General features: G+C 47.6%; 1 protein-coding gene and 1 long non-coding RNA gene across 4 annotated transcripts; both read right to left on the reverse strand.

The window, feature by feature from the left end:
- Window positions 1-10,823: 10,823 nt before the first annotated feature.
- Window positions 10,824-12,579, reverse strand: LOC118219175. The gene is made up of 3 exons (XR_004763671.1): window positions 12,421-12,579; window positions 11,870-11,934; window positions 10,824-11,186 (listed from the first exon to the last, which is right to left on the reverse strand). It is a non-coding gene; the product is annotated as an uncharacterized LOC118219175 (long non-coding RNA).
- A 5,588-nt stretch (window positions 12,580-18,167) lies between these two features.
- LOC118219166 (potassium voltage-gated channel subfamily C member 2-like) lies at window positions 18,168-60,583 on the reverse strand. Of its 3 annotated transcripts, none has more exons than XM_035402133.1 (5): window positions 59,440-60,582; window positions 25,455-26,388; window positions 24,113-24,283; window positions 19,830-19,931; window positions 18,168-18,701 (listed from the first exon to the last, which is right to left on the reverse strand). In XM_035402133.1, exons 1-4 carry the CDS (start codon window positions 59,998-60,000, stop codon window positions 19,870-19,872), a joined length of 1,728 nt encoding a protein of 575 aa, XP_035258024.1. In that variant the 5' UTR covers window positions 60,001-60,582; the 3' UTR covers window positions 18,168-18,701; window positions 19,830-19,869. The 3 variants fall into 3 exon arrangements, with proteins under 3 accessions (XP_035258024.1, XP_035258023.1, XP_035258022.1); XM_035402132.1 differs by having other exon boundaries at window positions 18,168-18,728; window positions 59,440-60,581; XM_035402131.1 differs by lacking the exons at window positions 18,168-18,701; window positions 19,830-19,931 and adding an exon at window positions 20,321-21,444 and having other exon boundaries at window positions 59,440-60,583.
- Between the last annotated feature and the right edge of the window lie 896 nt (window positions 60,584-61,479).

The raw sequence follows: 61,479 nt of genomic DNA on the forward strand, positions 1-61,479 counted from the left end.
TGAGAATGTGAAATGGAAGTGCTGGCGTGGAACTGGTCCCCGTTCTCTCACACTGCACAGGTGAGAATGTGTTAACATGCAGACAGGCTTGATCTACGACAGGTGCCACCGATGTGGCTCATCAGGCCTTCCAATGTGTTCTACATACCCACACATGACCACCCCCCAATCCTCAACCCCTGAATCACAAGCCTTATAGGACAGCATCTGTACTTGAGGACAAGTCAGCAGAGATGAGCTGAGCGGTTGGCTGGTTTCAGACAGTGAAATGGGCATATTCACCACTGCACTTATTCACAACACAATTTTGGTCTTATTACAGAGTGTGTTAAAAGGCAGTACAGGTAGAAGATGAAAATACCAGAGAGAAAATGTACTTTACCCTGAATGAGGCTCCTGGCATGGTTCCATTTTACCCATGTGTGTGTGCGCGCGCGCATGTCCGTGTCTGTGTGCGTATGCATGTGTGTGCGTGTGTACATGCGTGCATGCCTGCATGTGCATGTGCGTGTGTATGTCAGCATGCCTGCACGTGCATGTGTGCGTTTGTGTGCGTGCACGTGTATGTGCGTGTACATGCGTGCATGTGTGGTGCATGTGCATGCGTGTGCATGTCAGCATGCCTGCATGTGTGTGTGCGTGCACGTGTGTGACCCACCAGAGGGCCGCTGAGGTGAGTGTGTGGGGGTGACACATCTACTGTACTTGAGAGTGAAACAGATAAATGGAGGTAATTACACTGCGGGAAATGAGCGATGTACTGAGATAACATAAGGACAGGAGAGAGAGAGAGAAACAGAGACCATCAAGACAAGACGTGATATTGCTTTTTATAAACAGCTTCTGGGCCATCGCATAGAATAACTGCAAGGGATAAACCCAATAAAACCAGATACATTTGACGGGACAGGCCAGAGTAGGAAGGTGGGCATTTAACATCAGCTCCAGTAAGCACCTTCGTTAGACACTGTAACAAAAGCTGGAGGAATCCAGTTAGCTCAAGGTGAAATTCCTCCATCTGAATTGTGAATTATTTCCCACGTTAAGCAGAGCTCCTCTGGTACATTTGTTTAAAATCAAGCCCTATCCTCTTCTCACTACCTCTTTTCCATATTGCACGCCTCACTCAAACCATGCTTAAGTTTACAATTTATGCTAAGCACCCGAAGGCCATCCAGTGGAGTTCATAAAACACTTCCATATTTAATTGTGAAATACCCCAAAAATGTTTCTCTCCCTCTTGAAACCCCAGTATTGCACTTGAAATGAACCTTGAAATGAGAGTAGCACACACAAGAATGGTCTTAATAATGTAAGCATTCAGACGTACTGTAGAGCCCCACGTAGGAAACCGAAGGCGACTACAATTATGCGAAATAACACTAGACTAGCTTTTAATAGCTTTGACTGGCTTCTGTTGTCATGGAAACAAACTCCAATAATCTGTCTTGACTTTCGGCTACGTGAACTAAACCATTCATTTAATAATTGTGTGTGTGTGTGTGTGTGTGGGGGGGGGGGGGGGGTTACTAACAGCACACACATTCAGGTGTAATTAAACCCAATGCAACCGCTCACACAACTGACACACTGAGGTGTAACGGAACCTCAAATTTAGTCAAACAGTTCCCCACCACTTTAGTCTTGATCATCTGCTTCCTCTGGAACTATTTCCAACCTTTAAAGCAATCAACAGTAGTGCGAACACCGTACGCTAGGCTATTAAAACGCTTTTAACAGAGCATGCAACTCGGTGCTGGTCTTAAAGAGTTAAACATTTTCTCTCTCGTTCTGACCTCTTGCACCCCCACAGCCAGCATGGATGTCATGGCCATGTGTGGGCGCTTCTTACAGGTCGGCCACTTGGCCTGCTCCACAGTGGACAACAGCGCTACTGCTCTGCGTGAGAATCGGCCGAGTGCCTGAACCTTTCCTTCTCTCTCTCTCTCTCTCTCTTTCTCTCTCTTTCACCCCCTCCCCACCTCCCTCCGTCCCTCCCATCTGTTGGCCTGTTCTATATCTGACAACACAATGCCGAACAGGGCCACTGCTCCCCGCTGTATCTGACCAACTGGAAGAAGCCAAACCACCCGAGACAAATGAATAAAACTCATTCTGAGCAATACACTTAAAACACAAGTTTACGAATGCTGTGTGAATTGGAAGACTAAAGACAAAACAGGTACAACCTTCCACTGGCACGTGTTTTTGAGGTCTAAATAAATAAGAGAGGTGAACCATATAAAAGTTAATGAACGTGCGTTAGAGATGAGAATGTAGTGCACTGCAGTCCTGGCTTAAGAGAGAGGAATCGGTTTAAATTTGAGTGAGGGGTTTGCGTCTGTCTGTCAGGTAATACGCTGCCATTGAGAGCAATGATAGCACAGAACCAACACACACTCTCACTGATTTATTAGATAAAACATCAACTGTTAAGACATCGCTGTAAACACCATTTCCATTCCCGTTTGTCAAACTGTTTTGCATCTGCAAGGCCAGAAGGAAGCATCCGGAAACGTTTTTTTATGCTAATTTACAGTAGCTTCCATCCCGATGCGCGTTTTCTTTTTATGGATGAGTACATGCGCCTCCTTAAGGCTGTTCGCTATTCTGAGCACGTGTCTGATGTTTATCTTTGTGTGATCAACACCCTCGTATGAATACACCACGCGTTCCACCTCACGCTTCGGCTTTGAACATTAATGTACAGGGAGGGAAGGGGGATAAAAAAATCAGATGGGAGAAATGCCTCTCTGTGGGAAAAAAAAAAAAGGATTCACACGAGGGGGGGGGGGGGTGACCTTTGACCTTTCTGCACAATGCTCACTTTCCTACTGTAGTGGAACCAGTAAGTCATAGACTCAAAGACGGGGGGGGGGGGGGGATGGTAGGATCTTTTTCGACTCCTGTGTTCAGACATTGTTTTGCTATTTTCTCAAGTGTGATATTCACTAAGCCACAGCAGAGTGTGAACCCAACCCCGGGCACAGACTGAACCTGTGACTTCGCTGGCAATAGGGGGAGAAAGCATTCCCCACAAACAGCCAAACCCAGCCGCGTTCAACACCGTTTGTTATGTTAAGAAATTCCTCCACTGCGCCAACACAGGGCTGCAGATTCCCTCACCCAGCGTTGCTAATAAACCCCAATAAGCTTATGGGCTCTTCAGTAAGAGCCAGGGGATGGCATGGCATACATAACTCAAAGAGTAGAGACGTGTGAAAACAAATGCATGTGCCAACCGGAGCAGAATGTGCACGACACACAAGAGAACCTTCCGGAAAAAACCCCAGACTGCAGTTTTATGAGTGCAATGAAAAAAGTCTCTAAACAACAGCAAGGGCTATGCCCACACTAGGAATGACAGGACCTGGCAAGGGTATCCAAGGCCATTAAAGCACTAACACGCTGCAATGTGCCAAACTAAAATTGAGTTGTGCCCAAACTAGGGCACAACATTCAATATGAATGTTAAGGGGGGGAAAAAAACAACCATCAAAGTGGCTGGTAATGGGGACCAAATTACTCATATTATGACTATTATTATGGGAGAACCAATCATAAATCTTACCACCCACCCCCTCCTCCTCTCCCACACACACACACACACACACACGCGCACACACACTCATTTCAAACGTAATGGTCGGGTCCATTACTGTCCCCCACTGTTTGCATCAGCTTTGTGCCCTTGTCACTGCCAGTAACAGGTGTCTCTGCCCTGATTCTGGCTACCGGTTTAAATTAAATTAAGCCACCTGGTATTGCCGGGATATTGCACACATGTGCTTTGTCAATATCAATGTGCAACTTAAAAAAAATAATAATAATAAAAACACCACGACTGGCCACATCTTATTCTAAAAGATATTCAGCCACCTGGACTCCAAGGCCCACTTTTTGTCTCCTTTACAAGTGAGATGGATTGACTTCTTCACACCGTCCCACCCGCACGTTTCCCCCTTCAGCATGAGTGACGAGCACAGTGATCCTCAGTGCCACACTTACAGGTCCAGGACCCCTCAGGCCAAAGTGATTCGCATAGTTACTGCGCTAGCCCCGGGTCACATGCTGAATAACCACACTGGCCTCGGGACGGGCGCGTCTCGTCTCCCCCCCCCCCCCCCCCTCACGCGTCTCTCCCCGAACCCCTCGAGGTTAGTTCCGAGACACTTTTGAGGTCTAAAAAAAAAGAAAAAAAAAAAGTAAACTAATTATTGCATATCAACTCAAACCCAAGCCTGCCTAGCCCCCTCCCCCAGAAGCCTGATATTTCATAACTGACACTTCTGTTGTGATCAACGCGCAGCAACTGCAAAAATCAAGCATATGGGACTGCGGCGGCGAGCAGACCTCATGTCACCTGTTCGGTACAGGCGCACTAATGATTTTTACTGGAACTTGCACTCACTGCTGAAGGAACGGATACTACGCACCGACATGAGGACACAAGATGGGGGCAGGTTTCCCCACGGTGGAGGTAAGAGAGGCGTTCTCCACACGCTCCCTCGCTATTTATAAAAAAAAGGACATGTGAAACATAATGAATTAACTCCAAGCCAGCAAACGACACGGCAGATGGCATCTTCCTGAAGCATGACTACTCCATATGGCGAGCCGTATTAAAATATCCCATTAGGTTGGCAGTCAAAAAGCAAGTAGGGGTGGGGGGTGTTGGGGGGCCCTGTGGTCCCAGAAATGCAGAGCCCAACACTGACCCTGGAGCACTGACCGAAAAAACATGTATAGAACAAAACACGCTCTCACCAAATGCAGTCCCCCCCCCCCACCCAACCAAGCAGAATTCCTAACATAAGTCTCTGATATGCTCATCCACACCCAGCCCCCCCCCCCCCCCCAATCAGCGCTTGCACTTTCCCCCCACCCCCAGGAGATGAGTGAGACTGCTCAAAATGCGGGCAGGTATTTTGAAAAGCCCCAGAGACCCAACACAACATGTTTTCATAATGCTACTCCTGTAAAACAAATGGGAGCCAACACAGAGCAAGTCCTTCGGCAGGAACAGGCCTGACGACAGGGCTCTCTTATTGGACAGTGGTGGTTACCTAGAGATGGGTGTGAGCCCACTTTACTCCCCAGTCTGTAGGAAACAACCCCTGTCCAATAAAACCAGTCTGATATTTACATGCAAAGAATATTGCCTACAAAATGGGCGCCTGCAGGGCTGCGACTAATTAAATGCTATTTAGGTATAGAGGTTCATAAATATTAAATGGCGGCTAACTGGCGGTGTCATGAAGAAGCAGCCAAAACAGTCACGCATAAGTAACACCAGAGCGCATACATGTGTACGTGATGTAACCGCGCAGGCTAGCTCGCGCTGGCGCTGTGTCACACGTGAGCCAGGCGCTAACCCTCACGTCAGCCTTCCGGCCCGGGGTTAAACAGGGTTAAAGAGTGCCCATGAATATCATCGTAAAGGGCGGGTGAATAAAACATGGGAAGCTTGTATACAATGAAGAGCCTGATAATTACAGCGCGCAAAAAAAAAAAAAAAAAAAAAAAAACACACTGCAAAGTAGCTATATAGTGTCTTCCTTTCATCGGATTACATCTTCAGCACAAAACTGGGAAAGGACATTGAATGATACGGAAGATTTGGACAGTGCGTGTAAAAAATGTACACAGAATACGATAAACTACTTGAGGTGTTTGGCCTTTCCTTCTCACTTGATTGATTTGTCCTGGTGAAAATCAGAGCATCACATACATCTGACAGACACACTACCCATTTATGCCCATACCCCCACCCCCCAAAGAAAGCTCTAAATCCACTGACTACACCCATACACCAGTGACCACACTCACCAACCACACCGATATCTGCAACCACACGCACTGACCACACCCACACATCCGCAGTAACACCCACAGACCAGTGACCACACAAGTTGCATACGAGTAGTGTTAGGCAGCTAAGCTTTTAAGGCCTTTATCTCATGAAGTGCCTGGATGAGTGGGAGGCAAGCTAAAGGGTATGTATTACAACCCCCTCCCCAATGTGACCGACTTGCCTTAGCGCAGTGGACAGTCATACTGCCGTCCTGTACCCACGTTTCCAGAAAAACATGCACGTTCACGATCGCTTTAAAGCAGGTGGTCCATCACCATTGTCCCACATACAACAGCGGCTACAGTGACTTAAAAAATTCAAGAACTGGGCTGAACAACTGATGGTCACATTTCTCATTCAAGGTTTTCTGATATCTTAAAAAAATAAAAAATCCTTTGCCATTCATTTTTTATACGCTTAAGAGCTAAAAGGAATGCGGCCAACAACTTTTTTATTCATTTATATGACGCTGGTAGCTTGGATCGTCACGCGGTGTTTAAATTTAGCAGCACGCGCTGGGTAACTGCAGGAGCGCAAAATGCATCAATGTGCACCGTCATGGCAGCCTGCCTTCAGCACCTCCTCCTAAGGAGGGCGGAGCCACTGGAACACTCCCAGTGAGTGACAGGTTAAAGTCACCTTCTTCATCACAGGGCAACATTGCAGAGAAGTGAAACAGTTAAGACCTGGGTGCAGTAAACATTTTCACCAGCCCCGTAATTCAGGAGGGAAGACCAGTTCACTGTGTCCACGTCGCCGTAGTTACCCGTCTGTCAGTCCGACAGATGCCGCATACAGCAAGTCGCGTGTACATACTGTGGAGGCGTCTCTGCTTGAGAATTCTGCCGGAAAATATGAGCAAGAGTCCACAGACTAAAGAGCCTGACAGCCAGCGAGCCGGACTACTGCCCCCACCCCCCCCCCCCACCGTCTCCACGAAAACGGGGCACCCGAGTATTGGTCTCCAGGCATCAGCGGAATTCAGGAATCTCCAAGCTTACGGAATAAAAAAAGTGGAATTTGCTATTTATTTGTAAATATATGTACTGTACAGCAGTGTGCATAGCATCTTTTACTCAGTGACTACATGCTCCTGAAAATCCCCTTTGCAGTGGTGATTACCATGGAAACAAACAAGCTGAAGGCAAGGAGACAACACTGGCAAGGGGCCAGCAACTTTAGATGTGTGCCATTCCATAATAAGAAATGATAGGAGGTTAACACAGGAGCGTAGGTGCTGAGCGACTCTTTGTTTTGGGCCCTGGTGTCTTTTACCCCTGAGGGGGAAACTAAGAACAATTCAAAAATAAAAGCACAATAACATGGCCTCATCCTGAACATGAAAAAATACACAGAACAAATAAGAAGTATCACCGCCCCCCCCCCAGGGAGCTAGGCGCGCGCGCGCACACAATCACACACATGCATAGGGATTACTGTGCAGTGGATACACACAAACAAACACACATCCCTGAATTGCACACACAAGCACACACATACAAACAGAAGCATGCATGCATGCACCCACACACACCCACCAAACATTTCATTAGCATTTGTGGCTCCGTTGATTACCAAGTGGAGGGCCCGGTTGTGGCTAATCAGTTAGCATGTTTCCCTTCCCTTCCCCCCCCCCCCCCCCCCCATGCGGACGCCTTTCTGCACATGAGCAATGCATTATTCATCACGACCCTTTCATTATTTAGCGCTTTGCAAATTGGCGATGGCTCTGGTGAAGACGGCGTACCGTCGAACAGCGCTGGCGTCCCCAGAGTTCCCTCCTTTCCCCACCCAGATAATGCCCCCCCTCCCACCACCACCACCCACCCCCCAAGCTTTTTACATTCAGCAATTACACAACTGTCTGTCCCTTGCTTCAGGCACTCCCAATTCCAGGCCACAATCCAGACGCATGTTAACCCTTCAAGGGGTACAAGATCACACAATGTGAACAGAACGTTCTTAACCGTTCTAATGCTGATGTAACAATCACTACGGGCAATTCTAAGCGCTGGAGTTCTAGAACACTTATTAATTGAACCGACACTTGAATGGGTTAAACTTCTCAAAAAAATAAAAAATAAATAAAATTTTAAATCCAAGACCGGACTCTGCCTCAGGCTGCGGGTGTCGAGACGGGCAGTGCAATGGAAAACAGGGCGCGCTGGCGTTCCAACTCAACCAACACTTTACAGCAAGCAGTCAACCTGAACTCTGCGATGGTGCACCAGCCTCGCCGAGTGTGCGCCGTGAATCCGACACATTGGATTTCGGGTCAAGCCAAACTGAAACGCACAGCAGTGGCTCTCTGCCAGGGATTCAAACCTGCAGCCTTTATGATTACATGCCAGTCTCGTTATTGACTATGCCACACTTCCACATTCCTCTCCTCTCCTCTCCTCTCCACTCCCTCCCTCCCTCCCTGAGGTGGCATCTTCAATTTCTCCGTCGTTAACTTTGAATATTAGTTTAACTGAGACGTGTATGGTTTTTGCTACAACAAAACAAAAGCGGTTCTCTTCAAATCCAGTCAGAACGCTTGAGCTGAAATTTCAGGGCGTACATCTATAAAACGAGCCGCAAGCAATACCAGATACTCCCTTTACCTGAGACCTTCAGTCGCATTCAGACAGACACTACAGATGTACACAAATTCTCTAGTCGTAGCCATGACAACCAAGCCTTAATCCCCACACCAAGGGCTCTCACTTGAATCCCTCGAAAAAGCCTATAATGTCACGACAGCTTTCTCCTGAAACGTGCATCTTCCTCAACATTTAGAAATTCATGAAAAACATTCCCAAAAAGAGATTAAAAATCACAAATTAAACCTGTCAGGGGAGGGCACTTGCCTGGTTTTCTACCTTATGTGAAATATAGTCCTTACCCAAGAGCCCAAAGAAATATCTGCACAAATTAAGTATTAACTAAGCTATGTATGTATGTATGAATATTTTAAGACCTACTACACTGCATGCAAATAGAAATTTCACTCTTACAGATGATGCGATGCATAAATAAAGTATTATTTTGAGTGTAATGTTAAGAAGTTGACAAAATACATAATTGATCACACAGAGGAATCATTCTTTTACTTCCTGTGTTTCAATTTCCTCAGGGAAAATGGGGATGAAAACATCAATTACAGCGAGAGTTCAATGTAATATATATGTATAGCCAATTGTGCCCTTGCATATACCCTGTTCCCACCCACACTTGCAGGAAGAACCAGCAAGCAGACTTCACACACACACCCTAGCTCTCACACATTCATAGAGGAAGCCACAACATGGAAATGGAATGGGGGAAAAAATCTATTTTTACAGTATCAGTATTTACTGTTTGTTTATTTGCATTTATCCTAATGCAATCTTACGGTCGGTTGCCAAGTTGCTATTTCATGTCGTTGCCCAGTTTTGACGCACAAGTACACGAGACGAAGCACAGCTTTACATTTCGAAAAAAATTAATCCCAACCGCCAATTCACATTATTCGCATTATGAGATTTCTGTTTAGAGAAAACAAGTCCCCTTAATGGGAGATTGGGCTTTGTAATTCCCAATGATTTCACAAATAACTGCATTTTCAGAAAATGTGGTCGTGGTTTCATTCTAAGACAAACCATTGTGTCTTTTTCAAAGCGAGTCCAAAAAGAATGCCTTGGTAGAGGAGAATAAGTACAATATTCTCGGGAGGTTTTTTAAAAACTACATTACATGATTAGTGGTTTAACTATTGTAAGGGAAGGCAGGAGGCTTACTACTGTATACTTTCCATATGAAGTATGGAAAAGAAAACAAAAACAGTAATACTGCACTTGATTGTGAATACCAGGGTCTTCGAACGTTAGTCCTGGAGAGCTGCAGTGCGATTTCCTTTCAATCCAAGGCCATTTCAGTCCTTGGAAACAATGTGTGCAGATTCTTTAGCCAGTGAATTACATCAATGACTCACTGACGATGAAACAAACCAAAACCAATAGACACTGAGGCGCTCCTGGTGTTCATGAACACAATCTGTGTGTTTTCTGCAGTGTGAAAAAACAAGTCCATCCTACAGCAAGCCCCGTGGCTCCAGTGCACTTAATTACAGAAGGGTTAATAAAACTGATAAGGCTAATGACTCTGAAGTTTGATTCCTGTACTGCATTCAGAAAGCTGCCGGTTTTTGCCCTTGGTGAAATCCTGGTGCTAAGCCAGTGATCGATAGGTCAGCCGGAAAGAAGCGCATTAAAATGTCAAATTTCAGAAAGGGCTCAGGAAATTAATAGCCTTGAAAGGCATACATTGTGATCGACCATCAAATCATTTTCACACCAACTGGCCCAAGGAAATTCATAGAAACTCATTGATCTTCAACGAAGCCTAAAGTTGTAACTTGCCAAAACTACCGTATATCTGTGGGCGGATGAATGCATGTGCCAAACATGGGGCCATGTAGAGGCATGCAAGCACTTTGCTAAGCCACGCTTGTATATGAAACCTACAGGTTTACAGAGTAAAACAGAATGGACCATTGACCAAACTTGGATTTCACAACTACCAATACCACCCGCTATTCAGTGAACCAGTAAAAATCACCCCAAGTCAAGAACACGTCAGATTTAAAGACCTGGGGCCGCATGTATCAAACATCTTAATTACACTTGCTAAGAGAGAAGAACCAATCAGCTTTAGGGAAACATGTGTTCTATTGATGGGTCAACAGAAGTTTTCAATAAAGTTACACACCCTCGTTATGAAAGCTCCCTTGTTGTCTAATGTTAGTCTAAGCAAAATGGATGTGAAAAGAAAGCCGAATAGGACTGTGGAAGAAACGTTGATGTTGGTAGAGGAGGTGGAGGCAAAGAAGGAAATACTTAAGGGAAAATTTAGCCCCACACAAGTCGACACAAAAAAGAAGTTTGGAAGCAGATCGCACACAGCAGGGGGGGGGGGGGGGGGGGGGGAGGGGAGACACATGTACACGTGTACATGTGTGTATTTCTGTGTTTACGTGTATGTGGTGTGTCCATGCGCATTCTTGAGTCTTGTGCTTGCAGGTGCACGTGCATCTGAGCATGTGTGTGTGTAAATGCACGTCCTTACATGTGCGCGCACACACTTGGGTTTCAAAGCACATTACACAGCCCTTCTCTTCACTCACTGCAGCACGTTATCTAGGTTATTTTTTACTTGGAGTGGCCCTCTTCGGCAGGACGGACCCGTCTCCGGGACGAGGCTCACGCGGGTGGACAGGCGGTAACAGCAGCCGCGGGGGACGAGGGCCGGGCGTCCCGCATCAGCCAGGAGGCGGCCCCGCCTCCAGGGTACAGTGCTTCCTGCTCCTGTCCTGGGACGGGGAGACAAAACAGCAGCTGCATTAATTATTCACTCCAGTGGCAGAGCTGGAGCCTGCTCCTATAATTACCACCGTACCCCCCCTCCCCCACATCCCAACATTTCCAAGGGGTTTTTTTGATGACTGTTGAATGCATCGGCGTTCAAAAAAACCTTGAAGAAACGGACTGGCAGCAATCCAATGGGTAATTACTGGCAGCAAAAACGGATTCTGGAGAATTAAATCGACAACTTTCAGTGCCCTCAAGAAGACGGATTTCCAAGGGCCAGCGGTGGTTATTGTGCCACCCTACATTAATTACCCAAGCTCCCCCGTAGTCTAATTTCTCATGTGCTGGGGAGGACTGCTAAATTAACTTGGTTAACATGATTTATAGCTTCTTTTTCCAATGACAGAATATGCTACATTGTTTATTTGTTTAAAAAGTCAAGGGAAGCACTTTGTACCTTCAAAAGACTGAGGAATAATGAAATGCATATGACAGAAGATACACACATGCATTTTTGTACATTAAGACATTGGAGGAAATAATTGTGATTTGTTGTTTCTTCTAAATTATAAGCAGGGTTAAAATGTATTCATTATTTCTTTAAAGACAAGTGTTCCCCATCACAGTCGGAAACTAGATATGAACTCTGTTGAGAGATTTATAAAACAATGAATCCTGTACTTACATTCAGCAGGTAGGCTTGGTCAGTAGACGACTTGTATCAGGGTCCCCCAAAGACAACTACGAAACCTACAAATGTTCGCCTTGTTATTTACAAACACATACCTTTACACTTCGGAAAATGGGTTCGCTTCGCACCCTTCACAAAATCTAAATATTTTAATTATCCAGCTAAATGCATCAACTTGAAGACGGTAACATTGTTTCAGTCTCGGCAACAAAAAAAAGACCTGCATCAGCGCACCTGTTCCCAATTAACCATGAAAACGGAGGACTTTCAACTTTTTAACACGGAGTTAACAGGGAGGCGCTTACGGCATGCAGGTTAACGACAGAAATGCTCGTTTGATGCATATTTCGACTTTTTCCATGTAATAAAAAGTTTGCACTTGCATTGATTTTAATATGTATACAAAATAATCTACTTGGCGATAGTTAATTGCGAAAAAACGGTAATATCCTCAAAATAGTTTCGGCATGACAAACATTTAAAATGAGAAAAACCGCGTCATTGTTACCTGCTTTTCGGTTGTAAGAATTCAAACTGAAGCTTACCTGAGACGAAGTGCTTTGTTTCGACGGTGGCATCTTCAATTTCTCCGTCGTTAACTTTGAATATTAGTTTAACTGAGACGTGTATGGTTTTTGCTACAACAAAACAAAAGCGGTTCTCTTCCAAATTGCTTAACTGTTTGCTTCACGCGCTGGAAACTCACCTGCATCTGGGGTGGATTTGATTGCCAGGGAGGTGGGCCGTCTTCCTAATTAACTAAAGCTTAACACCTGTGCACGCAAAGTGAAAGCGCAAATTCCGTATACTGTGGGTCGAGGGTTCTTTTTTACTGAAGAGTTAAAATATCTGAAATTCAAAGTAAATTCACATTCTTTGTTCACATCAGTCAAGCCTGACCACACCTTCTTCTTGTATCTAAACTTGTACATACTACCCCACCTCCTTGTCCAATATTTCATCCATCACCATTACATGAACACAGAGGTGGAAAATCCAGGTTCAGAAATGAAAAGTCCTCCCAGTACTTTGTTCCGACCACCTGGATAATAATCTCTATAACCTCTAATAATAATATAATAATAAAAGCAAATAAAATCTTTCACAAATCAGCCACTATGATCAAGACAGTTGAAAAAACCACTGTAACTTTAGTCACAGTTCACATGACGAAACATTTCAGGAGAAGAATATATATATATATAAATCTGGAAAATTTGTGAACTGAGTTAACCGGTGGCAGACTACAGTTACATTTTTGTTTCTCCAACTGTCTTGATCATAGTGGCTGATTTGTGAAAGAACAGCATTTGTCCCTATAAGGGCTTTCTGTCCTCTGGGCTGAGACAGAATTGGATTTTAGCTTTGCAGTCCTACTCCTCTCAGTAGGAAATTCACTACCTTCATGGAGCGGTCTAATACTTATTGTCATAATAAGCCGTGGGTCTTCTCACAGAATACTGTCAGGGGAACAAGACTTAAATGTTTTCATTGTTGTGTGAATCCAGCAGCTCACCTTGTGTGCGGGGTTCTGTGTTCTGTACAGTCTTAAAGGATGATTGAGTCCTATGTTTTTGACTGGACAGAGTGAGTATTAGTATTGGATCTTTTTCACGTCACTAGGAAAAAATGGTGCCACCTACTTTTGGTACTACTGCCCGTGCTTTTCCACATTTCCTGGGTGAGCTGCCACTGTTCATTAGCAAACGTTTACCATTCTCCTGATTTCCACAATCAACCATTTTCTTTTCTAAAGTTTATGTGCTTACGTGTTTATTATTACGAGGAATACTGTGACCTAGATATCACTCGCTCAATCACACACATTCGCAGGTGTGCACACACACACACACACACACAAATACACACAAGAAAATGCAATAAATCCCACACAAGAGGCAACGAGCTGTGGATAAGAAAGGAGAAGTATTATATTGAACACGACCTTGGCAATGGAACTGCTGCTTATTTTTCCCTTTGTACAGTCTTAATACAAACTACTGTAATAGTTTGTATTAAGAGGCTTACAAGCTCTGCGTGGATCAATAGTAATGTAGTTGAAGTACACTTAGAAGCACACCAAGAATTAAAATCGCAATCAATAAAGGGATAATGTAATGATGTTTTAAACGCATATAACTTTTGAATCCCATGTATGACATGTTTTTGTATTTGGAACTGTGCCTGATCAATACTTTGGTATGTGACTAGCAAATCAAAGGTGTCATTTTTCTTCTTGTCAGCTGGCTAATTTAAAGGAGGCAGAGGTGATGTCATCGTGAAAACATCTGCTGTGTAGAATGCCACAGAGGCTCATCCGGACTCATCCGGGGTCGCCATCCACTTTGTTTGTTTCACAACTGGTCAGACGCCATTAAAATGTAATTAACCTTGTAAGTGAGCTACCACTACTAAAAATATCTTGAATGAAAAAAAAAAAAAAAAAAAAAACACACACGTTAGGTCACTATCTTTTCTAAAGCTCTGGAGGCAAACCGTTAACACCTGTATTTCGTGGACATGTGGAAATGTGGAAACAAGTGAGTAATTTTCTAAGGCAAAAACTATTTCACTACTCTGTGAGTGCTTTCGTCCGGCACTCCATTTTCTCACATCATGTGGGATTTGTGTCTGAAGCACAAGTGAACAAAAGAAAATGGACCAGCGTCAGTGTTCCAGCAGTGAAGGGAGGGCCCTGGTGCTTCTGTAATAATGCCCCCCCCCCCCCCCCACTTCCAGTTTTCACATTATTTTCACGTCACGAATGAGCCAATAAAACTAAATCTAAACGAATGAATCACTGGCCCCTGATTCAGTTCCCTGATTTGAATGTGGTGAAGTCTGAATGGTGGAGCTCGCTTCGAGGGTTGGTGAGTGGGCCACTTGAGCAAAACCCCTTTAGAATGTGCTGCGCTCTCCTGTTCCAAAGCCCTTAGCCTCTCCCCTGATTATTTTCCAGTTAGTCTTTAAAAAAAAAAAAAGGTCTTGCAGTTAATTACCTTCATCTCTATGCCAATCTGCGCACTATTCAGAGGGGATGTGAGAATGCTGCCTCCGCAGCAGTACAGTCTGCAGACGTTACTGCCAGATTCTACGGCTCACCCTCGTGGTCTAATGCCTGGTGGAGAGTTCCGGAACTGCAGCTGCTCGGTGCACCCGTGTGCCGCTCCCGTGTTTCGGCTGTGTTTCGATCCCCCGCTGTGGACGCGTGTGCACAGTGCCAGAACACGACATGCGCACTGGATCTATCCGTGCGGCCATTACTGCATGCGGACCTGGAAGAGAAGACGGCTTTTAAGCCTGATTGCATGCGACAAAGCAATTCAATATTCATAGTAACGATCTCTCTTTTTATAAAAAAAAAAAAAATTCTGCCCACGGAATACAGCTTTTATTTTTATAATTCTCCCAGGCCTGGTTGTGTGTAGGGGAGGGGGGGAGGGGTTAGGTGAGGAGTGCTGGTTAAGGGGTGAGAGTGTTGTGGGGGGGTTTGGTGAGGAGTGCTGGTGGAGGGGAAAGTGTTGTGGGGGGAGGGGGGGGGTGCATGTTGATATCTTCTCTGTAAAATTCTCTCCTCCATCCCCAGCTGTTTACTTCTCTCTGACTTGGGGACTGTTTCCATGGTGATGGGAGTGCAGATAGCGGGCGGCAGTGGTGGGTACTCTGCTCCTGTGGGAGACACCACTGAGGAGGATTAAACGCACGCAGACAGAGAAATGGGAGCAAAAACCAAGAGGAGCAGAGAACGGCGGAAAAAATGGAGAAACAAAAACCATCACAAGTGTGCTGTCGTTCTTCACCGCCGTCGTCTTGTAATCCTCGCCGGAAAGTTCATTTCTCCAGACGAGCTCAGTGAAACAAAACCAGCTTTTGGAATTTAAAGCCTTTAATCTGTGTGGGAAGTTAATGGTTTGTGTGCGTGTGTGTGTGTGTGTGTGTGTGTGTGTGAGTGTACAACAGCCTACAGTACAAATGGAAAATGCCTTAATGCCAACTGGACAGAGATTCCTTGATTTGCCAGATACCATTTTTCTTCTCGCACCAACAGCACACTTGTAGCTTGCTCCAAAACGTGCTTGAGAAAAGAAAACAACCAACATTTTAAAATGATAAATATTTTTATGTGAATTTCTCACATGGCATTTACTTTTATTCTACACATATCATTTTGAATGTGAAATATGTCATTCTTACATTTTTGATCCTATGAGCTCATCTCCAGCTGTGCATGCACCCCAGAATACACACAAAAAATCGGCTCCACAATACAGACTTGAACCTCCCCACGTCCATTAAACACCAAAAACAAAAAAACTAACAAACAAAAAAAAATAAATTAAATTAAATAAAACTAAACAAAAGTCCCGGATCATAGTTTTGACAGTTGAGGACTGTACATTGAAGCACAGCATTGGATCACCATGACTTCATAACAGACACGTAACCAGGATACCAACTCCACAGCAGACACAGTAATACATGATATTGAATCAGATAAAAATTTCTCTTTACATATTTTTAATACGGAAAATGCAAGTAAATCATCTCCTCTGGAATGCTCTGCAGGCAGTGCCCTTGGTACATTTAAAGATTCATTTTTACTTAAAGTTTTTTTTTTGTTTTTATTTTTTGAAGAAATATGTGAGAAAACACACAGAAAGCTACATCCCAGATAAGTTCTTTGCCCAGACCATGGAGGGTTATGCTGGGGGGAATGGGGGGGAGGGGGGCAATAAAGTGGCAATAGTTCAGTATGCACAAGCAGTGTGCAAAACACTCCAACGTGGAGTTACTAATCTCTCAATAGCTGATATGAAAAACGTTTAAATTCTTCACAGGAGTGAGAGAAACCTACAGCCTCTTTTTTTTTTTTTTTTCCAGGGAGAAAGTGAGCTATTTTTTTTTAAACAATGTCACTCACGCAGAACTAAAATCACAGTGCAAACTGGTACGTGTGTTGCATCATTATTGCAAATTGATTTTGATTCTTGTGTATTTTCACTGAAGACAGATAGAAATGGAGGACAAGAACCAAACGCGCAGACCGAGTGTTTTCTAAACCTTGCAAAATCTCAGCCTCTGGGAGTTTCCCTTCGTACTCAGTGGAACTGAAATTCGGTGGTTTTGTGCAAAAGTCCCAAACCAGCAGCAAATAAAACCTGACCCCCACCCCACCGCACCCCATCCCAACTCCAAAGAGGCTATTTTTTGTATGCAGTCATGTGAAAGGTCATAAGTGCTCATCATGTGACCAATGACATCACCCTGAGACAGAATTATGCCACACATACTGTAGAGAAATTGGACAGGATTCAATCTTACCGCAAAGCAATATGTCCTTAACCTCAAGCGATGAACTTAAGCAAGTGTGTCTGTCGCCATTCCAAACGCAACTTGTTTATTTTTTCATTACTATGATATGTGTCATTATGAGTAACTCCCAAAGGTACGATGTAGCCTAAAACATTAAAAAAATACATATTTTATTCCACAGTAAGGCGTAGACACTTTGCACGAAGACTGAATTTCACACACAGGCTAAGTTTAACTCCATTAAATGGCATTCGGCCCAGATTTCACGAAACGCTGAGTTACAAATATAGTGTTAAGCAAATGCTATGTTGTTTCATTTCAGTTCGTAATGCAACTTTTGTTAGTTCCAGTGATTGCCCAACTCAATTTTGAAAGGGTAGAACAACGCTTCAATTCACTGCTCAAAGTAAAGAGCGAATCAAGTCGCAGCGAAATTTGAATTCTTGAGGCGTCAGTTTGCAAATACACTTGCAGAGGAAGCGAGAGTCGGTACTGCACAGGGACAAGATCACAGAGAGTAAATCCAGACACACCTGAAACAGACACAACACCAAAAGACCCCCATTACAGTGCACAGGTTAGCATTCACTCAACAGTCTTTCAGCATAAACCAAGCACTTCAAAAAATGAGTGAAAGTACAGAGACACAATGATCAGATTTTTGTTTTGTTTTTTTTCTCTCCATAGATCAGTGGTTTCCAGCCCTGTTCCGGGAGATCTACCATCCTGTTGGTTTTCATTTCAAGCCTAATTTGGCACGCCTGATTCTACTAATTAGCAGCATACCGAGATGTCTAGCTGACGAGCGAGGTGTGCTTTGTTAGTGAGGAAGTGAAAACCCACAAGATGGCAGATCCCCACTGCTCTACATCCACATTTTAATGAAAAAACATAAAACATAAAAAAATAAACAGATGAAAACTCCTTATAGTATAGGATCCACAAAAATACTGTCATAAATAAAAGTCTGATGACCATGTCACACTTATTAATGTCTTTTTATAATAACGCACTTTTCATACCTCAGTATAAGTATAGAATTATTTTCTATCTCTCTATATATGTATATATGTATCTCAAATTATGGGAACAATCCCTCTCAGTTTTACACGTCATAACTGCGCTTATTGCAGCAAACCCATAGCAGCGCATTAGTGTTGTCAGGTATCCTACGCAGTGCTGGTAATCCTCCACCATCAGGGCCAGAGAAAAAAAAAGTTTGTTAACTGACGTGTGGTCAGCAAATGTGCATCCGTCCTAAGGTTTGGGGCTGTATCCAAGGCAACTGCCAAGTTTTTTTTTCTTTTTTTTTCTGCTGTAGTCAGTAGCAACAGCTGTCTTTTAAAAGGTTGGGTCCGGACTCCCCTGCTTCCATTTTTGGCCAACCGTCCCTTCGGCGTCCCATCCCAGTCCTCCCGGTCTCTCCATCCGGGCCTTGCCCTCCCGGTAAGAGTTCTTCCACTGACAGCCGCGTTTTAACCCCAAAATCCAACATCCAGCAGGGCTGCAGGTTCTAATTCACAAATAACGTGGTACAGCTCTGTGGTCGATAACAGCAGCATCAGATATGCCATTAATTTGATTATCCATGACTTTTGTTTTTCTCAAAATAAATATGACATCAAAATATATATCAATAGTATACATCTCTAAATATCAGAAATGCTTCTGCAGGAATATATCATCATACTTTACAAGAACTGACATGCAGAGTCATGCTGTGAGGATAAATCTATGTACAGATATTATATAATTTAACATTTTAAGTTTACATTTATATATATGTACATCTATGCAGTTATACTTCTCAGATTTTTTAAATGTGAGTTATTAAAACACTATGCAGTGGGTAATTCAACAACTTAATTATATCATCTAAAATGTAACTGTTTTCACACAGGGTCTATTGATAATAGCTTTTATTAGCAATCAATAGTGTCCATATGTGCATGTGTGAGTGTGTGTGTGTGTGTGTGTGTGTGTGTTTGCATCCGAGCTTGTGCAGTTCAGAGCCAGCCGTTCAACATCTGAACGTGCCAGTTGCTTAGCAACCGTGCTGCTGTTACTATAGGTAACATGTAGGGTGAGGTCCGTTCTTGTATGACACACCTGTCAGAGGATCATGGGAGATATATCGCTGCTGGAACAAAGCCAATTCCCTCCTTGATTGGAGCTGAAAATGAGGCATGCCCGCAACGTAGCCGGGTCCAGGGAAAGCAGGCCCCAAAGGACTCCAGGTTTAACAAGTACACTGAACCAATTTGGCACGTCGTACTGAAGAGGAATGCAGGTGTGCGTGTGTGTGTGTGTGTGTGTGTGTGTGTGTGCATACAACTGGGTCTGTGTTCGCCTGTGTTTGATCAGATGCTACATTGATCGCCTAATAAAGGTACCACTGTAAGTGTATGTTCGATTAACAAACTTTATGTAAATGCAGACAAAAAAATATATATATATCTTAATGTACAATTAGCAGCACTGGATTTGAAAAGAATTGCAGAGATGAGCGTTGTTGAATTACCCCTCTGCACAAAAAAAAAAAATGGAAAAAAATAAAATAATAATAATTTGGGAACGGCAAGAGCACAGCAGAAAGAAGGCGGGTTTGTGTCGGGACGGGGAGTCAGAAGGACAGCGTTACCTTTTCCGTCTGCTTCTGTGGCCTTCCCCCCACACAGGCTTTAAGACAGAGCGCTGCTCTCTGCTTGTGTGTAACCCGTAAAGACAACGTCTTTGCAGTTCTCTGTGCGCAAACAAGCGGAGACACCTCAGTGTGGTCTGGGGGGGGGGGGGGCGGGGCGGACCACGCCCAGGACAGCAGCAACACCCCGCATGCAAGCCCAGCCATCCGGAGCATTCCGCAACCCCCCCCCCCCCACGCCCCATTCTCCCCACCCACCCAATTCCCCCGTCAACAAAATGGCACGATGCACACACAGGCAAACACACACAGGCCCAGTGCACATTCAGGGTCCCCGGAATCACAGCGTTTCGCGTTCGTTCTGCGTCGTTCGTGAGACAGTGCTTTAAAGACGATGAGACAGGATGGTCCATGCAAACAACGATTTTCCGAGAGTCCCAGAAGTTGGAGAGCGGAGTGGGGAAGGGTGGAGTGGAGGGGGGTGGAGGAAGGGGGGGTGGGGGGGGCGTGTGCGTGAATCGAGACAAGGCTCCAGGGACATCTCCGGGTTGAAAAAATGTAATAAAAATAGAAACAGATAGTGAGAAGTCCCAGACGTGAGGTCCGATGGTAATGGTGATTGATAATTGATCTTTTTTTGGAAGCACATCTTTCTGTAATCTAAATAAAGCTATGTACAGGTATTGAACAAAAACTGGGAAATGCAGCAGTGTTCCATCTACGAAGGGCTCTGGTGTTCCCCTGATGGAGAGGGGTGCATGATCCTGCCAAGGTTTGGGTGCGCTCCTACCCCTAGAAGGCAAGGCCAACGTCAATCGTTGCTAACTGGTACAAAGTGAGCATTCACTTTTCATCCCACGTTAAAGCACTTCTACCCTGCAGAGATGAGCTTCCTCCAAGACTGCAGCGCCCCAGTCCACAGACAGCAAGCCTTCAGTCGGCCACCAGATCCAAACCCAAATCTTTTATACGGGATATTATGGAACGGAGCCCGAGCGACTGAGCGTGAGCCGATCTGCTTTCTCACGGAAGAACGGTGTAGCGTTCCTCCCGCAGAATTCCAGAGGCCGGCATTCTCACTGCGTACACACTGCACTGAGCCGAATGATGTCGACACTACAGTGTCCGTTTATTTTGTTCACTACCTGCACACGATCTCCCTGATTAAATACAATGCTTTTCTACGCTATCTTGAGCAGCTAGAGAGTCTTTTTTTTCTTATTGCCTTTAAGTTCTGTAAGAAGGGCTTTAAGGGGAAGAACTAACCCTAAACATGATGCTCATATCGACACCTAAAGATGGGGTGGGGGGTGAGTTTAATCCAAATCAAAATCCGAATCCACAAAGTAATCGCTCCCTAAAATGCACAGTTTACTCCATACACGGGTCGTGTTAGGCTATCAGTGCCCATAAAAGCAGGGCCAGCGTCCCGGGGCAGGACGCGGAGAGAGAGGGGGGAAGGGGGCGGAGTCCCGTCCTCACAGGATGGACGGGATTGGAGAGCGGGACCGCCGCAGCGGGCAGGGGGAGCCGAAGGGCGTGGTTACCGGGGACAGTCTCAGAGCACTGCCGGCCACGCCCGCTATGTTGTTTAAGCTCCGGGATTTCTCATAGCCTTCGATGCGAGAGAATGCACAAGACAGACAGACACACAGACACACAGACAGACAGACAGATCCGAGTCAGCCCGTAAAAACGGAGACGAGGACACAGGGTGGAGCACAACGAACGTCATGCACGGGTCGTAAACGTGTCCTTCACAGACGGTGCTTCACAGGCAAGTGTCCATTAATTAAGATGTAATGACCATTGCTTGGGTTTCAGGTCAGAAAGTTTTTCTTTTTTTCTTTTCCTTCTTTTTTTAACAAATTCATGTCGCAAAAGGTTCACAGCGCTGAATTCAATATTTCCATTATTGTTTACACGATACAAAACTGGGATTCACCAGCACCGTGTTTTGGGTAGAAAATCTACTTGTACAGGTGTGAATGAAGTTTAATAAAGTTTGACGCTTCAAGTTTCCATGGTAATTAATGGACAGGTGTTTTGTAAAATTGAATATGCATCAATCAATTAACAGCACTCATCAATAAGCCAAAACATTCAAAATGAAATCAGTTACACAGCCAAAATTTAGGGGAATGTCAAGTAGTGACAATGATCATAACACGTTTTTAATGATAACAAACAATCTGATGTTATTTTCTAAGAGCCAGTCATTGCCTCAGTTCATCTCAGATTAAGCAGATTTGTGACTTGTGACTAATTCTCCTGGCATTAGAGATGCAGCTCATGTGTGTCAAGGTAACAGGTGTATTCTGGGAAGAAGAAACACCTTGAAGTAACATTGCTAATGCTGTTTAAAAAGCGTGAGTGTGTCTGTATGTGTGTGTGTGTGTGTGTGTGTGTGTGTCTGCATTCACATGCAGGCTTATACATGCGTGCGTGTGTGAGTGTGTATGCGTGTGTCTGTGTGTATGTATGTGTGTGTGCACGCGCGTGTTTGCGTGTGTGTGTGTACGTGTGTGAGTGTGTGTGTGTGTGTGTGCGCGTCCATGCATGCAAGCGTGTTTGTGTGCGTGGAGCGTTGTTCTCCTGTACAGACAGGATCTGGCAGAACGAGGGGGACTCATTAGCATGTATTTCACAGAATGTACGCCGGGTGACAAGCGGATGCTTTGAGAGGGAGATCAGAAGGAGAGGAGAACAAAAGGCAGCGGGCGCAGGAAGGGCTCCATGTTTTATGCAAAACCCCCCTGCGCCGTGAACAGAGACACTCGGGGTGCGAGCGCACCAGGAGCCCCGCCTCTACCGCTGCTGCGTCCCACCGCCACGCCACCCACAATGCACCTGTCTGTGCCAACCGCAGAGCCTGGGCTCCACTAGTCAACCTGCAGAACCAGGCCCGCGTGAGGTCACAGGTTCTAGTCATGTGACCACAGGGATTCTCAGGAAGTTATTCAAATGAGGAATTTAGAAGCATTGTGCATTGAACTGAGTCCTGGGTGCAGTCATACCACCAAAAACTTTCTGTCTCTGTTATGCTCAATATTAAACCGAACATTGAGGAAGACTGAAAACCTTAATCCAGGCTGGATGGATTTCACCATCAGCAGGTCCCTGAGCAAAAATAATCCTTGTGTGGATTCAACGGCACTGCCAGATAGCTGTTTCTCCCAAGTCAAATCAAAGTATAATTTTTCAAAGGCATGTGAATATCTCTCTCCTAGCCAATGAGAGCACTGGGTTTATACCAGGGCTAATTAAGTCCTGACAGTTAGCAATTTGCCTAAAAGTCTTACTGGGATCCCATATTACAGTATACAGAATTTACTAATTGACTTTGTGATAACTGAGATAAAGTTTAATTACTGTGTAAAAGACATTTTGGTTTTAAGGGAGATGTAATATAGTTCACCAAAAAAAATATATATATATATAAAATATAAACTGTTTCCTTAAGAGCAATTCATATTCTCTTTATAAGGAAAATGTAATCTCTGATAGTGTATCAAACTGCAGCTATGGCCTTTTCTGCCTTATAAAAATCTAATTATAGATATTATAGCTCACTGCTCATGCACATGGACAGTGAGGACAGGCCATTTCAGGGTCTTTATATTTTCATTACTTTGGGCCTGCATGTGAGACAAATGGCATTTTAACTGCGGCACCATTTGGGCAGGAATACATCTAAAACACTTTCTGCAGAAAATGGCCGGTCGGGTAAATGCTCTGGGGCCCGATTGGCCGGTTCCGCTGATAAGTGACTGTGCCCTTCAGCACCGCTCTGTCTGCCTGGCTGATCTGAGCCAGGCTGTGTGTGTGTGTGTGTGTGTGTGTGCGTGTGCGTGTGCGTGTGCGTGCGTGTGTGTGTGTGTGTGTGTGTGCGTGCATGCGTGTGTGTGTGTGTGTGTGTGTGCGTGTGTGTGGCAGTCCCGCAGTGTGTCTCTCCACTCCCCCCAGGCCTTTGCGTATATCAGGGGTACAGGAGTGCCCTCTTTAATTTACACAGGGGTACAAACACGTTCCTCTCTTCCCCTTGGTTACACATCTCATTTTACCCAAAGATTTGCAGACTGATCCTAGTGCCCGTGCATTGTATATAAGTAAGTTGCTTGGCAGATGCCCTGCTAGGACAACAGCAAGGTGAAGCCTATGTTCTCCAGTCAGTGATGGAGGCTATGGCATGATTGGCTCTTATGTATATCCCCGGATTTTGGGGGTGTTTTGGCACATGGCCGCTCGCTGGACTTCCCCGGCGGTGGAGTGACCCCCCCTACCTGATTTGCGGATTCCCCCGTCGGCGGGGCAGCTGTAATCGCTGGCCGCCAGCAGGAAGCAGGTGCCCCCGCCCCTCTGGTTCCTGTCGCGGGTGCTGGACCGCCGCATGGGCAGCCGCTCCTCGGGGGACATGGTGAGGTCACTTCCTCCGCTGCAGTCGGCAGACAGCACTGGGGCCGTTCAGGGGTGGGGGGGGTGGGGGGGGTAGAGAGACGGGACACATCAAATGTTCGCCTCTCAACAAGTGCGCTTTAAGGAGGCCGGGGGAGGGGCGGAGCAGGGCAGAAAGGCCAAAGGTCTTAGACAGGAAGTGACATGCGGGAAACCCGTCTGGTCAGGGGTGCAGGCAGAGCTGTGCTGCAGAAAGCTACTGCTCCCACACACACATACACACACACACACACACGCAAGCGCGCACACACACACACACACACAGGGGTGCATGCACACACACATACACATACATTTAACGTCTGTGGACACACCTATGAATATATCCTTTCCACATTAATCTTTAGAAGTGTACAGTGCATTTATTTCCCCTCTAATCTATCTTTGTTTCCTTGACATCCTGCTGGCGTATTAGTTATTACTTGACATCCTGTTGGCGTAATATGCATATCTTTGCAGCTAGCTGTCAAGCATGCCCCTCAGCAAGACTGCATTTAATTAATCTCATTATCGCTCATAGCAAGGGGAGAGGAGACACACACCGACGCTCACGTGCATTCGCACCCATAAGGAGCACGTCACGGTGAATTACAAAGAACACAGCAGAAGAGACAACACACAAGGGAGGCCGGCGTACTGCGGACAAAACAGTTAAAGTGCAAACCACAAGACCATTAAAATAAATGAAAGCATCTCCATCGCCCCTATTGCTGCACTTTTAAACTTGCCTGCAGCCTGTAGAAAGGGAAAGGAAAGGGAAAAGGAAGATAAAAACAAACAAAATCTGGGGCTCTTTCCTGGATCTCACTAAATGGGGGCAGCATTTCCCCTTTGGGGGTCATCGCTGCTGGGCTTACAGACAAGCTTCAGTAGCCAATGAGCTGAGAGCTGAACCTAAGGCCCACGCCCCCTTCGACCCCTCAACCCTTCGACCCTTGGACCTCTGCACCCCTGGACCAATCAACCTCTCAACCTCTCAACCCCTCAACCTCAGGACCCCTGTCCCCCTGTCCCCCCTGTCTCCCTGTCCCCCCTGTCCTCCTGTCCCCCTGTCCCCCCTGTCCCCCTGTCCCCCCTGGCCCCCTGTCCCCCTGTCCCCCCTGTACCCCCTGTCCCCCCTGTCCCCCCTGTCCCCCCTGTCCCCCTGTCCCCCAGCCCGGCGCGTCTCACCGGATCTGTGTCGCTCCAGCGTTCGGCTGGCGGGGCTGAGGCAGGCGTCGCCCTGGGCGCTGTTGCAGGCGGCGTTGAGCTCGGGCTTGCAGTAGGTGGGCGACCCCGCCTGCGGGCCCTGGGGGATGTGCTTCTTCCTCTTCTTGGGCAGCTTCTGTTTGGCCATGGCCAGCGAGTAGTACATCCCGAAGTTGTTGACGATGACGGGCACGGGCATGGCGATGGTCAGCACCCCCGCCAGGGCGCACAGGGCGCCCACCAGCATGCCCGACCAGGTCTGCGGGTACATGTCGCCGTAGCCCAGCGTGGTCATGGTGACCACCGCCCACCAGAAGCCGATGGGGATGTTCTTGAACTGCGTGTGGTGGCTGGCGGTGGGGTCGGTGGGGCTGGCCCCGATGCGCTCGGCGTAGTAGATCATGGTGGCGAAGATGAGCACGCCCAACGCGAGGAAGATGATGAGGAGGAAGAACTCGTTGGTGCTGGCGCGGAGCGTGTGGCCCAGCACGCGGAGCCCCACGAAGTGGCGGGTGAGCTTGAAGATGCGCAGGATCCGCACGAAGCGCACCACACGCAGGAAGCCCAGCACGTCCTTGGCGGCCTTGGAGGAGAGGCCGCTCAGCCCCACCTCCAGGTAGAAGGGCAGGATGGCCACGAAGTCGATGATGTTGAGCACGCTCTTGACGAACTCCAGCTTGTCCGGGCTGAAGGTGACGCGCACCAGGAACTCGATGGTGAACCAGAGGACGCAGACGCCCTCCACGTAGGTGAGCGCCGGGTCCGTCTCGATCTCGTAGTGCGGGCCGGGGTCCGGCTGGCTGTCGTTGCGCGCCGGCTCCGTCTTGTTGATGATGGTGTTGAAGGCCTCGTGCGTCTCCAGGCAGAAGGTGGTGATGGAGACCAGGATGAAGAACAGGGACGCGAAGGCCACAAACTGCAAAAAAAAAAAAAAGCAGACAGGAAGTTTGGTACCACAGTCTGCACGACAAACCCCTCAGGATTCACATTAACAGCAGAGCTTACTCTTTGGGTTGGCGGGTGGTGGGGGGAGGCGAGGGGAGGGGGTTGGGGGGGGGGGGGTCGTTGTTAAGGTTTACTCCAGCTCATTTACTGTCAGCCGCGATGAGACAGAACCAAATTAACATTGGGAGAATGGTCCGCGCTGATCCTGTTTGCCAGCCTTATCTCGTCCCGAACTGACAGGCTTGTTTATTCACACAGGTCTTCGTAATGAGGCAGAGAAAAGAAAAGGCCTCCGCATGTGAAACGTGAGCTCGCAGGCTCCTGCTGACGCCAAAGCCCAAGTTTATCAGGGGCCTGTGTGATCGTCTTCCTTCATACCGTTTCACAAAAAGTCATTATTGCCCAAAACACATTCTGTTGCTAAGAATTTATGTGTGAATTTGGTGTTAGTTGACCGCTTAGTCAATGAATGCAGTCCTGTCCCAAGCCCTACCCACTATCACTGCTGCCAGACACTCAGCTGTCAATCAAGCTCAGGCGCCTCTTAAAAAGCCTCGATATATTCCTCACGTCTCCCGGCAACAACCCCTGTTGTGGCTCCCTGTTGTCAGAGCACTGTAATATTGGCACGGTAACCTGTTACAGAGATTTACGTCAGGTAAATATGAACGATCCTCCTCTGCAGTCTTGATTTATCTGAGTTCTCCTTGGCAGGAAGTCAAGAGGTCTGATGGCTCTTTACCTCAGCTCTGATGGTGCTTCAGTAGTTCCACGCATGGCCACAAGTAGGCCGGAATCGATATAGTTTTAAGATGGCAAATGAACAGCACGCCCTGCATGCATAATCACAACCTATTAACCTCAGTCGAGCTCATTCAGGGAACTAAAATAACCTTACTATGGCAGTCAAATAGACAAACAGAAGATATAGCTGCAAGCAGCAATTACAGGGGTCAAGCACAAATACTGTAAGCACAAAAAAGCCACTGAATACACAAGCAGATGATGAGGAAGGAGGACATACTGTAGGTGAAACTGTTTGATTTTAGGGACAGTTATCGCTTTAAGATGCTTGGATAAGCTGTTTCAAGAGCCTCTGGTAGAGCATTACAGAGCAGTTTCACAACATATTTAAATATTTAAATATTTAAAATAAAATAAAAATGTTGAGGACGCATGCACCAAAAGCAAGAAAAGTGCAAATGTATCATCATCAACCAAATGTACTGTTTCATGACATGCTTCATGCAAATCTGCTGAACTAGGGAGGAGAAGGTAGACTTTCACTGTGCATAATTCAAAATGGTGGAAAATATAATATGGCTAACATGTTGGGATGTACATATTGAGAAAAAAGCAAGAGCTAGAAACCCTATGTGAGGTTAATGGAAGGTGTGGTGTCACTTCACCGTAACTCAGTACAAAAACACAGGACAGAAACTCACCAAGGAGACCTCTGATGATCACGCATCCCCCACATAATTAAATTCTCTTAATGCCTATAAAGCAGCACTGAGAGTTCCTGCTTCTGCAGGCGGAACTCCCCACAGTAATGAGGAAACCCATATTTGATGGGACCGATTCTTCCCGGTTATCATGGGAAACTACGCCCACACTCTTCAGTCCTAATTTAATTTATGAAAAAAGCAAACAATAATTAGATTTTCATGGAAACGCAGAAGAAAAAAAGCTTTGATTCATGCAGTGTACTCTATTTGTAAAGAATATATCTGATTCTCTAAAGAATTATCATTTTATTATTAAAGTTTTTTTTTTTTTACAAAATAAAAGAAGGAAATTAATCCAGAAATGAATCATTCAAATATATTCCATCATTAATTCAGTTTTAACCTTAGTCCTGAATGGTCTGTTAATAGCTTAAGCCATGTTGTTGAAATATGCATATGCCTATCGAGTCCCAATGCATATCAGACAAAATATTTTTTATCCTATTGCCATTTTTGAGCGTTTTTATAAAATAAGTATAATATTATAGATGTATAATATTACAACAGTGATATGCAAGCATCATGGTAAACACAATCATGCAGCAAAAGCTAAACAGAGAATTATGTTGGGATTGATGAAGGTAATTAAGTTTGGGAGGAAGGACCACACCTCCACAGCATCCTATTAGCACTCAGCACTAATGCGTATAATAGAATCGCTGACCCCTCTCCCCCTTTCCCTCCTCCTCCCGCTTCCATCCATCCGCTCCAATATTCACACAGCTCCATATCGCTAACGCCGCCGTTGCTACGTTTCCGCGCTGCGAATGCTGCTGCAGTCTGCCCTTGCGTGAGCCGTAACCTTGGGAACCCAGCGCTGTAGACAGCCTCAGCACACCGCTGGACTCTGAGTCAGGCAGCAGACTCGCTCACATGTTATCTCGCCCAGTGTGACACGGTGGGGCCTTTACTGGACTAGTCTCCCGCTTCTGCGCATTAACTGGACCGGAGACACTGACGTGCGTCTCATTGAGAAAAGCGTACTCATGGTACTCGCCTAAAGTGGTTTAAAACGCTGGCGTGTTTGGTAAGGGGCAGTGTGTGGAATCTCACTTCTCTCATTATGTGAGTTTTTTTTGTTTTTTCTTGTTCACATTACCTGCTAATGCATTCAGCTGAGATCAGTTATCCCTGTCTGGAGTACGCCCGGGGGCCCGCCCCTTCCTGCAGTGAACGATAGAGTCAGACCCGCCATCGGCGCTAACGCTCGAGAGGACGCCTCTGACCTGGCTGTGCCGTTTCACCAGACCGGTCAGCGGTAACAAACGTCCACGCAGACTGGGTACAGGGGAGTGGGGGCCCCAGTTTTGGCCGGAGGGCTGCGGAACAGGTCGTCCTCCCTGGGCAGGTTGGGGGAACAGCCAGCCCCCGCTCTCTGGTCCCTGTGAGCTGCACAATGAGACCCCCTCTTCCCAATCCTAATGACGTCCCGCAGCAAGGTCGGGACGGGAACATTTAGGCCGGAATGTGCCTGCTGGGGCCACAAGCCTCATTAAAATGAGTCATTAAAAGTTTTAATGTTAGCCTGGGGACGCTAAAGAGAGGACTTCTGCAACAATAGACAGCCTCACGCATGCTTACTTTCACATATTAAACACAAGGTGACTGACCACTGGAAATCTTTGGTGTAAATCTCGACGGGGGCCAACGGTTTCAGACAGGTAAACTCAGCTTTCAAGGTGAAAAGGTTGAGTACAATTATAGTGCCTTTTCGCACACAACACGCGCGGCATTATCTACTCTATCATTTAAAAATGTATTTGCTAAGCAGACACCTTTACTCAAAGTGATTTAAGAGGTTTCACATTTTCAGTAATTTCCCCTGTTGGCAGCTGAATCATTTCGGTTTTAAGCTGAAATGTGCATCAGAGCTGTACTGAGGGCACCATCATTGTAACCCCCATGTGATATCAGCCATCAGCCAGGACTCTATTAGTCTTTCACTCATGCTATACCAGAAAATACATCACAGCCAAAAAAAAAAAAATTATGGAATGCGTTTCTTCGAAAGACATACTGAAACATCAGTTAACTCTCCTAGAGACATAATTATTGGTTACTAACTCTATTTGCCTTCATGTTTATCAACAATTGTGTTAGTATAAAATAATATAATTTTTTTCCCACTTTCTGAGCATACAATACAGGTAATTACCTGTGCTGTTTAAAGGGTAATTACAGCCTAGATCACTTTTTTTTAGCTGTAAACAGGCCTACTTTATAATGAAACACGTTAATTCATGCTGTTATTTCAACATTTCTGAACTAATAACATTTGGCAGAAGAAACCAGTAGAAGATGTTTTATGCTTCCCTCTAACATTTGAAAAATTATTCCTGCATTCCAATGTGGCTCCGCCCCAATAATGATGTCAGAGTACCTCTTTGGAGGTACTACTACATCATATAAATATCAATAAAGATATCCAGATAATTGTCGCCACCCACAAATTGGTCTGTTTAGTTTTTAATATGGCGGAACACTGCCAGCACCTGATTGGCTAGAAGGGCTTCAGCTCAGCTTTTTCAAACCAGAGAAACATGGTGGCCTGTTCACAAACGCTCTCACATTCCGCTGAAACAGTCCACACACGTAAAACATGTTTCTGAAAACACGAGGGGTGAGAAATAGGCCATGCAATTGCTAAATCTCGATTCATATTTGATCTGAAGACGCCCAGTTTTACAGTTTGATCCGAGTTTTGTGAGCCGGGCGCAGCTGCTCTGTACAACTTCATTTGCATAGAGAACACTTTATGCAAATGAGATGGACTGGACACACCCACCCCACCCACCCCAGGATGCATTTTTTCAAAACTGTGCATTGTGGGTGGAGCCAGGCTGTAACGGCGAGTCCCATTACTCTTTAGTTTACTCAGACCCAAGTTTTATTCATATTTTCTGAAGTCTGAGGTGAGACGAGAGCCCTGTGCTGTAGGAGTGACTGATCGAGGCTCCTTCCTCCCGGATCTCAAAAAGCCGCTCCTGTCTTGGCGCAACATTTTAGGCAGCATGACTCACACGGTGTGACACTATCTAGGTCATCCCGCTCCACTGGGTGTTTGGCATCCACAGTAACGTCGGAAGCTCGCTGCGTTTTATTCATTATCGTTACGGCCACATCTTTTTCTTAACTTTTTTTTTTTTTTTTTTTTTGACTGCAGAACTTTTCGACAGGCTTCCACTCATCCAGAATGCAACTCAATAAATTCCAAATGTGACTTCAGCTGCCACACAACCTTAAATTATAACCAGCTGGGTGCTCACTGGAAAAATATGTATGATGACAATTATATGCTGAGTGCTAATTTGATGCATTTATTTTTAATTCAGTTTGGTTCAATTTAATTCATTCTGCATAGCGCTTCTTAGAGTACTGTCACAAATGTTCTTTACAGAGAAACATAAAGAAAACTTCTGTTCTAATTTGTTATTATAATAATGACAATAACAATACTAATACTGATAATAATGTGCAGATCCATTCTCATGCTACATATCCAGCAACAATCAGTCATGTGACCAAGGCTCAGTGAGTCATGTGATCTCCCAATTGGGATTCCCCTGGATGCCAGCGTTTTCTTATTATGGCCTTCTGCAAAGCACTTTGAACCTATGGCCTGAAAAGCATTCTAAAAATAAAGCGTATAATTTTTAAAAGCGTACAAAATTCTGCAAATTCATAATTCAGGACCCGATCCAGTCTGAAGCTCAGCGCATCAACATTTAATGAGGCTGAGAACAGACAGATAGATGACATAACCCTCCTGCGGTAACATGCGAAACACATATATGTTCATGGGTCTAAGCCAAGCTATGAGGAGGATCCCAAGTGGAGTATCTTGATTCCGGCGTGTAATGAAATGTTTCTGCATTTGATGCATTTTAACACAGGTAGCTGGTTGTGGCACAGCTGCTAAAATAATAGCTCACTCTCAGCACCAGCCATTTTACAGCTGGTTGGCCATCGTAAAACCCTCTGCAAATGCATAAACTGCCTGGGCCAATTCAAAACTTACACTAAGACTGAAATAATACCCAACAACCCAGAAAGCAAACTATCCCTTTAAGGAACAAATATTTACTGGCTGAATAACACAAACGTGGGTTTCCACCATCAAAAAAGCTGTGGTTCAGAAGATACCGCTCAATGTAGGATCCGCAATTTGCACAGGAAGAGCCAGTGTAACGGTAAATAAACAAGGATAACAAACCACAGTGATCCGGCTTGCTTTGGGTACTTGGTTTTAATTGGAATTTCTGAGCCATGACAAAAAAGCCTTTTGGATTTAGAAACACATTTTTAAATTCAGCTCAAAGCAAGATTCACTGACTGGATCAAATGGAACATCTATTCTTCCATCATATAAATATTATAAGCCACAAACCTTGTGTAGAACAGCACACATACTTCCTAACAAACTGGTAATACTAACAGTCACTAAAATGGAGGACTTGTGAATAAAGAATAGAGACATAGAGTAATTCATGCCACATTTCTGAATCATCAGGCTTCCCTGAACTCTACCTGTGGCAGGTGTGGCAGTTAGGCTGAAACCTGCTGTGCAGACCCTGGCTGCCCGCCACAGAAACCCCCTCTCCCGCTCTCCCGAAAAAAACACAACAACACGCCGTACCAACCAACCAATCAGCGGCTCCGTACCCATACCGCCTCTGAACAACCGCCATCTGCGTAAAAAACCCTTCTGTTCATTCCAACACATCCCAACCCCTCTCCCCCCTCCCCGCCCCGCCCCCTGGCCCCCCACTGCTGCCCCTAGCGTTCCGCACCCCACCCCTCTCCCCCCTCCCCCCCTGGCCCCCCACTGCTGCCCCCAGCGTTACGCACCCCTCCCCGAGTTCCTGGCGGCCCGGCCCGGCCCGGCGCAGTGCGACCCACGTCATCGCCCGCCGAGGGGACGCCGCCGCTCGCGAGAGTGTCCTGGGCGCCGTCCAGATCCTTCTCTCTCCGCTCAGCGTGGTGCGCAGGGGGGCGGTGTTTGTTTTTCCCGCGGCCGTGCTTCTGCTCGCAGGCGACGCTGTTACATTTAACGCCGCATATATTAATAAGCGCATGCCGAATTACCACAACAAGGTCCATACGGCTGCAGCGTCCTAATATTAATATTAATACGCGGCTGTGTGTGCTGTGTGACAGCTCACAGCAGCTATCCAATAGTCTTACCATGTGTAATTGCACGGGGTTTAAGCATACTCTCACACACCATTCATGGTCACAGGAAAGGTGCCTAATGAGGAGCTAGGGAGGACAGACCAGACTAGGCTGTCAGTGTTTGTTTGGAGGGGCTGCTGCTAAGCCTTGTTTTGAGCGAGGAACAGCTTGCAGTGTCCCCTGTTGGCATCATCGTATGGTGCCGCGGTAACACAACAAGCCGCCTGTCCCGCTGTTGGTGCAGCACCGCATAGCAGCACACGGAACCATGTGGCAGTGAACAGAACCTCAACGCACTAAACAGAACCAGATCACATTAAACAGAACCGCAAAACACTAAACAGAGCCACACCACACCAAACAGAACCACGCCATACCAAACAGTATCATGTAGTACTACACAGAACCAGACGAAACCGAACAGAACCACACACCACCACACAGAGCCACACCACACCAAACAGAACCACACACCGCCACACAGAGCCACACCACACTGAGCAGAACCACCTCACAGTAAACAGAAGCGCAGTGTGTCAGAAGGACCCACAGGCCCAGGGTAGGGCTGACAGGCTCCAGGCCCATGGCAGAGGACCAGGGAGTCTCTCTGTAAACAGGGTTTCCCCCCCTGCGTGCCTCTCTCACTGAGCTACACAGGGCACAGCCTACACAGAGCACACAATAACCAGAACAATCGCTTTCTATAAAAGACTGATATGTCTCTCCCTCGCTGTCTCGCACACACAGTACACACTCACACACACACCCACACCGACACAAACACACGCACACACACACACACAGAAACAGACAGAAACATATAGTATGTACTCACACGCACACACCCACACCCACACCAACACACACACACATGCTCACAAACACAAAAGCATACACATGCACACGCACACGCACGCACACCCACATACACACGCACACACACACACTCGGATCACGGTGGCAGACTCACTGAAGGGGAACCCGGCGTAAAAAACCCACAGCTTTTTTGGCAGCCAACCAGGCGCTGAGTTAAAAATAGCACGGGAGAATATTCCGCCGTGCTCATTTGAATAATTCACCGCTACTTTAAGCGGTGATAAAAGCGAGGGGTAGAATAGAAGAGAGGAGAGGAAGAGGGATGACTTTTGAAACCCTGCCAGACGCGATATCGCTGTCCTCCAGCGCTGTGGAGGAGACCTGTCGAGCGCTTCTACCTCACCGAGAAGCGCCAAGCGCGGCATCTCTTCTGACACCCCGCGCTCTAAGAATAGACTCCGCCCGCCCGGGTCCAAGCGCTTACGTTTGACTGACGGGCAGAATTCCCCCTCGTGGGTGGGGGAGGGATGGGGGCGGGGTTAAAAAAGTGACATGGCAGGGTCACCCTGGGAACTACAACCTCCCCACCAATCCCCATCCCCCCCCCCCCCCCCCCCCAAAGCAGTTAGAGCTGTGCTGCTATGTCACAGACAACAGCATAAACAACAGCAGTGAAGGGAAAATAGACGTGTGAACAGACCGGGGTGAATAATGTCCCTGCAGATGGAGGGTGGGGGGGGGGGTTGGGTGTGCTGTGGATTCATAACAGCCACGTTACCCCCAATACGCTGCTTCCACGTCTCACAGAATCCCCTCATCCAGAGTGATTCACGTACACTGCAAACCTTCATCCATTAACATCTGTCCATGAGGCAGCATCTGTCTATGCCACATAAGGATTGGAACCTGCGACTACCTGGCCAGACGCCACCGTCGGCAGGGCGTCTGGGAGCGGGACATGCCGCCTTCCGGATCGAGGTGTTAAACAGAGGTCCTGGCACACTCTGTTCATCAGGGTGCCCGTGGTGCTTACCCAAGAGCCCTGGAGAGATGCCCAGCCGGGCTCTGTTAGCCTGCCACAGAGCAGTGCCCCAGTTTGGCCTGGCTCAGCGGTCCCTCCCTCTCTACCCCAGCTGATGTGTGGTCAGCGTTCGGGCTGCAAAATGGCCGCCGTAGCGGCTGAAATGAGCTCCCCCTTTCACTGTCCGGAGTTTGAGGTCACGAAAAGAAAGGCGCTATATAAACACACACCAGCCCCTTAATCGATGAACACCGCGTGAAAGCGCTGCACAGTACTGACCCTTCCATTCACATTGTGTGAATAAAATTTTACAATGAATGTCGCTGGAGATATTTCATTTAAAATGGTCAATGATAAAAGTCATTCAATTTCCAAGTGACACACATGCTGGTCATAACACTACACAACAGGGCAGTGGAGGAAACATATGATTTATCACAAAGCTGTAAGCTTACACATACACCTACACCATCGCCTTCACAAATCATATCGCACAGCGATGGCTTTGAGATGGTTATGGAGCACGGACAGTTGCCAGCGAGCGATCAGTCCATGACTATGCTTCAAACGCTTGTGAATCTTTTGACAAAAAGAGAGGAACTGCAGACATGCTCTCTCTCTCTCTCTCTCTCTCTCTCTCTCCATTTCTCTCTGTCTGTCTGTCTGTCTGTCTGTCTGTCTGTCTGTCTGTCTGTCTGTCTGTCTCTCTCTCTCTCTCTCTCTCTCTCTCTCTCTCTCTCTCTCTCTCTCTCTCTCTCTCTCTCTGTCTGTCTCTCTCCGTTTCCCGCTGCGTCCATGTTTCCTTTGAGCCGTCGTCAACACCCACGGCTCGGATCAGAAGGGGACGCTGTCTCTGGCGCCACCGCCATCGCCGCCGCTGCTATTTTAGCGAACGCGTCGCTCCGCCAATCTGAGGGAAGCAGGTCCGCCGTTTTAATGAGCTCCGCGCGCGGCTTCTGGACGCTTCGCTTTTTCTCCGGATGGCGGCTCATTACGGCCAGCGGCGGCTAATAGGCTCGGACAGCGCTATCGGGCTCACAGAGCCGCGCGACGGCTAATAGGCTCGGACAGCGCTATCGGGCTCACAGAGCCGTGCGGCGGCTAATAGGCTCGGACAGCGCTATCGGGCTCACAGAGCCGCGTGGTGGCTAACAGGCTCGAACAGCGCTATCAGGCTCACGGAGCCACGCGCCGGCGAAGACGCGGAGAGGTTGCGTAACGTCACCGGCGGCAGGAGCTGCCCGTGGGCTCCATAAATTGATTTAATAACCCTGTTCAGGGGGAATGTTTTTAATCCAAAGCAGAATATGTCAAAGAACAGTTTATTTTCCAGGGAAACAAACCCACACTGACCAGCCCCACTGGACCATATTTCAATTCATAACATAATGCATCAAGTGTTCATTTTATTCTGGTAATAAAATATTATTTACCACCCCCCCCCCCCCCCCCCCCCCTCCAGTTTCTACACCATTTACTCTGACACATCTTGCAAAGCCTTCCCAAGGCTTTCAACATGCATGAATATATTAATGTCAATTAAAAAATTCATGCAATTACAGTGTTTGGCTAAATGAATAAAAAATAAACTTCCAAACACCATCAAACTTTTATGGATTTTGTCTCTCTCCCTCTCTGCGTTCTCCCTTTCACCAATAGGCAGACAGACACAGACACAGACATAGACACACACACACACACACACAAACACACATACTAATGTCTACTGATCAGCTGTGCCAAATGAAAAAATGGCCACCAATGCCTGTGGAGTCACTTGCATAACTGACTGCAGATGGACTATAATGGAAGGGGTTGTGACATTTGTCTCCTAAATCAGCAACAGGTCCACTAAAAGTTGTCCAGTGCCAATCATGAAGGATCTTTAAGGCCTGGCCAAACAAAAATAATGTGTACACATCCACGAGAATGGAATCTGTTGTTCTGTGTTCACAGTCAAATCTCATCCTTAAAACTCTATAAACTCTTCAGTCATTTTAAAACATGATTTCCTCACAGCCAAAAAAACTCATTATGTTATGTGATGCATACTGTAGTCTCTTTCATTTATCATTTGGTTTGCACTGAGAAGCTGAACAACACACGGAAGACAGCACTGGCAAGGTAAACGTATTCAGTGTAAAAAGCCAAATCACAGGAACTGCCTTTCCATTATCATCCTGAGATGAACACCGCTGGGGGGGGAGGGGGGGGGGGCATCCTATAACACTGCCGGTGTGAATGTGACAGCGAGAGCCTCACGTCTTATTTTAATCACCTTTCGCCCCTCCTGACGTATCTTAGGACTCGCCATCGCAAGAGGAGGGACCGGGCTGTTGCCATGGCGATGCAAAGTTCCAGGGCTTTCTTGAGTCGTCATGAAATGCAATCTGCCAGCGAGGACAGGTGTGACAACTCCCCCTTTCTCTCTGCGTCTGCTCAGCCAATGAGAGAAGAGGGAATTTGCCTTTTTATGATGCATAAAAGAGATGCATGCGGTGGCGGTGCTGGCGGTGGGGAATCTGAAACCCGCAGCTGTCAGATCAGAGGAACAGGAATAACATCGTTGACGGGGGTGGAGACGAACGGGACTAACGGCTGGCGATGTTTTCCTCCTTGTCCTGAAGGCATTTCCTGTGCGTCGCTGCGTGCGACGGCCCAATAACATTCAGACGACCTCATCACAACAGCGCATTCTTCAGCAATCCACACTGTAACTCTGTCATTTCCATTGGCTGCTGAGGTCAGTGGAAAGACCAAACATTGCCAGAACTCCAAAAACAATCCCCCAAAAAACTCTCACCCGAGCCCCCTCTGCCAGTTTGACGGCTCTGTGCTTTTAAGACAAAGCGCTGTTTGCCGTTCCCGCTTTTGAATCACTGAACATCACAGACGGTTTGATTTACTTTCCTCCCGACAAGCTGGAATCTCACAGGGGGGCATCACTTCTGCAGTCGTGCCTCACAGAAGTGAAATGTCTTTACTTTGTGTCAATTCTGTCATTTCAGCACGGATCTGGAGAGCTTTTAGCTCACATGTGGTAAAGGAACGGGGCAGCAAGTTTTCTGTCATAAGCTTTGGAACCAGGGAACAATTCCTCACAGCAGGAAGTGACACCTGGGGTTTGAGTTTACTATACTTGCTGCTCTTGAAAAAACCAGGAATTCTGGTGTTATTCCTCTTTATTCACAGGAAGTTGTCACAACTCCATTTCCTGTTATTTTTTTCAGAAGGACTCCACTGCAGCCATGGTTATTAGAGAGGCATCCAGTCCCACTGGGTTTTTGGAGAAACCAGCCTCTCTCGATGACATCACATCCTGGGCCAGAAGTCCAGGCAGAAGTCCAGGAGCAGCTCAGCTCCCTCCAGCAGAAGCCAACAGCCACGCTCCACGCTAGCGTCCGCTAAATAAATGTAATGTAATGGAATGGAATTCCCAGATATATCACTTGCACGACGGAAAATCCATCCCTACATCCTAACAACCTTGTTGCCACAGTTACCACTTCTCTCAGTTCTTCTCCCTCACCCCCCCCCCCCCCCCCACCCCCCAATTGGTATTCCGCCTGTGCGAACGTGCCTACAATACACCAGAGATGCAAACACAAACAGAGTTTGATTGCTCTGCCGATGCGGGGCGGTCATGTGACCTCCTTGAGATATTGTTTGCGAGTCCCCTGTTGGACGCGACTCGCCCGAGGTGCTCCAGATTGATAGATAGGCACGCTAACACAGATTCAAAACACGGCCACTTTTCACTGGCTTTGTGGCTGCTGCGTGCGTAAAGAGTTACTAGGAGCTATGTGATCCTTTCTGTGATACAGGAAATGGAAACTAACAGGTAGAGCAAGTATGAAAGATGTTGCCATGGGAGACGTCCCTCAGCAGGTAAACAGCAGAGAAACTTTCTGACCGCTCTCTCCTCCATTGTCTTTCCTCAGTTAGGAAATAAGCCTCCATTTTGGAGAATTATTTTTTAACACATATTTTAATATGTGCAGTGAACATTCATAATCAAACCGTTACCATTCATTACCATACTGTATCATTCCTTATTATGCTTCGTTATCATGCTGTGAGCATTCATAATCCAACTGTGAGCATCCATAATCCAACTGTGAGCATATCCATATTCACATTCATATTCAGAATTAAATGTAATAATCTGATATATGCTTTGAATCGTGCACTATTCCCACTAATACAAACATGTCTATGACAAAAATTATGTAAGAAAAAAAACACATGGCTTGATAACTAAGTGCTCAACAGAGCAATAACATTGTTTGCTTGCTAAGCACGAGAGACTCAGCGGTGATAAATGGTCTGGACTGCACACTCTTCATTTCTCTGAAGTCTTCCAGTCTCTCAATCTCGGAATCTCAAAGGTCTCTGGCAGACATGTTTATGCAGCGCAGTCAAAGCGGCCGGCGAGCCGCGCGCCGTCTAAATATAAACAGCAGAAGCGCACTTTATTTCTGCTGATGCATGTCACAGCGCTCCTCAGCTGACTCATATATCTGAAAGCATGAAAAAGCAGAAGCAGCAGATGGTTTATCCGAGGCGTAGATACTGAGGCCAGTGACAGTGAGAGACGGTCACATCCTCCCAGTATCGAAACCGTCCGCGTCGTCCCAGAGTCTATAACTCCAGCGCAGAAGCAGGGCCCCAGACACCGGCACTTCACAGACAGCCCAAACACTGTCACCCGCCCCAGCGCGCAGTGTAAATGATTGAAAACGTCCTTTTGAAAACAGAGTTCTTCCCTGTACAACATGAACCCCTTTTTTAAAAAGGCTGTGTCTCTGCGATGGAGGGGGGAAAAAACCGCCTGTGGGCGAAGGTTCCCGCCGTGCCCTGTCCCAGAAACGCCAGACTCATTCCGGTTCGTTTCAGTCTGAAATGACACGCGCTGCCCCCCCCCCCCCCCAATTTCAGCCTGAATTAAGGCGCATGCTGCTCATTTCAGCCCGATCTCATTACCCAGGCCGAATCGGAATCGGGAGCAGGGGAACATCCATCTCGCACGTTTCGCACGGCTCCAGCGGGCCGGGTGATTTTCCCCGGGCGTTCACACTCCTAACCCTAACCCGCATCAGAAAGCTGTGCAGCTGATCTGAGCTCCGGCACCGGGCCGCTTTGAGCCGTTTCTCAACGCGCTCCGTTTTCATGTTCATGTTCTCTACCGCCGCACGCCCTCCGACGGCGACGGAAACGACCTGAATCATTCAGCGCGTGCTTTTTTTTTCTTTTTTTTTCTCGCGCGTGAATCGGAAGCAATTTGCCAGAAATGAATATGGATGATAAGAGCATTTCCATTTTTATTACGGTATTAAAAGCCAGGGTCTGATGACGGATCGCGGGGGTTGACTTATTGGGACCGGCGGGTCTGTAGTCATTCATCTCCCCCCCCCCACACTATATCACGGTTCCCAGGCTAAACCTACGGCAGAGGGGGGCCCGGAATGCAATTAACCCAATTCCAGCTTATCAGCCGCAGAATTAAGCAGCCCGCTAACGCCGCAATGCATTCCACTCCTCAGCAGGCAACCGTGTGCATGTATATGTCTTATTGCATGATTAGATTACATCCGTGTAGGTATAAACGTACACGGGGTTATTAAATATAGAACATCGTCGCCGACCAACTGTAAATTAAGCCTGCTGCACAATCGCTCCTTTTCATCGCATGGACAGGTCTGACGGGCGATCACAGACAGGCAGCCATTAGGAAGCGCGTACGCGCAGATGAAACATGTGTGTAACGTAGCACATGTGATAAAGCAGGGTAGGACACGCATCGTGCGTGCCAGAGAGGCTTTGTCATTAGAGTGGCACACAGTACCGCGTGTGATAGCCTGTCAGTGTGCGTGTGTGTGCGCTCACACAGTACCGCGTGCCTTAGTCTGTCGGTGTGCGTGTGTATGCGCTCACAAAGTACCACGTGCGTTAGTCTGTCAGTGTGCGTGTGTATGCGCTCACACAGTACCGCGTGCGTTAGTCTGTCAGTGTGCGTGTGTATGCGCTCACACAGTACCACGTGCGTTAGTCTGTCAGTGTGCGTGTGTATGCGCTCACACAGTACCGCGTGCGTTAGTCTGTCAGTGTGCGTGTGTATGCGCTCACACAGTACCGCGTGCGTTAGTCTGTCAGTGTGCGTGTGTATGCGCTCACACAGTACCGCGTGCGTTAGTCTGTCAGTGTGCGTGTGTATGCGCTCACACAGTACCGCGTGTGTTAGTCTGTCAGTGTGCGTGTGTATGCGCTCACACAGTACCGCGTGCGTTAGTCTGTCAGTGTGCGTGTGTATGCGCTCACACAGTACCGCGTGCGTTAGTCTGTCAGTGTGCGTGTGTATGCGCTCACACAGTACCACGTGCGTTAGTCTGTCAGTGTGCGTGTGTATGCGCTCACACAGTACCGCGTGTGTTAGCCTGTCAGTGTGCGTGTGTATGCGCTCACACAGTACTGCGTGCGTTAGTCTGTCAGTGTGCGTGTGTATGCGCTCACACAGTACCGCGTGTGTTAGTCTGTCAGTGTGCGTGTGTATGCGCTCACACAGTACCGCGTGCGTTAGTCTGTCAGTGTGCGTGTGTATGCGCTCACACAGTACCGCGTGCGTTAGTCTGTCAGTGTGCGTGTGTATGAGCTCACACAGTACCGCGTGCGTTAGTCTGTCGGTGTGCGTGTGTATGCGCTCACACAGTACCGCGTGCGTTAGTCTGTCAGTGTGCGTGTGTATGCGCTCACACAGTACCGCGTGCGTTAGTCTGTCAGTGTGCGTGTGTATGCGCTCACACAGTACCGCGTGCGTTAGTCTGTCAGTGTGCGTGTGTATGCGCTCACACAGTACCGCGTGCGTTAGTCTGTCAGTGTGCGTGTGTATGCGCTCACACAGTACCGCGTGCGTTAGTCTGTCAGTGTGCGTGTGTATGCGCTCACACAGTACCGCGTGCGTTAGTCTGTCAGTGTGCGTGTGTATGCGCTCACACAGTACCGCGTGCGTTAGTCTGTCAGTGTGCGTGTGTATGCGCTCACACAGTACCGCGTGCGTTAGTCTGTCAGTGTGCGTGTGTATGCGCTCACACAGTACCGCGTGCGTTAGTCTGTCAGTGTGCGTGTGTATGCGCTCACACAGTACCGCGTGCGTTAGTCTGTCAGTGTGCGTGTGTATGCGCTCACACAGTACCGCGTGCGTTAGTCTGTCAGTGTGCGTGTGTATGAGCTCACACAGTACCGCGTGTGTTAGCCTGTCAGTGTGCGTGTGTATGCGCTCACACAGTACTGCGTGCGTTAGTCTGTCAGTGTGCGTGTGTATGCGCTCACACAGTACCGCGTGCGTTAGTCTGTCAGTGTGCGTGTGTATGCGCTCACACAGTACCGCGTGCGTTAGTCTGTCAGTGCGCGTGTGTATGCGCTCACACAGTACCGCGTGCGTTAGTCTGTCAGTGTGCGTGTGTATGCGCTCACACAGTACCGCGTGCGTTAGTCTGTCAGTGTGCGTGTGTATGCGCTCACACAGTACCGCGTGCGTTAGTCTGTCAGTGTGCGTGTGTATGCGCTCACACAGTACCGCGTGTGTTAGTCTGTCAGTGTGCGTGTGTATGCGCTCACACAGTACCGCGTGCGTTAGTCTGTCAGTGTGCGTGTGTATGCGCTCACACAGTACCGCGTGCGTTAGTCTGTCAGTGTGCGTGTGTATGCGCTCACACAGTACTGCGTGCGTTAGTCTGTCAGTGTGCGTGTGTAGAAAGAGCCAGGCCGCAGGCTCTAACAGACACAGAGCAGTGGACCAAAACTCGGAGAGAAACTTAGCCGGCAGCTTTGTAACAGTTCATTTAATCCGCTGGTGCGATGGGACGCATGAGTGTCCCCACCCAGGCAGAGCCTCCACAGAGCCCCGCAGTCTCTCAGAGGCCGTGTCCCGTCTCCCAAACACCGCCGCATTAGTCAGGAAGAGGCGCTCGCCGCTGTCCCCTGTGGGACGTCTTTTAAGTTAAAAAAAGAAGAAAGTAAAAAAGTACCCCGGCCTGACTGTGCCCTTGTCCCTGCTGCTAAATCCCTCCCTCCGTAATCAAGGCGCGCGGCCATCTCTCTCCAGATCCCCCGGCGCGCCCCCGAACGGTTTCCCCAAATAAACGTGGGAAATAAATCACCCAAAACGCTCCAGCGCTGCCAGATCCCTAAACACACCGCTCCCGTTCCTCTGCCTGTCCCACCCAGCACAAGGTCACATTCTCCCAAGGTCAGAGAGACAGACGAGAACCAGGGAAAGGGAAAAGAGGGAGAGAGAGAGAAAGAGGGGGAGAGAGAGAGAGAAAGATGGAGGGAAAGATGAAAAAGAGGAAGAGAGGGAGGGAGTGAGAGAGAGAGATAGAGAGAGATAAAAGAAGGAGGGAAAGATGAAAAAGAGGAAGAGAGGGAGGGAGTGAGATAGAGAGACAGAGAGAGATTAAAGAGGGAGGGAAAGAACCGAACCGCATGACAGTGGTAAAACTGGGACAGAGTGAGTCTAGGGGTGAGCCAATGCCGAAACCAGCCGGCCCTGCCATGGGCCGCCCAACCAGGCAGACATAAACCGTAGCGCCGGACTCCTGTCACACCACAGCCACGGTCAACACGCGCGTCACATTACCTCTGTGAGATCACGGAAATCAACAGCACCGATTCGCCCCGGCCCAGTCCCCAACCTGCCGGGGCTACGGGGGCATTCGGGGAGCCTGTTTTTACACAGGCACACCACGCTGGCACTGCACATGCTAGCAACCAGTCTGGCAACACCTGTCGTTATTATGTGCAATTATTCACACCCTGTAATTACGCAATCATTTTGCCAATTACCTCGCCCGTGCTCAGCCGTGAATCTGCGTAGGTATCAAACTAACGCCGCAAAACAAGCACAAATAATATCAGGCTTTCCTAAAGGCAGCTGTGTATAATCAGTGAGAGGGGTTATGTCACCAGTACATCTGACTGAATTTTACTCAGGCAGTCAATTACTAAATACTATAAGAACCGGTTGCTGACAGGAAGTCTTGCATTAGAAAACACAATAGAATGATAACAGGAAATGCTCTATATATACACTATATATATATATATATATATATATATATATATATATATATATACACAGAGCCATAATGATGCTCTGCAAATAGGATGAGGAAGAAGCTGACGTATTACTGGTATATGTGGAAACCCTGGTCATGCCATTACTGAAGCAAAAGTGCCATCACTGGGATGCCGTCAAAGACCCGAGGTCCTCGGCTGGGCCAAGAGGAAGTCTCAGGTGTTCAGGGCAGGCGCACGCAGTCCTCATGTTTCACATCCTGAGGAGAGGCATCTCAAAAGCTGAGTCACTGACATTCCTCCGGATGTCCAAAAAAACATGGACCATGTCCAAGATCCTTCGGTCGGTCTGGGGTTTTTCTGAATGCGAGCCTGCCTTCCAGCCTGCCCCCCCCCCCCCCCCCGCCCCCCACCTCAGCGCTGTCGGCTCACTGCATTATGAGTCATGAGGCCGGGCCGGTCGGAATGGTGACCATGGCGACCACGGCGGCGGTCCGTCTCCCCAGGCCAGCGGTCTCTCGGGCGCGGAGGTAATCCCATTTCTGCTCGTTAACGCGGAAGCGCCGCGCTCCCTGGGACGTTCAGGAAGTCAGGACATTTAATACCGTCTCCTTCCTCCGGGCGCGAGCCCTTCTTCCAGGAAGCCACCGCGCGGCGCAACAGGGCATGCAGGAAACTGGCGAAGCCGCGCGAGGACCTTTCCAAGAACCTCGCCAAACTGACAAGGTCAAAGGTCGATTTACGACCCCCGTAACATTCAGATGACGCTAGGGATGAACCGAATGTGAAGCTGTCTGTATCTTTATTCAGTACATCAGGAATGACAGGAAGCAAATGTGATGAGCCTGCTTGTCTAATGAGCACTACTCTTTGGGACTGTATGTGAACTATACTGTTTATAAAAAAGTAAGCAATTTTGTCTCTTAGAATCGCCTTTTAAAAATAGTCCTTTTATCTACATACAGCTCTATAGTAACGTACTGTGTTTTATGCAGAAACAGATCCTAGATTCCCGTCATTATTTACATCTACATAATCTATTTAAATAAAATGAAACCACCGTTTGAAAATAACACCCTTGGACGAGTGCTTTCACATCTAAACAACTCTCCCTGGTTCGAGGTGTTGTTTGTGATTCTGTCATACACACATTTTAAGCTCTGTCTCTCCTCTGTGCTTATTCTAGATCCCAGCCTGCCAGACTGAAGCTGGTGTCCATTTTGCTCTGTTTTAAAGCCAAGCTGTGGCTGTCGGGCTTAGCATCCTGAGGCAGAGGAAGCTCACAGAGAGGCAGAGGAAGCTCACAGAGAGGCAGAGGAAGCTCACAGAGAGGCAGAGGAAGCTCACAGAGAGGCGATGCAGCCCCGGCCAGCCTGGAGACAGGGCAGCGCAGAGACAGGTAGAGGCCAAGCAATCTGGACCAGTCAGCACTGTGCTCATCTAAGGCATCACACCGGCTTGTGTGCGCTCAGGCTCTCTCACAGCGCTCAACAGACACCTGCGCCAGGTACGGAGCGGGCTGAAGCTCCTCCCACTCACTCACAGATCGATCGGGCCTGGCCGGCAGAACAGGTACCACTGCGGAGGAAGCAGCCCGCCAATGGGAACACCAAACCACCGCAAGACTGGCATTTTGCGTTTCACAATACAACAGAAAGGGCAATGCACAAGGCCTAGGAACTGATTTTGAGAAGACAATCAATCAATCAATCAATCAATCAAATTTCATTTATATAGCGCATTTCACAGCAATTTTCACAATACGCTTCAGACAACAACTGCAAGCCATACAAAATACTGCCCCACAGCACTGCAGCAGGATGACCTATGAGTGTGCCTTGCTGTTTCCGTACGGGGAGTGACTGTGACTACACTATTATTAGTGTTATCATTCTTATTGCTGCTGGCGTTACTCTCAGCACGTACGGTTGTATAGTTTCTCGGTTGCCACCTCTGCTTTGAAAGGTCAAAGGAGCAGCTGCTGAACGCGGGGTCTTTTAGCAGGCTCTGTTATAGCAGGGCTGCTGTAACACGCAGCCAGAGCTGAGAGTCCCTCCAGAGGCTCAGCGGCCCTGGAGCCTCATATCCCTGCCACTGGGGCCCTGGTCCCAGAGGAATGCTTCTGCTGTCCAAAAAAACCACTTCCAAGAACCATAAACTGTGGACTGGGGGTCTGTGGAATAGACCCCCCTCTGTATGGGCCGGTCTCATATTGGCCATGGGGTCACATACTTCACATTATCCACTATTAAAAAATGTTTTTTTTTTTTTATATCTAAGGCAAACAGCTGATACCTTATAAGACAAAACTTCCTTCTAGGGAAGCAAGTGGGTCACCTTGGCAACGAGATGGCAAAATAACTGAGGCTTTTTCTTTCCTGTTTTGCTTGGAGAGACACAGCAGCCCAAACTCATTTTAAGAAGAGGGTGAGGCAGGGACCTTCCCCAGAAATAAAAAATGTTTTACACGCCAAATGACTGTTTAATAATAACTCTGCACAGTCACCACGCAGATCAGTCCCCAGCCTTATCAGGTAGGTCTTCTGTGTGCTTTTAAACAACGCCGAGACAGCTCATCACTCTGGAAAAACTGCAACTCATCATCTACGTGACAGGCCAGCCGTGCGAAATTAGCACTGTAGCGCACACCAGAGAGAGACAGAGGTCAACCTTCTCTCCTGTCCAGGGGTTTTTAAAGCATTATTCAGACAATCTCATCTCATCCCTGTGTTCTTCAGGACAAAGCAGATTCCTTCCACCCATATGACTAACTTCTCTGTGGGGGGGGGGGGGGGGGGGGCATCAATAAACTATTTCCCCCCTAAATGTCAAAAGCCTTTTTTATCCTCCAAAACCCAAGCTAAGAGCAGCTCTGGGTGAGTGTGTGCATAGTGCTGACCTGATCAGGTTAGCTACATTTATAATTCATTTAATACAATGAGGTAGGAGGATGTAAAGACAGATCAAAGAGAGAGTGCTCACATCTATACCTGCCCCCCCCCGCCACCCCCGCCACACCCCCGCACCCCCCCCCCCCCACCCTGCCGCCCCCGCCCGCTCTGTGGCCACGTGGCCCCCCCGTGAGTTAGGTCAGCATGTATAATTGAGCAGAAGCGCCCCCTCCAGGAACATCAAGAGCAGACATGACAGGGCCGCAGCACACCGAGAGTTTACTCAGCCTGTATTAAAATCATCATCATCATCATCATCATCATCATCATCATCATCATCATCATCATCATCATCATCATCAACAAATCACATAATCAATAATCCAAAACACAGGCATGGAGCATCATCCTAAATCCTACAGGAGGGGTGACACTTGACTGCAGCTGTAATGAGCATTCATTGCATGAAGGAGCAGGTACCTCACAGGCAGAGATGTTAAAAAAATCCTCCACATTGTTTCTAGGGCCACTTATGTGCTTCTGTAGATTACCACAATAGAGTGTCTCTAACAACAGGTATACTCAACCTCTGAGTTCAAGTGACTTCTAATGGAACAGCTATTCAGAGTATCAGTTACCACAGACTAATACAATTGTCTGCGGAGGTTGTGTGAGCGCATATGTGTGTGTGTGCGTGTGTGTGTGTGTGTGTGCGGGTTTAACAGCATAAATCAACGCTTTACGAAAACCGATGACAGAGCATCAGTGAGGCTTTACCCGAGTTAAAAAGCAAAAAGAAAAGCGATGCCATCACCCAGGTTTCTGAGAGCTACTTCAGCCACTGCAGAGCGATCCCTGTTAAAACGAATCACAGGAAATTTCCCTGCAAAAGCACTTTCCCGGGTCCTGCTTTCAGCGTGACCTCGTGGGATTATAATCACGTCTGAAGCATTTTCTAATAGCCGCAGAGGTCCGAGTTCGTCTGCCATTGGGTAGAAGATGTGTTTTCCTCCCTCTCATGTGCAGTGCCTGCGCTGCTGGCGCTGTCAAACTCCTGACAGGGCCTGACTCTGGCAGTCTCCATCAGTCCTTCAATTAAACTCCTAATTCTTTGTGACAGCTGCCTTTTCTCTTTTTCTTTTTCTTCTTTCACAATCCTGGCTAGGTGGGTTCAGTGAACGGCAAACTTAATTTGCTAAGAACATTTGCTAAGAAAAAGCCCCCCCAAAGCTTCCCTTCACCTCAAAATGGTTCCCCCAAAAGCTACCCCTCACTCCAAAATGGTTCCCCCAAAAGCTACCCCTCACTCCAAAATGGTTCCCCCAAAAGCTTCCCCTCGCCCCAAAATGGTTCCTCCTTCTCCCCTTCCCTTAACTATGGTCATATAATTTTAATAAAAGCCCTGATTGAGACTCAGCGGGAATGCAAAGTCTCCTCAGGTCAGACGTGTTTATTCATTCAGACAGGAGGACACAGTCTGCTTTTTCAGACAAGCCACGCCCTCTGAAGCCCTGCTGTTTGGAAAGCTCCATTTCTGCATGCAAATTTCATTTCAGATCACCATGCCCTGGTAGCCAAGGCCTCCAAATTGTTTTTAATCCCCCCCTCCTCCTCCTCCCAATACACACACACACACACACACACACACACCTTCCGTGTTTACTTTAGAATGCATCTGCGACTTGTGGAATGTAATGATCCAGTGAGCGTTAAAAGCCAGGAGCACTCGTGTTAAGATAAACCCTTTTGAATGCTGGGTAAATTTCTCACACAGCAGAGCTGGCGTTCTGCTTTTAAATTTCAAAACAACCTTCATGGCAAAACTGAGCCTGTGGAACAAGACCATAACACATCTGCTATCAAACCAATCCAAAACAACCACACCAGAAAAGCATACTGTTCCATTACTGATTAATAGTCAAGAGCCAGCAGTGTAGTATAATAGATAGGGAACAGTGCTTTTAACTCAAAGGTTGCAGGTATGATTCCCGAGTGGGGGCACAGCCAGCACGCCCCTGAGTAAGGTACTTAACCCAAACAGGGCTTCAGTGAACATCTAGCTGCATAAACAGATCGTGTACGTTTCCTTAAAGTGACTCATGATAAAAGCTTCTGCTAAGTGCCCTACATGTAGGCGCAATGTTATGCAGCAGGCCCGCGTATTGATGGTGAAAATATCACAGGCCTGTGGAGGTATTCCCCGGTCTATTTACAGCCATGAGACTGGGGGGTGGGTGGGGGGGCTTCTCCGGCTCCCAGCCTTCGCATTGAGTCTGGACTCATTCTGATGATTGATACAGTGCACAGAACCAGACAGCCTCCACGAAAAGTGCAGCTGTGGTTCAGCCTCGTCCGCCTACCAGTCTCTGGGCCCTGAGGGGCCAATGCTGCGCCGGTCTACTGATCTGAGACCCCGAATCCACAAATACACACACTCGCTTCCGTTTCGGTTCTCACCCGCGGTTGTGTTTTATTTTTTATTATTATTATTATTATTATTATTATTATTATTATTATTGATTTTCCCATTTTACTTTTCAAAGAAAAAGATTGCGTCCGTGGATGCACCTCTCAAAAAAACATTTCCCCAGATAAAAAACCGAGGGAGAAAACAGAAGAGCAGCGAGGTTGGGTTTCGTTTCGCTGGGCTGAAAGGGAGTTTTATTCCACCTCGTCTGGCGGAATTGAATTCGCACCCCGGAGTTTACCCGCCACGCGTCTCGGGCTCCTGCGGCTCCTGGTGCCTTCGCCCCCCCCCCGCCCCCCGTCTCGTTTTAGCGCCGGGCCGGAGGAACACGGCCGGGCTGCGTGGGCGTGAATTACCATCGCGCGCGTTAACAATTTACAAACCCGTCCCCGGTGGAAGCTGTTCAAGGTCATCCGTGGCGCCGGAAAGGAGCGACGCCATTGGAGGAAATCGCAGAACAGAACCCCCCGCCCACTCTGCACCCCCCCCCCCCGGCCACTCTGAACCCCCCCCCCACTCTGCACACCCCCCCGCCGCCCACCCTGCGACACCCCCCACCCCGCTCAGGAGACAGCAGTGGTGCCCTCCCTCATCTGACTCCTCCACGCGGATGATGCACAGATAAACAGTGGACAAATTATGGAGGACGGCGATTTCCAAAAAACAGTGAGTCGAGGACCCACTGGTGAGTCATAAGAGGGACAGAGGGGGAGTTATGCAGTCACTCAGGGTCAATGGGAGGGGAGAGGCCAGGGGTGGGGGGTCTATAATACTGTCCCTATATCGCTGTGGGACTCCCCTCTTCAGTGACAGTTGCCAAAGGATCTCAGAAGATCTGTCCTCCTGCTACGGTTGGCAGCTGCTGCCAAGGCCTGTGGATTAATACATGCAGAGTATGTTGTATATTTGAACATGTAAACAGACACACACACACACACACAGTTACATGGGGCACTATGCAGTGTTTGAGCATTTCAGCCGTACGCTCTGATATATTCATATTTAAAATCGTTACCGGGTGGCAGTATTTCAAACAGGAGTAATTACGCTCGTTGGACATGCCAAGACTCCGCTGATCAGCCAGCGGGAAATCTGATTGCTACTTTGATTACCGGTGACTCACGCCTCCATTCAGTCTTCACCAACGGCAGTTCTTCCATCGCATGGAGACGCACTTCCATTAATTACAGCTTGTTTGTAAATCAGGTGTTTGTTAAGGGTGATACAGACAAACTGGCCTATAAAAGAAGACCACATTGCTGTTATGTTTCCTGTGAGTTTTTTCCTTTTAGACATCGTTACAAAAAACCTCATTACCCTTCTTGTCTGCAGGGACTCACATCCCCAAAAGCAAGCAACAAGCACAAAATAACAACACATCTAGGAAGTGAAAGCCCAGCTGCCTGACTCTTCCACACTTCGTCATGCGCACGTTTCTGCAGCAGATCAGAGCCTGTTAGCATGCTGCCTAACTCTTCCACACTTCATCACGCGCACGTTTCTGCAGCAGATCAGAGCCCGCTAGCGTGCAGCCGCGGCCCTCCTCCCGTAATTATTCACCGTCAAAAGCCGTCGCATCTGTCTTGTCTTCGCGCGCTGGAGAACGCTGGTTTCTGCCGAAACACGATAAACGTTTCGAGATTAGGCTTCGCCGCCGCGCAGGCCCAAAGGGGCCGCCGTCACCCGGCAGCGGAGGGGAAAAGGCTCTGCTAGCGCGACGAAGCCTCCCTGATTCTGCTCTGCCTCCGCCATCGTTCGGCTCGTGTGAACAAAGAGCGCGGACATGCCGGCTCTCAAGGCACGGCGTCACCACAGAACTCCACAAAAGCAGAATACCTCCCCCCCCCCCCTCCCGCCACCCAAAATGGCTCCTCCAGTCTGCATGTATGGTTCTTTTTGCATGTTAACTCATGTGCTGTATCCGTGTGTACTATGTGGAATATTCTAGTAAATTCTTATTTATTATGCATACAAAACAACGTTAAACAGCACAGTAGGGGGAAAGATTTTTGTTTGCGAGAATGCCACCGCATCAGACTGAGTTTAAAAATATTCAGATTCAGTTCGGATGTGACTCACACATTTCACAAAGGAAAAAAAAATCTTGTTGGCCAATTAACATATGAAATATTAACTTATCCCTTCGTTTGCATAAAAACCCTGTGCTGTACAAGGCCCTGCAGAACAGAACAGCATAGCTCCAGGCTCTAGGATTCTTGGAAACATGAAGATGAATTTTCAGCCAAAAATAAAAATCAGAGCAGAGTATTGAACGTATCACAGAAACATTATGCCAAGCTACAGTATGAAATGCTACCGGTGTTCACTACTGAATCACATAAGGTTAAAAGGTAAAAGTGAAAATGTCCAAAGAAAAAAAATCTCATCAGAAATACTATTGTAATTAGACTTCAGCTTCTTGGTCTGTGGTACTGTACCAGTGTATAAAATGGTTGGCTGCCACACAGTTACTCCCAGAATGAGCCTTTTTATTCTTCTTTCAAAACTGTCAATAAACAACAGTGTCGGTCTTGCACGGCACATGGTTGAGGCCATAATCAACCATTCCTTCCCTCCTTCAAACTGCAGGTGTGTGTGTGTGTGTGTGTGTGTGTGTACGCACGTGCGTACATGTGTGTACTTGCGTGTGTGGATGCGCCAAGGGAATTCTCTAGGACTACTGTCCTTTCTTCTATCTCAAAACAAACATCTTAGCGAATCAAATCTGATCTTATCATCGCTCAGTCAACAGACAGGACTGGACTGCCAGTTATAAATGGTCTGACCCCCCCCCCTCCCCCCCCCCACTCTCCATTCTTGTTTCATCAGCATGGACACACCACGCAAGAACTGCTGCGAGCACACACACACACACATACATATCAGACATAAAAGAAGATGAAGTTTATATGTGAGGTGGGGGGGTGTGGGGTGGTGGGGGGGGGATCCGTGACCTCTCCCATCCAGGACAGCCTGTGCATCTGCGCTGCCTGAAAGCATCAGTGAGTGGAAAGCATCGCGGCTCGGCTGGCGGAGGCAGCTGTCAGGAGGAGGAACGCGGAGGAGGAAGAGGCTTCCTCTGGCTCGGGGACACGTGCTCTACGAGCGGAGTCTAACGGAGGGGGCGGGGGGAGGGGGAGAGGTGGGGGGGGGGGGGGAGGGGGGGGGGCAGGCACACTGGGTCTAGCACACAGTGGCAGGAGTAAAAGCAGTGCAGTGTGCCACACAGCTGGACCAGCAGGGCTCGGTGCTCAGGGCTCTGCCGGAGAGAGACCAGCTCCAGCCCTCTGGCCTGCCTGGGGCTCCAGGAAATAAACTACGGGCAAAAACGCCTCATTTATCTCATGTGCACAAGCCTCCTGTTTTTGGACTCCCCCCCCTGCCCCCCTCCATTTTCCCCAGGGACTCGCCTTTACTGAGGGGAAAGGGGTGAGACTAGAGTATGACAATGGTGTGGGGGGGGGGGGCATCCACCACTGATAATAGCCAGGTCTCTACAGTACAAACCCACATCATACAGCTGCACCAGTCTGACCCCATTCCCAGGTATGGTGGACGAGGGGGACGTCAGAAAATCCACTTTAAAGGTACCGCAGTAGGTCCTGGGGGACAAAGAACCCCGAAAATGCCCCAGTCCCTGACACTGGCTCACCTGTAAACCCACAGGAGAGGAGCACGCTCTGAACGCGAAGGAGCTGCCATGTTAAACGGTTTAACAAACAATCTGCGGTTCACTTAACGCAGTTACGCGGGGCGCCTGTGCGCTCATTCAGCCGAAACCACGCAGTCACCCGATCGATAGCAATCCAATCTCGTGCCCCTTCTCAGGCTGCCACGCAGCCTCGCATTACCATCAATCCAGCGCAGAGAAAAGCCCGTCCTGCTCTGCTTCAGCGAGGAAGACCTGAGCAGCCCCTGTGGAGTATGCGAGGCGCGCGCTTCACACGGTGAGCTTAATGCATTAAAGCCCTGGACGTGGTCCAGCTCTGAGGGCCCTCTGGCTCCTCCGGCTCCTCCACGGTGAGTCACCGCTCTCCCCCCCGCCTGCCTCTGCGGGGAGGCCGAGCAGCCTGAGGGAGACGGGGCCTCGTCTGCAGGAGACGGGCTTCCCGTCAGAGAGGAGCGCCGGTTCGCCGCCGCTGACGCGTGCGTGCCTTCTGCGCCGGTGGAGAGGGGAGAGACCCGGGGCTGGCATTCAGGGGTGACCACGGGACATGTGCAGCCTGACAGGCCAGCATTGTTCAGCACTACTGGGAGAGCCCCCCCCCCAACAACTACACACAATGGAATTAGCAGGAGCATTCACCCTTATGTAGGCCCCAGCTCTGATGCACGCTCTACCCCCAGGTAATACTCCCAGTTGTAACTACAGGCCAATCTCTCTGCTGAAATGTCACGTGATGTGCAACACGCACTTTGCCATCACTTCTTTCCACCCCTAAATTGTATATACAATTTTCATTTGAATTATGTTATTTTGTCTTTTGTGAAGTGTCCTGTACTTCTCTGTATTCACTACCTTTGACAGTATTCAGCCAAGCCGATAATGTCATCTGAATTTGAACTTTGCAGTTGACTGTGTTTATAGCATTGTAATAAGCAGTAAGAAGATTTGAAATTCACGAGGGCAGAGAAAGATCCATCACCCGTGTAAAACTGTGAGCAGAGGGGGAGGCGGAGGGAAGATGGTGTTTTACGCAAGATTATCCATCTTCTCACGGCACAAAACAATTATTTTACATCCTCTAATCCACTTGAAATTGACAGGCAGACATGTTTTTCTATCCCAATCCTACTTGCTGAAACAAGACCGCAAAAAATTAAAGAGGGAAATGTTTATTCAAAAATGAATTCCCTGTCTGCTGTTGAAATGACTGCGCTCATCAGATGTTGAAATCCACCCCCCCCCCCCCCCCCCCCCCCCCGTCATCAGAACCAAATGATCTTTGTTTCATGATGTTTCAAATAATTTATTTCAGACCAATTGAACCAACAGTAGGAATGATGGACCTAGGAAACAGGTGCTAGAACCTCTACCATCATTGTGTTAATATGTGTGAATATGAGACAATTCACTGGGAAAGCACCAATAAAAACTTAAAATATTCACTCACTTCAATATATGGAAACCTGTAGCGCTAAATTACGTCAGCAGCAGTTATCGTCCAAAGATTAGTGTGTTCAGCCTCCCGCGTGATCTGAAGGGAGTTTTAAAAGATTAATGAATTTACAATGGCTTTTATTAATGGGGTTTTAATGCAGCGAACGTGCTGGGGAATCATTTTGAAAAATCGCACGTTTAATAAGTCCCCCATACTCCAGAAGGTGCTCCATCTCTGTGAGCGAACAGCGTATCAATAATGCAGCAACCCCTCCACAAACTGCAGATCCATTAATGGGACCGGGTCTGGGGCCCATCAGGACCAGTCCAACGGCCCCTGCGCTCAATTTCCAATTCAATTCAATTTAATTTGTATAGCGCTTCTTACAGAGAACCGCCACAAAGATGCTTTACAGAGCAGCAACGCGGGAGACAAAAGAGCAAAAAGAGCAAACAGAGCAAACACCAGGCCAGAACTCCTCAGTAGCAAGTACAAGAGGTAAAAAAAAAACTCCCTGTGGGGAGAAAACCCCTCGAATGGTGGAGAGAAAAAACTCCCCGATGGGAAGAGATCCGGACTATGGAAAGGGAGCCACTGGCCACTGAACACCTCCAGATGATTCAGCAGGCCGGTCGCTCGATTGAGATAATGTCTGAAAACTAAATGAAGCCCTTTCTCTCTGAGTAACCACCGCAGCACAGCTGTGACGCACAACCAGAGGCAGGGACGCACAGCCAACGGTCCCCTCTTCAGCCACAGCAGTCATTCTGATCTCTGATTCTGATGCCTGAGACAGTCTGAAATCTGGATCAGCTCTGCATTGCAACGGGTACTGACGAGCACCCTGGACCTGTCCTCGACAGCCGACAAAAACTAAATCACAATGAATCAAACCTTGTTTGAAACTCCTCCAACTGGCACCAGGCTTCATTAAAAAGCATCTGGTCATTTAGATCGGTGCATTAGTTTTAATTTGAATCATAAAGTGTTTTATATATATAAATGCGCTACAAATCAAGTACGCAGTACTATACAAGGGTTATATAGTTCACGGCTAAATAAGTTCCCAACATCAGATGATTTCATAGACCAGGCGGCCTTCAATGAAAAACAGGAAAGCACGAGTGAAATGTTGCTATGACAACAAGCGCAGCCCGCCGCGGCAGCATCTTTGAACGTGCAGAGACACGCAGACGGCGGCCGGGTTAACCCCTCCAGCGGCGAAAGCAGACTGTGTGCAGCGTGCTGCCAAAACCCACCAGAGTCAGAAAAGAGACACTCAGACCCCGAAAAAAAATGAATGATTTACCGTCTCTCAGTCCCACGGTGCTGAACGACCGAAATAAGACAGTAATTAGACTTGAACTTACAAAGGGAGGACAGGGACAGAACCCTCCGCCAGGCGAGGAAGTGCGGGCTTCAGTGGAGCACTCCACTGGTGCATAATTAAGCCTGGGTCTAAATAACAGCTGCCTGTCTGCAAAGGACTGAAACGCATCTCCCATTACACAGTGACAAACCGAGCACTCGCTGGTGGTGAGACGACAAATTCCCCAGAGCCTGTTCAGTGGGCAGAGGCGGGAGGAGTTTCACTCAACTCTTAACCCTTTACGGAAGAACCCTAACTCCATTCAGCAAACCAGAGCCAAAATGGCCTCCAGAACAGAACCTCCCCAGTCCCCAAACCAAGAACACGCAGATGAGCTCATTCTCTCAGCTGGTTTGACTGCGAATGTGAAATTAACCTTTAAGGGGCAAAGCATAGCAACTTCCTACACGTAACACACGCCAGAACAAGCTAAATAAACAAATGCCTTCTGTATTTATCTGCAGGACCCAAAACAACACAGGTGGAGTCACTGGTAGACAGTATCTTTTGCAGTGACAGTGGTGGATGCATAAGAGCTCCAGTTCACCAAGAGGAGTTAGTGGTACAGTATGAGAGTTCGGCAGCACTTCACTCGAACCCTTGGACACAAAGCTGGCATGACGCTGTCACACACAGGACGTAACAGCCGCCAGAAGACGCATTAACAGACGGTGTCGGTTTAAGTCGACCGACATAAAACTGTCATACTGTCATCAGTAAATGTTATGACAGACGTCACTGCCGTAACGTTCACCAATGAAGGCGATGACAGTTTTATGTCAGTTGACATAAACCGACGTCGTCTGTTATGCCATCTTGCGGCAGCCGCTATGCCACAGCGTTGTGTCAGCCGGAGGTCGAAGGGTTCGAGCAAAGCGTCACCGAGAGTTCTATTCGCCGGCGTCAGTCAGGATTAGGATTGTGATGGCGAAGGCATCGGAGACCCACGGCTGCGGCAGGGAGGAGGAACTCCACAGGCCAACCACAGAGCCCCGGCACTGAGGCCTGGTGATGAGCAGAGAGCCGAGAGCGGGAGGCGCGGGAGAGCGGAAAGGCAGGGAGAGACAGAGCAGGTCCACTGGCTATGCATGAGGCCCCTCACCGTGTCACATGACTGATGGGCCCAATCGCCAAAAGGAGCAATTTAGTTTATTTGTGGATAACTCCACACCATTCTAACTTAAGACCCTGTCCAAGAAGGATTCGCGAGTGCTGGGTTTGAGAAGGACATCTGGGGAGGAAGGCGGCATCACCAGCATACAGGAGAACAGCCAGGCGCCCAGATATAACTCGAGAAGGCTTAATAGTCAGAGTTCCCAGCAACCTGCTCCCTAAATTGAATTGCCATTCACGAGCCAGACAGTGAAGCGCGGCGCGCTACACACTCTTTCCACAGTTGCAGTTTCAAAGTTACGATTTCAGGTCGCTGCACGAAGGAGGCCATTTTAACTCCTCCTGAGCACGCGTTCCCTCCCAGCGGACACTGAATGTTCTCACAATGTTACTGGAATGTTTGTTCAACCACACAGCAGCAACATTGTGAGGACCCTTTTGTGGATAGCAAGCTTCCTGAAGTCTGCCTGAGTACCAAAAATATCCACCGTGCAAATGCCAACAAGGTGTTTCTCCTGTGAACCTGGGCAAGGTCAGAACTACAATTCCCAGCTCGTTACAGACGCAGGTTTCTGGCCAAATCCAGGGATTAGATGGCGAGAGACGCGATTAATTATTGATCAGATCGACACTCGGATACAATGCCATGGGGCTCCGTTTCTTCCTCTCCCAGAATGGGTGGAATCAATCAGGGTCGCTCATTCAGCCCGATTGGCTGAGGTTGAACGCCGAAACTTTATCGTCCTTGAAGGTTGGCAAAGCACAGAGGGCAAGCCGTCCGCCACAGGCATTCAGGGCTTGATTTACTTTAACCTTTAGCGCGTGCAAATCCTTTTAGCGCACGCAAAACTAATAACGCAGCCAACGATTGGTGCAAAACCAAACCCCATGACCAATCACTGGTTGCGTTATTGGGTTCTGTGTGTGCTAAAAGGTTTTGGATGTGCTTAAAGGGCTTAGGAAACCAGGTCCCTCTTTCCGTATCAGATGTGCAGTAGGCATGTACAGTATGTCGCTGGGTTTGGCCCGGTCATTTCAGAAGGCCGAGGCCTGCCTGCTGCAGGGCCAGGTTTCCAGAGGTGAGGCACACGCTGCCCCTGAAACAAGTTATTACTGCTCTCCCCCCGGGGAGGCAGGTTTATATGGGCTGTGTATAAATAACTTTGTGTTGAATGGGGAGGCTGGGTAGAGCAGGCTTTGCAGTCACAGGGAATGAATGGGTGCCCTGAAAAGAGTCACAACCTCACGCTGCTCTCACACACACACACACACACACACACACACACATACACATGCGTGCACGCACGTACACACACACACTTGTGCGCACACACACAATAACGCACACACACACATGCCTACACATACACATGCTAACACACACACACACACACATAATCTTGTTTACACAAACACACATGCACGCACACACATTTATGTGACTAAAATGTCAATTTGCAAGATTATTGATGACTAATTGCTGACAGATAAATGCTGCAAAATTATTATCCTGTATGTAGGCCATTCCAAACCCCTCAATCTGCTCTCTGTGTCGCCAATAACTACATATTCTTAATAATCAATAAGGACGTGCAGTGCAGGTGTAATGACTTACATGTGTGCTATTTATCAGTAAATCTCCAGAGTGAACAAGATTAAGAAGGAGGCATCCCTTGACCGCGGAGATCTGCATAAATATTTACCAACGGTGCATTTATTTTCCAATACCACCTTGAGTCGTTTCAAAGAAAAAACCCATCTCCTTCAGTCACACGCCTCCTCCAAAACAGGTTTCCATAACAACCTCCGTTTTACTTTCTGTATACTACTATTAATAGACATATTACCTCAGATTAAATTTAGGAAATGAGAACGATCCGTTAATCGTTGCTTCCCTTATGAGAGTACCACGATCTATTTAATTTGAATATTTTGGCTTTTATTTAATCAAATAAAGAATGACAACGATTCATCCTAAATGTGAATTGATGTTCGCTTCAGATATTTCATTTTAGCAAGTTAGACGTCCTTCTGCGACGTCACATCTGCCTGGGTGCCTAACTCCTTTATACAAACAGGGATAAATTTGACTTTAATAGTTGATAGTGTAGGTCAGTGCTTTTAACGGTGTCATGGCCAATAATGTAAGCTTCTGCTAATATAGTTGCCTCCAACACAAAGGCTGATCCTCAAAGAAAACAAAGGCACGCATCGCGTGTTTTGCTCTTGAGAGCGCGCTTGGTAAATGTTCCTTAGTGGATAATGGCACAGAATAATCTGATACTACTGTAGCTTCGCGTTATATTTCATAAAAACACCAGAAGCGGTGGTAGAAATTTAAATTGACCGACAGCATTTCCCAAGACAATCAGTTCTTAATGTAATGAGATAAATCAAAGAAAATAAACAAAAGGAGAACTTTCAAATGCTTAAATAACAGGTGCTCTCCATATATGTGGAGGCGCTTTCCATCCACAACGGTGCGCCTTACCCGTGCGGCTCTGGATGAATAGGGGTCTTCAAATAGATTCCAAATCACTGGCTGCCACTTTTTCCAGCGGCTGATACTGCCATCGGATGACACCACGTCCTCTATACCGAGTCGTTTACCTATCTCGTCCTCATCTCCCTCTCCATTGTCCACGTTTATGTCAAACACATCGAGCGCCTCTTCTGCATCCCGGTGCTGCCGGTAGGTCATCCAGCAGCATGGCTCCACGTCGGTCTCATCGATACCCCAGAAAGACAACTCTTCTTCGAAGAGAGGACCGCAGACATCTGCCGGACAGTGAAGTTTCCCGGTCCTGTAGTAGTTGAGGACATAGGCGAAAACGCCCGGGTGGCGGTCGAAAAAGTATTCGTTGTTCTTCGGGTTGTACTCGATAAAGCCGGGGACTTGTTGCAGCTGATCCAGCACGGACTCCGTGTCAGCCTCGGAGGCGAGAAGAGCCAGTCGCGTGCCTGGCAGAGTCTTCAGCGTGGTCCGATACGTCTCGTGCCTGGTTCCCCCAACGTTGAGGATTATCCTCTCGTTGTCATCGATCTTGCCCATAGCTCTGGGTAAGACATGACTCGATAAAAAGTATTGTGTATTTCAGAAGTAACAACAAGCACAGCAGCTTTCTTTGTTTAGGTAGGTCACCAAATTCATCGAGCCATCCGAAATTGTCCAAAAAAAGTCATATGCAATTAAGAGAACCCCTCTCCAGAAGCTTTGCAAAGCTGCTAGGCAGGCGCATCGTTGCTGGTGATTTAAAGGGGGTGGGGAAAGGAGCTTGCTTGCTTGTCAGAGTTCCTCTGGTTTCTCCTGGTGCGAATGATCTCAGCCAGGAGCTCCTCGTGAACGTGCAGCGCTGGCTTCCTCTATGACTCCCCGCTCTTCGCTGCTTCTCATCCAGACAGATGAAGTCAAACGGCAAGACAGATCTTCTCATTATTGACATGTCACCTTAGGCTGTTACCCTTTGGGCTTCGCCATTATCAACCGCTCAGCGTGGAAGAAATACATTTCTCCCCGTTATTCAAATCTGCTTCCTCACCCCTGAAACAGCACCAAGGGCACGCCCTTTTCCCTTTCTCTCATTGGCATGCATCTTTATTCAGACTCTCTGCCGTCAGACGGGCAAAGATTCTGTTCACGCTGCATTAGTCCACACGGGGTTGCAGATTATTATTATGATCAATAATAATAATAATAACAATTATTATTATTATTATAAACTGTTGGTGGCTATTTATTTTCGGCAACAGAACTCAATCTTTGAGCATTTAGGAGAAATAAATGACCTTGTTTGTCTATACTTCGTGCGTATTTGTATCCTCAACAGGTCTTGCAACTATATAAACTATATGCTTTATTTAGGCTGTTCCTTATCAACAAGCCCGTTATTTTTCACGTGTGTGTAGAATAATTGGCTTTCGTGGAAATGTGTTTGAATAGAAATAAAAACCAATACCAAACACGTCTCTGTTAGTTTATTTAAATTGCGGAAATGATCATTAGTCCTGTTTAGACTGCGAGGGAGCTGTCCTTTCAGCACGTGCACAGCCTGTTTTGATTTTTCAACCATCCGATCACATGGAACAGCAAAATACAAAAGCGCACGTTTCATATTCTAAGCGACAGCCTTAAAGGAAAAGAGCTCGATTTTATCTTCGGTGCTTGTGCCTAAAAAGCTTGGTTTGTTGACAGACCGGCTAGAGTTGATACTTCTAATGGGGTGTTTCTTTGTTTACTGCCAACAATACTGCTTGCTTGTAATAACAAAGACGCGCCGCGGTTGTCGTGGTCTTACAGTTACTAAAACAATTTTCCGGTGGCAGTCAGTCGCTGGGTTATATTCACAATTGCAGACAACGCGAGTGTTTATGGAGCGCCTGAATTTGTTATACTTTCTCAACTCAATGACACTTTAATTGGAGTCTTGTGTGAGAGGTGGTAAAATCACTTACAATGACCATTGCTATAGAAAGATGTACTCAGGATTTCAATTATAGTGTTTCTGAATTTGCAGATCTCTAGGCTACTCAA

Source organism: Anguilla anguilla, chromosome 19 (assembly GCF_013347855.1).
Source record: "Anguilla anguilla isolate fAngAng1 chromosome 19, fAngAng1.pri, whole genome shotgun sequence".
Taxonomy (NCBI): Eukaryota; Metazoa; Chordata; class Actinopteri; order Anguilliformes; family Anguillidae; genus Anguilla; species Anguilla anguilla.

What these genes read in the sequence shown, in the direction of transcription:
- LOC118219166 (XM_035402131.1), bottom strand. Translation starts at nt 60,000, where the DNA reads ATGGGCAAGATCGATGACAACGAGAGGATAATCCTCAACGTTGGGGGA. An exon ending in GCTGGAGCGACACAGATCCG is followed by an intron (nt 24,284 to 25,454) that starts GTGAGACGCGCC and finishes GAACGGCCCCAG; the next exon opens with TGCTGTCTGCCGACTGCAGC. An exon ending in CGGGGGAATCCGCAAATCAG is followed by an intron (nt 21,445 to 24,112) that starts GTAGGGGGGGTC and finishes CTCGCATCGAAG; the next exon opens with GCTATGAGAAATCCCGGAGC.